The sequence below is a fragment of the Phyllobates terribilis genome, unplaced genomic scaffold (assembly GCF_046119375.1).
Source record: "Phyllobates terribilis strain yellow unplaced genomic scaffold, ASM4611937v1 Scaffold_10__3_contigs__length_209671492, whole genome shotgun sequence".
Taxonomy (NCBI): Eukaryota; Metazoa; Chordata; class Amphibia; order Anura; family Dendrobatidae; genus Phyllobates; species Phyllobates terribilis.
The window spans coordinates 155837491-155909579 of NW_027362770.1; positions in this window are offsets into that span (position 1 = coordinate 155837491).

Sequence of the window (72089 nt, forward strand, 5' to 3'; positions counted from 1 at the left end):
TAAAGGAACTAAAGAGGAGACAGGCTGGTATGCAGGGCTGGCGTTAGTGGGAGGCAACTTGGCAATTCCTCAGGGCCCCACTCTCTTAGGGGCTGCCAGCATTGTTATTCTGAGGTTAAGACTGCTTAAGGACCTTTGGTGACATCAGTCATGTAACCATAATTTCACCAAAAGTCCTTTAACTGCAGGAGTATAGAGGAACTGAAGAGGAGACAGGCTGGCATGTACTGTATGTGCAGTGTGTATATACATGTGTATGTGCAGTGTGTGTATATACTGTACATGTGTATGTGCAGTGTATGTACAGTACAGACCAAAAGTTTGGACACATCTTCTCATTTAAAGATTTTTCTGTATTTTCTTGACTATGAAAATTGTACATTCACACTGAAGGCATCAAAACTATGAATTAACACATGTGGAATTATATACTTAACAAAAGAGTGTGAAACAACTGAAAATATATCTTATATTCTAGGTTCTTCAAAGTAGCCACCTTTTGCTTTGATGACTGCTTTGCACACTCTTGGCATTCTCTTGATGAGCTTCAAGAGGTAGTCACCGGAAATGGTCTTCCAACAATCTTGAAGGAGTTCCCAGAGATGCTTAGCACTTGTTGGCCCTTTTGCCTTCACTCTGCGGTCCAGCTCACCCCAAACCATCTCGATTGGGTTCAGGTCTGGTGACTGTGGAGGCCAGGTCATCTGGCGTAGCATCCCATCACTCTCCTGCTTGGTCAAATAGCCCTTACACAGCCTGGAGGTGTGTTTGGGGTCATTGTCCTGTTGAAAAATAAATTATGGTCCAACTAAACGCAAACCGGATGGAATAGCATGCCGCTGCAAGATGCTGTGGTAGCCATGCTGGTTCAGTATGCCTTCAATTTTGAATAAATCCCCAACAGTGTCACCAGAAAAGCACCCCCACACCATCACACCTCCTCCTCCATGCTTCACGGTAGGAACCAGGCATGTAGAGTCCATCCGTTCACCTTTTCTGCGTCGCACAAAGACACGGTGGTTGGAACCAAAGATCTCAAATTTGGACTCATCAGACCAAAGCACAGATTTCCACTGGTCTAATGTCCATTCCTTGTGTTCTTTAGCCCAAACAAGTCTCTTCTGCTTGTTGCCTGTCCTTAGTAGTGGTTTCCTAGCAGCTATTTTACCATGAAGGCCTGCTGCACAAAGCCTCCTCTTAACAGTTGTTGATGAGATGTGTCTGCTGCTAGAACTCTGTGTGGCATTGACCTGGTCTCTAATCAGAGCTGCTGTTAACCTGCGATTTCTGAGGCTGGTGACTCGGATAAACTTATCCTCAGAAGCAGAGGTGACTCTTGGTCTTCCTTTCCTGGGGCGGTCCTCATGTGAGCCAGTTTCTTTGTAGCGCTTGATGGTTTTTGCAACTGCACTTGGGGACAGTTTCAAAGTTTTCCCAATTTTTTGGACTGACTGACCTTCATTTCTTAAAGTAATGATGGCCACTCGTTTTTCTTTACTTAGCTGCTTTTTTCTTGCCATAATACAAATTCTAACAGTCTATTCAGTAGGACTATCAGCTGTGTATCCACCTGACTTCTGCACAACACAACTGATGGTCCCAACCCCATTTATAAGGCAAGAAATCCCACTTATTAAACCTGACAGGGCACACCTGTGAAGTGAAAACCATTTCCGGTGACAACCTCTTGAAGCTCATCAAGAGAATGCCAAGAGTGTGCAAAGCAGTCATCAAAGCAAAAGGTGGCTACTTTGAAGAACCTAGAATATAAGACATATTTTCAGTTGTTTCACACTTTTTTGTTAAGTATATAATTCCACATGTGTTAATTCATAGTTTTGATGCCTTCAGTGTGAATGTACAATTTTCATGGTCATGAAAATACAGAAAAATCATTAAATGAGAAGGTGTGTCCAAACTTTTGGTCTGTACTGTATACATGTGTATGTATGTGCAGTGTGTGTGTATACATGTGTATGTGCAGTGTGTGTGTATACATGTGTATGTATGTGTAGTGTGTGTGTATAGATGTGTATGTATTTGCAGTGTGTGTGTATACATGTGTATGTGCAGTGTATGTGTATATGTGGCGCCCCTGAGGGTTCAGTCGCCACAGAGGTACTGCACCTCACCCAGAGGTGTGGTGTCTCCTTCTCTCAGGTAAGGAGGGAGTGCTGCCCGGAACCCCAATACCCGCATTCAACACTACACTGCTCCAGACTGGCTGGAAGGGCAACATGCATGTGCGTAGCTGCTGATCCCTGTCCCTGGCTGGAGTGGGGGGAACCAAAGAGAGGGGGAACCAGTAGTGGGTGTGGGTGGAGGATGTAGAATAGGGGAGCACCATAATAGGAGGTATATAAAGGGAAGCCATCTTAGGGTGGCAGGTCAGACAGTAGGAGAGTGGAGTTGAGTGTGGAGGGGAGCAGAGTCTTGTCAGGAGCTCTGCTCCGCAAGTGGGGCCTAGTGATAGAGGCCCATGAGGGGAAAGGCTCCGTTCTATAGAAGGGATCCCAGGGGGTATGGTGAGTGCAGGACGGCACCCGTACGCCCCGAATCTGCCGGGTGTCAGAGGGATCAGGCTGCAAGAAGGGGACCGGCCCCTGGACCAGCCATGTTACTCCAGGTCTCGGCTGGAAAAATCGGAGGCTTCTGCACTTCTATGGTTCACTCGCCACAGTCTCACCCTAGTCAACGTGAAGGTCAAGTAGGTCCGGGAACTCCAGGTTGCCCAGAAGGGACTTCAGAGCTCCCAATCGGGACTGTGTGTGGGAAGCGCAGGGCAGGAGGGAGAAGACCCAGCGCGGGAAGTCGGTCTAGTTAGGAATATAAAGAAAGCGGGGTTCCGTCAAGCGCTCCTGACTTATCTGAGGAAGAGCTGAACCCCTGTTCTGGGGGACGCAATGCGACGCGGGAGGCTGACACCCGTACAGCGTACCTGAGAACCTTGAACAAGAACTGTGAGTAAAACTCGGATGACTGCACTGCACTGCCTCCGTCAGTTATTTCAGCTGCGCCATCCTGACTGCACTACAAGCCCCAGCATCACAACCCACTATCAAACTCTACACTGCCCTGAGGCCCGCTCCACCTGTGGGGAGCGGTTCCATCCTAGCTGCCCTATCAACTGCCTCAGAGGTCTGCAGCAGCGCTGGTACAAAATACCAGAAACCACAGGTGGCGTCACGATCAAACTACAAATCCCATATAAACTATCCCCTTTTTGTTGACCGCCCTGGGCCACGGACTGGGCCAGCCACTGTGACATATTCCCCCCCAGCATCCATAGGCCCGGACACCGAGTACCCAACTGCCCTGGGGGCGCGTCATCTCTGGCGTCTCAAACAGGATTTTGTGCCCGTTGCCACCAGGTATTGTGTGCCTAAAGAACTGTTTTTACACATTGAATGTGGCGCCCGCCCCAGAAGAACGGGCACCATTATGTGCGTGATCAAGGACAACAATATGGAACTTCCCATCGTGGGCCGGGTCCCAGAATGGCGCCAAAAGCACAACCCGCCCCTTGCAACTGTGACCGTCTGCATAGATGTGTCCGTCAAGGCGGGGAGGACGTCCCTGGGAGTGACCGACAGCAGGCTGCCATGGAACCGCCCCCAGAAAAGGGAGGGGAGAAAGAGAGAAGGAATGGAGACAGGGTGTGGTCTTAACCAGTCTTGACAGACTGCACCCGGCAGCCAGAATTGAAGGAGGTCAGGACCAAACCTCCGCCTCTGGCCTGCAAGAGCTGACAACCCCCCCTCACCCTGGAGGGAACAGACGTCGAGCTATCCCCGGAGGATGCTGAATTCCTCCAGAATGAGATCCAGGAGCTGAGCCAACAGGTGGAATGGGCCCAGTGAGCAGCAGTCGCCAGATGGAAGAAGGAGCTGCTGGCGAAGATAGCAGCTCGGCGGCAGCCAGCGCCAGGTACCATCAGCGACACCCCAGCCCCGGCGGAGCCAGATGAGCACCAGGAGGCCATGTGCAGCACAGGAGCAGGTAGGAAGAGTTCCCCTGTCCCGGGCGCTGCAAGCGCTGACCTGCTCCTGGGCCACCTACAGCAGCACCCCCAGTACCCAGGCATGTACACCCTGGAGCAGCTGCTAAGCCCGGAACCTCCACCCCCAGGCACTGGCTCCTAGGTCCTCCTGCTCGGCTCCCTCCCGGAACCTCCACCCCCGGGCGATGACTCTGCGGGCCTCCTACTCGGCTCTCTCCCAGAACCGCCACCCCCGGCACCCGAGTGGGTGTACGGAGCGCCCTCGTTCGACTGGTCCGCCAGGTTTGAGGACCAACAGCAGTGTCCGCTACTCCTGATACCAGCGCCCCTGGTTGCCTGCCCTGGCGGAGAAGAGTTTAGGTGGGACAACCAGGGGGGGGCCTGATGGCGTTCCCACAGGAGACCCAAGCCCAGGCGCTGACAAGAAAGGAGTTCTGCCCACGGGAGCTCCTACAACTGGAGAAGGAGCGGCGCACCCGGCGGGCGCGCTGCGAGCGGTTGGAGGCCCGGAACAAAGCCGCGAAGGCCCAAGTCCGGCAGGCAGAATCTGCCCACCCCAGTCCCCATGAAGAGGGACTGGTCGTGAAATTCGACTTGAAGGCTGGGTGGGGCTTCATCCGCGATCCCCACTTCAGCAGAGACATCTTTGTAAACCGGCGGAATGTTGAGCCCTATCTGGAGCAGGGCCATCCCGACCGGAATTTGTACCCCGGTGACCATGTCACCTATACCAGACTCCACGGGGAACGCGGGTGGTATGCCCTCCAGGTGTACCGCGTGGTCGAGGAGGAAGAGGACATGCCCCCGCAGTTCATGGCTGATGACCCGGCTGGGTCAGCCAGCAAAAATCAAGAGTACCCCCGGCGGGGACCCCACTACTAAATACCAGTAAGTGGAACTGAACATTGTAAATAAGTTACCAGCAAGGAAACAAACTGAAAGTTTTGTGTGCATAATTACCCAGTAAGGGTATACAGACTTCAGGCTGAGGACTGTGAGCAGCCAAGAACTGATCTTGTATGTAGTTGGCACTTCTTAAAGTGCCCTCTATTGGTTTTATATTTGCAACCAAGAGACCTCAGAACAAAAACCCGTTTGGCGTGGCCGAAGATGTGGTCCAGCACCAGGATCACTTAAGCCTGCAGCCGCACCCAGGGCCTACGTTGACGGTTTTCGGACGGGTCCCTAATGCTGCTCGATTTGCACCTTTACCAGTGAGATGGACACCCTGTTTGGGATCTTACTGCAAGTTGTTTGAGAAAATGTATATGCCAGTGAAAAGTTTTATATTGTTTGTAATAATGTTAACCAGTAACGTTCAAGTAATGTGCCTCCCATAAAGGGAAGAAACAGTTTAATAATCTTCTAAGTGAATGCATTCTAAAAATTTTGTATGTCTAAAATACCATGTTTTTGCTCAGTTCCAGCCCGCGGACGTGCTGTGTTTTACCAGGGGGGAGTGTGGCGCCCCTGAGGGTTCAGTCGCCACAGAGATACTGCACCTCACCCAGAGGTGTGGTGTCTCCTTCTCTCAGGTAAGATCGGAGTGCTGCCCGGGAACCCCAATACCCGCATTCAACACTACACTACTCCAAGCTGGCTGGAAGGGCAACATGCACTGTGTTTCTGCTGAGCCCTGTCCCTGGCTGGAGTGGGGGGAACCAAAGAGAGGGGGAACCAGTAGTGGGTGTGGGTGGAGGATGTAGAATAGGAGAGCACCATAATAGGAGGTATATAAAGGGAAGCCATCTTAGGGTGGCAGGTCAGACAGTAGGAGAGTGGAGTTGAGTGTGGAGGGGAGCAGAGTTTCTTCAGGAGCTCTGCTCTACAAGTGGGGCCCAGTGATAGAGGCCCAGGAGGGGAGCAGAGGAGAAAGACTCCGATCTAAAGAAGGGATCCCAGGGGGTACGGTGAGTGCAGGACGGCACCCGTACGCCTCGAATCTGCCAGGTGTCAGAGGGATCAGGCCGCAATAAGGGGACCAGCCCCTGGACCAGCCATGTTACTCCAGGTCTCGGCTGGAAAAACCGGAGGCTTCTGCACTTCCATGGTGCAGTCGCCACAGTCTCACCCTAGTCACCGTGAAGGTGAAGTAGGTCCCGGAACTCCAGGTTGCCCAGAAGGGACTTCAGAGCACCCGATCGGGACTGTGTGTGGGAAGCGCAGGGCAGGAGGGAGAAGACCCAGCGCGGGAAGTCGGTCTAGTTAGGAACATAAAGAAAGCGGGGTTCAGTCAAGCACTCCTGATATATCATATAGTTACATAGTTACATAGTTTGTAAAGCCGAATAAAGACTTGCGTCCATCAAGTTCGACCTGTTAGTTCTGTAATTGCTACAGTTGATCCAGAGGAGGGCAAAAACCCCAAATGATTTAGCCAATCTTCACCCGAGGAAAAATTCCCTCCCGACTCTGAAACCAGCAGTCAGAATAAATCCCTGTATCAACTTTCTATTTTATTCTATTTTTAAGTATATGCTGAAATCTGCCTGGTATCTAGAAATGCATCCAGTCCCCGCTTGAACTGGTTTAGTGAATCCGACATTACCGTCTCCTCACTCAGTGAATTCCATATTCTCACTGCTCTTACCGTAAAGAACCCCTTCCTATGCTGGTGCTGAAACCTTTTCTCTTCCAGTCTTAGTGAGTGCCCTCTTGTTACTGACGCGCCCCCTGGGACATATTCCTTTTTTGAGGGGAATACCCGGCACCGGATCAGATGGGGGGGGTTGTAGTCTCCGAGCGGCTGTGACCCGGTCCCGTGCCCAGGGCGTCAAGCTCAGGGTTATGTGGCAGTCTTTACTGATGTTATTAAAGTTCGTTGTGTCGACTACGCCACCCGTTGTGATGCGGTCACTGTGGCCGCCGCTGCAGCAGGGTCCGCTGAGGCTGATGGTGGATGCGCAGCTTGGTGGGATAACCCCCAACGGGAGGGGTATAGCCTCAGAGGGGACAGGCGCAGAGGATGGGGGTTGTGGTGGTGCGGTGCAGCCGGTAATGATGACAGACTCGGGTAGTGCAGTTAAGGGTCTTTACTTACTGCAGATGTTCCTGGTCACTCTAGCTCCAAGTGACCTCCCGAGCCGTGCTGCGTCCACCAGGTCCTGGATCCGGCCAACCCCCAAACAAGTCCGGAGCGTGGCCCTGAGCTCTCCCTCTGTCCTTACTTCAGCCGTCCCCACCAGTGATTCACCTAAGTCCAGCTCCCTCGGGCCTTCTGTTGGGCAACCTTTGGCCTCAGGTTCCCTGACCCTCCATGTGGTGTGCCTTCAGGGTGAATGTAGTGGGTGACCGTGACAGACACTGCCCACGGTCTCCGGTCTCTGGCTGGGGAATGTCTTTGCCCCCACCAGCTTGGGTTCCGGTACCCTCTTGCTGACTCCTCACCCGGTGTTCTTATTTGGGTTCTTGGGTCCCTTCTTTGTCCCCCTCTGGGTCTTTCTTCACTCCACTCTCTCTCCAGGGCTGTTGTTTCTTTCTTTCTCTTTCTGCAGGCTTGTCCTCTGCATCTGACTTACTCTCTGCGTCTGACCCTGATCCTAGTTGGTGCCCTCCTTATATATCCCTCTATGTGTGAGCTCAGGTGACCAGCACCCAATGAGCTCCTACCACTACCCAGACTGCTCCCCCTATCTGCCCCTACACTACATGGGATGTTCCTCCCCCCTCCCACTCCAGCCAGGAACAGGCTCGGTCGCACCTGCACATTTCTAAGTGGGAGTGCCGTCGGCCTGCTCCTCTGGAATGGGATGTATGTAGTGCATGCAGTCTATCTGAGCTCAGTTCCACACTCCATCCTTACCCGGGAGTGGAATATCACACCTCTGGGTTGAGGTGCAATACTCCTGTAGCAGCCGAATCCTCAGGGTGCTACATTCCCCCCTGGTAAACCACAGCACGTCCTCGGGCTGCAAGACAAAACACCAAAACATACAAAATTTTTATATCAACATATAAAACATGTAAAACATTATATATATATAAAACTTTTTCATATAAACATTCTCGTCGTCTCTTTCTTTCTTCCTCCTCTGGTCACCGTGCAACTCGTGACCAGGTAAAGTGCGACAGTCTTTTGATAAGCAGTTTCTCATAAAACCAGTAGGGGGCGCCTTAGGAAGCGCAACTATGTACAGTAAAATTTTGGCCGTTCTCAGTCCCCGGCCAAGTAAAGGGAATGGGATGGCTGCTCACAGTCCTCAGCCTGGTTTGGGTAGGGGACACACGGGTTAAACTGTTCACTGGTCCCAACGGGGACTAAACTTTAAAGCAGCCACGGTTACTTGGGTACCCCGACAGGTAACTATATACAGTTTTTCTTTACTACTGTTCTTAATCGTAGTACCTCCTAGCCTTGAACCCGTCCGGGTCTTCTGGCTCTTCCTCCCTACACCGCAGCTCCTCCTCTGTCAGGCGATGCACGTGGAGGGCGTAAGGTCCCTTGGCACACTTGTGCCGGGTGAACGTTACCTCGTCACCGACGTAGAGGTCACGGCCTTTGTGACCCTCTGGCAGGTGAGACTCGACATCCCGTCGGGTAACGAAGACGTCACCCATGGTGTTCTGGTCCTTTATGAAGCCCCACCCATGCTGCGCATTAAACTTTATTACCGTCCCGATGGTACGGGGACGATCTGCTGCATAGGGGTCCCTTCTGGTCCGACTCTTTTGCTCCGCGCTGCGGGTCCGGGCCCATTGCTCTCTGGCCCGCCTCTCCTCCCGCTCTCTCTTGAACTCTGCCAGCTGTTGACGGCAACACTCGGTACGCTCTGCTGCAGCTGCCCGAGTCTCTCCGGTGAACCCCATCAAATCTTCTCCCGTGGGGTCCCACACGAACTGGGCTTCCTCGAGTGGAGGCGAGACCCGAGTCACGGGCTTTGGAGCCGGGATCAGGGGCTCACACAAGGGCCCTAGTCTTTGCTGCCGCTCTAGCCCAGGGTACCCTTCGGGCCAGATGAAGGGCCGCCCGTCCGGCCATGTAAGCTGGCCGAAGAGGTCCTCCCCCAGGTGTGGCACCCTTGGTATTGCGGGCGCGGGCGCGGTGGTGATGGCGCCCGGGTTGCCCAGGCCTTGCGGCCAGGCCTGGGGCACCTGGAAGGTGAAGGGCACCGTTAGGACGGCGGCGCCCTGGGTTACCTGGCCTTGCGACCAGGCCGGAGGCTCCGCGGAGGTAGATGGCTCTGCTGGGGATGCGGCGCCCGGAAACGCTAGGCCTTGCGACCAGGCCGGAGGCTTCCCTTCCTTCGCCACGCTCCGGGTCACGACGCGTGACGTCACTGGGGTCGCGACGGCGGCTTCCGGTCGGGGCCTAGTCGGTGGCGGTGTCATGGCGGTCTCGGGTACGGCAGGGGGACTTTCGGGCTCTGCGACGGGGAGCTGGGGCAGGTGGGCGGTCTTCCGGTATGGGGTATAGGCGTCCCCCTTACCTGCTGCCATGCGTCTCGCTCCCTCTTCTGCGCCGTCTCCGGCCTTGGGTCCTCCCGCGTCATCCGCAGAGGCAGTCGGTGTCTTCTTCCAAGGGAGCGGGTTCCGTGGACGGGTTCCAGCTTGCTGGGCCATCTCCCGGCCCCACTCCGCCAGGATCTCCCTCTGCACTCGGGCCATCCTTCCCGCGAGGCCCTCCAGGGCACTCCGCGCGCACTCCCGATCTCGGGGAAGCTGCGCCAGGATCTCCGCTAAGCCTAGCGGGGTTGTTGACTCTAGCAGGCTCCTGACCATCGGGTCGGTGCTGCTCTGCTCTTCTTCCGGCAGGCTCCTGGCCAGCGGGCCGGTGCTGCTCTGCTCTCCTCCTTCTTCCTTTTGCAGGCTCCTGGCCAGCGGGCCGGTGCTGCTCTGCTGCCGCTCCATTCCCGGGTCTACTCTTCCTCTCCTCGACTCCGGGTGCTCTCGCTCTGGACACCTTGCCTCCGGGTGCGCTCGTTCTAGACTGCTCCAAGCGACACCCATCTTTGCTCTTTTCTTTCGTCTCCTCCCCCTCCGAGGGCGGTCCCGGGGCAACTCGGTGACTGTCAGCTCCAGGGGTAGTTCTTTCACGCTGACAGACACCTCCAGCATCACAGTCTCTGTTGGTGGGGGCGGTTTCCACTTTTGGCGCCATTTTCTGTCCTGGCCCACGATGGGAGGTGGCCTCTTGCCCTCCTTTGGCACGCCCATAATGGCGTCCGCTGCTCTTCCAAGGCGGGAAATCTGCGGTTTTGGCGGGAATCGTCGCCCAGTGGCGGGAAACTCTGCAGATGGCGGGAACAAGCTGGAAATGGCGGACAATCGGCGGGAAACGACTGGTGATGGAGTCCGATGGCGTGGACCCTCCGGAACCGGCAGGAGTCTTCTTTCTGAGGTAAACTTGCACTTTTCTTCAGGCACGCAGTACCCGGGTGTTGCGGGCACGTAATCCTGCCGACTACGCCAAAGTTGACGCGCCCCCTGGGACATATTCCTTTTTTGAGGGGAATACCCGGCACCGGATCAGATGGGGGGGGTTGTAGTCTCCGAGCGGCTGTGACCCGGTCCCGTGCCCAGGGCGTCAAGCTCAGGGTTATGTGGCAGTCTTTACTGATGTTATTAAAGTTCGTTGTGTCGACTACGCCACCCGTTGTGATGCGGTCACTGTGGCCGCCGCTGCAGCAGGGTCCGCTGAGGCTGATGGTGGATGCGCAGCTTGGTGGGATAACCCCCAACGGGAGGGGTATAGCCTCAGAGGGGACAGGCGCAGAGGATGGGGGTTGTGGTGGTGCGGTGCAGCCGGTAATGATGACAGACTCGGGTAGTGCAGTTAAGGGTCTTTACTTACTGCAGATGTTCCTGGTCACTCTAGCTCCAAGTGACCTCCCGAGCCGTGCTGCGTCCACCAGGTCCTGGATCCGGCCAACCCCCAAACAAGTCCGGAGCGTGGCCCTGAGCTCTCCCTCTGTCCTTACTTCAGCCGTCCCCACCAGTGATTCACCTAAGTCCAGCTCCCTCGGGCCTTCTGTTGGGCAACCTTTGGCCTCAGGTTCCCTGACCCTCCATGTGGTGTGCCTTCAGGGTGAATGTAGTGGGTGACCGTGACAGACACTGCCCACGGTCTCCGGTCTCTGGCTGGGGAATGTCTTTGCCCCCACCAGCTTGGGTTCCGGTACCCTCTTGCTGACTCCTCACCCGGTGTTCTTATTTGGGTTCTTGGGTCCCTTCTTTGTCCCCCTCTGGGTCTTTCTTCACTCCACTCTCTCTCCAGGGCTGTTGTTTCTTTCTTTCTCTTTCTGCAGGCTTGTCCTCTGCATCTGACTTACTCTCTGCGTCTGACCCTGATCCTAGTTGGTGCCCTCCTTATATATCCCTCTATGTGTGAGCTCAGGTGACCAGCACCCAATGAGCTCCTACCACTACCCAGACTGCTCCCCCTATCTGCCCCTACACTACATGGGATGTTCCTCCCCCCTCCCACTCCAGCCAGGAACAGGCTCGGTCGCACCTGCACATTTCTAAGTGGGAGTGCCGTCGGCCTGCTCCTCTGGAATGGGATGTATGTAGTGCATGCAGTCTATCTGAGCTCAGTTCCACACTCCATCCTTACCCGGGAGTGGAATATCACACCTCTGGGTTGAGGTGCAATACTCCTGTAGCAGCCGAATCCTCAGGGTGCTACATTACCGTAATATCCCTCTTTTTGAACAAATCCCTGGCAAGGTCTCTATACTGTTCCCTAACATATTTGTACACATTTATTATGTGCCCCCTCAACCTTCTCTTTTCCAGGCTGAATAGTCCTAGTTTTGCCAACCTCTCTGGGTATTGCAGTCCCTCCATTCCCTTTATAATTTTGTTGCCCTCCTTTGTACCTTTTCAAGCTCATTTATATCCTTTCTATATATTGGGGCCCATAACTGAGCACAGTATTCCAAGTGTGGTCTGACCAGTGCTTTGTACAGTGGAAGAACAATGTTCTCATCCTTTGCAGCTATACCTCTTCTGATACATCCCATTACCCTGTTTGCCCTTACAGCAGCCGCCTGACTTTGGGCACTCCAATTTAGTTTGCTATCAATCAAGATGCCCAAGTCCTTCTCCATCTCTGAATTCCCCAATGATTTCCCATTCAGTGAGTACTGGTGACTTCCATTTTTCCTTCCCATATGTATGACCTTACATTTCTCCTCGTTAAACCTCATTTGCCATTTAATGCTCCACCTACCCAGCTTATCCACGTCCCTCTGTAGGTCTGCACTGTCCTCTTTTGTATTAATTGTTTTACATAACTTTTAGTCATCTGCAAATATTGATATTTTACTATTTATCCCGTTGACTATGTCGTTAATAAAGATATTAAATAACATTGGGCCTAGTACAGACCCCTGTGGTACCCCACTAGTGACGCTTACCCAATCTGAGTATATTCCATTTATAACCACCCTCTGCCTTCTATCCTTTAGCCAGTTAGCTACCCACTTGCAGACATTTTCCCCCAGCCCCATCATTCTCATTTTGTATACCAACCTATTATGTGGCACGCTATCGAACGCTTTTGAGAAGTCGAGATACACGACATCCACTGGTTCCCCCTGATCTACTCGAGAGCTAACCTCCTCGTAGAAGTCAATCAGGTTTGTTTGGCAGGAGCGATTCCTCATGAATCCATGTTGGTTCGGGGTTAATAGATTATTAGCATCAAGATGCTCCGTAATTGCCTCTTTAATGAAGCTTTCAAAAATTTTGCCCACAACGGACGTCAGACTCACCGGTCGATAGTTTCCGGCGTCACTTTTCGCTCCCTTTTTGAATATTGGCACTACATTCGCCTGTCGCCAATCAAGTGGTACAGACCCAGTCTCAACAGAGTCCTTAAATATAAGATATAACGGTCTGTCTATCACATTACTTAGTTCCCTTAGTACCCGTGGGTGTATGCCATCAGGTCCTGGTGATTTGTTTATTTTAATGTTACTGAGTCGTTTCTGTACCCCAACTTGGGTTAGATTTGTCATACTTAGTGGAGGATTAAGTTTGTCACTTCTCATTTCGCCTGTTAGTTCTATTTCCTTTGTGAAAGTTGTCTAAAAAAAATTATTTAATAGATTAGCTTTATCCTCATCTTTCTCTATGATTTTGCCTTCATCACTTTTTATCGGTCCAATATTATCCGATTTAATCCTTTTACTATTTATATACGTAAAGAACAGTTTGGGATTTGATCTACTTTCCCTAGCAATACGTCTCTCTGTTTCCTCCTTCGCTATTTTTATTTGTTTTTTACAGGTTCTCGTTTTTTCCTTGTAACACATTAGTGCCTCCTTACTGTTTTCCTGTTTTAATCTCTTGAATGCCTCTTTTTTGCTACTTAACGCCCGTTTTACATTCTTGTTCAACCATATTGGTTTCCTCTTATTTCTGGCCCTTTTATTCCCATACGGTATATACCTCTCGCACTGAGAATTCAGAATTCTTTTGAAGGTTTCCCATTTACTATTCGTATTCCTTTGATTAAGAACTTTGTCCCAGTCAATAAGTTGAAGGTTTTCTTTCAGCTGATCAAACTTCGCCCTCCTAAAGTTTAATGTTTTTGTTGTTCCCTTATTGATAACCCTACTGAAGGGCATTTTGAAATCGATAATATTATGATCGCTATTACCTAGGTGCCCCCCTATCTGTACCTCAGTTATTCTATCAGGCCTATTAGTCATTATTAAGTCCAACACGTCCTTCCCTCTCGTTGGTTCCTGCACTAGTTGGGAGAGATAATTATCCTTAATATTTGTCAAGAACCTCTTTCCTTTCTGAGATCTACAGGTTTCTGTTTCCCAGTCAATATCCGGGTAGTTGAAATCCCCCATTACAATCACTTCATTATGTTTTGCTACTTTGTCTATTTGTCCTAATAGCAGATTCTCATTCTCCTCTGTTATATTTGGTGGCTTATAGCAGACCCCCAGTAATATTTTATTATTATTTTTTGCCCCCTCTATCTCTACCCACATGGACTCGACCCCCTCTTCTCCCTCTCCTATAGTCTGGGCTTTAGACATGACTTTACATATAAGCAGACTCCTCCGCCTTTCCCCTGTTTCCGGTCCCTTCTAAATAAACTATAATCTAATAAATTTACTGCCCAGTCGTAGCTATCGTCTAGCCAAGTCTCTGTTATACCTACGATGTCATACCTCTCCTCCGATATAAGCGCCCGCAGCTCATCCGCCTTATTGGTCAAGCTTCTTGCGTTGGTCAGCATGCAAGATAAAATTTTGTTGTTATTTTGCATCCTATTCTTCTCTAACGATCTAACTGTACTATCCCCTCCCCCTCTCCACCCTCGTTATATTCACTTCTCCCCTTCCCCCTTGCTTGCCTCACATCCCACCTATTTCCTTGGTTCCCCCCCCCCGTCTCTAGTTTAAAAACTCCTCCAACCTATTAGCCATCTTCTTCCCCAGCACCGCTGCACCCTCCCCATTGAGGTGCAGCCCGTCCCTACGGTAGAGCCTGTAGCCGACCGCGAAGTCGGCCCAGTTCTCCATGAACCCAAACCCTTCTGCCTTACACCTACTCTTTAGCCACTTATTCACCTCCCTAACTTCCCGTTGGCGCTCCTGTTTGGCTCGCGGGATTGGTAATATTTCTGAGAAAACTACCTTGGAGGTCCTTGCCCTAAGCTTCCTACCTAGATCCCTGAAATCATTTTTAAGGACCCTCCATCTACCACTCACTTTGTCATTGGTGCCAATGTGGACCATGACCGCTGGGTCTTCGCCAGCCCCTCCCAGTAACTTGTCAACCCGATCCGCGATGTGCCGGACTCGAGCTCCAGGGAGGCAGCACACCGTTCGGCGATCCCGGTCTTTGTGACAGATTGCCCTGTCTGTCCCCCTAATAATAGAGTCACCCACTACAAGGATCTGTCTAGCCTGCCCTACACTTCCACCCTCCCCCTCATTACTGGAGCATACACTCCCCCGGCGGTTAGAGGACCTGTCGTGCTCCAATAATGCCGGTTCTGAACCAGCCTTCCTATACTTCTTCCCTCTATCCCTCCTAACTGTTACCCAGCTCCCTGCCTGTTCAGCCTGCACTTCCCCTCTATGCTCCACCCCCAGTATTGACCCATTGAGTGTCTGCTCGGTGAGCAGCAAACTCCGTTCCATGTTGTCGATGCTCCTCAGTATCGCTATCTGAGCACTTAGATCCAGGATTTGGGCTTCCAAGTGCACGATATGCTCACATCTCTCGCAGCAGTATCGATCCTCGAGCGGTAGCTCACGGAATACATACATTGCGCAAGATGTACACTGCACGGCTCTGGCCAACATGGACGTCATTCTAAATATGGGGATACAGTCAGTATATATATACAAGTACAAAACACAATTATTTATATATAGGTGTATGGACGGGGATCAATTAGGGATGTGCAAGTGTATCGATTAGATATCAGCGCGGGATCAGTTAAATATGGACGGGAGATCAATTAAGTATCAATTAAGTAAGGACGGGCGACTCAGCTGAGTGGGTCAGGTGGATTAATTAAGTATGGACGGTGTGTCAATTAACTATGGACTGGGGATCAATAAATATGGACTGGGGAAATAATTAATTGTGGACTGGGGAATCAATCAATTAATTATGGACCGGGGGTTAATTAAATATGGATGGGGGATAAGGCAAATAAATAGGTATGGACGGTGTGTCAATTAACTATGGACTGGGGATCAATAAATATGGACTGGGGAAATAATTAATTGTGGACTGGGGAATCAATCAATTAATTATGGACAGGGGGTTAATTAAATATGGATGGAGGATAAGGCAAATAAATAGGGACTGGGGGATCAGTAAAAGTGGACAGGGGGAATCTATTAAATAGGACAAGGGGGATCAATTGATTATGGGCTGGGGGGGTCAATCAGTTAAATGTGGTCAGGGGGGATCACTTTAATATTGACGGGGGGTGGTCTGGGATCAATTAAATGAGGACGGGGGGGTCAATTTAAATGTGGTCAGGGGGATCAGTTAAATATGGACGGGGGGTGATCCGGGGGATCAATTTAAATATGGACGGGGGGTGATCAATTAAAGATGGACAGGGGGTGATCAATTAAATATGGACTGGGGGATACAAATACAAGTACAATTACAATACAAATACAATACAGTACAGTACACACTCGGGTTCAGTAGGGCCGCTTATCGCGGCCTCCTGCCCCTCACTCACCTCCTCTAGGGACGCTGCACGCTGCACACTATCACAGCTGCACACTATCACAGCGCACTCGTCCCTCCGATCGCCTCTTACCGGTCCCCCTGGTCACCACCACCTTGCGCCCTCCGCCGGCCGGCGCTGCACGCTATCAAAGCGCTCTCTTGCGCTCGTCCCTCCGGTCGCCTTCTACCGGTCCTCCCGGTCCACTCGGTCACCTCCGCCTGGCTCCCTCGCCGGAGGGCCGCGAGCCGAGTCGGACCACGCTGCACGCCTCACGCCGTTCACCACAGCCACACCACAGCCCACGTGCTCACACCCCGCGCGCACTCTCCATCTGAGGAAGAGCTGAACCCCTGGTCTGGAGAACCTTGAACAAGAACTGTGAGTAAAACTCGGATGACTGCACTGCACTGCCTCCGTCAGTTATTTCAGCTGCGCCATCCTGACTGCACTACAAGCCCCAGCATCACCACCCACCATCAATCTCGACACTGCCCTGAGGCCCGCTCCACCTGTGGGGAGCTGCTCCATCCCAGCTGCCCTATCAACTGCCTCAGAGGACTGCAGCAGCACTGGTACAAATTACCAGAAACCACAGGTGGGTCACTATCAAACTACAAATCCCATATAAACTATCCCATTTTTGTTGACCGCCCTGAGCCACGGACCGGGCCAGCCACTGTGACATATTCCCCCCCTGGCAGCCATAGGCCCGGACACAGAGTACCCCACTGCCCTGGGGGCGCGTCATATACATGTGTATGTGCAGTGTGTGTGTATATACATGTGTATGTGGTGTGTGTGTATGTACATGTGTATGTACAGTGTGTGTGTATAGATGTGTATGTATAGTGTGTGTATATACATGTGTATGTGCAGTGTGTGTATACATGTGTATGTGCAGTTTCTGTGTATGCATGTGCAGTGTGTGTATACATGTGTATGTGCAGTGTGTGTATATACTGTACATGCGTATGTGCAGTGTGTGTGTATACATGTGTATGTGCAATGTGTGTATACATGTGTATATGCAGTGTATGTGTATACATGTGTATGTGCAGTGTGTATATACATGTGTATGTACAGTGTGTGTGTATGGATGAGTATGTACAGTGTGCATATATACATGTGTATGTATGTGCAGTGTGTGTACACATGTTTATGTGCAGTGTGTGTATACATGTGTATGTACAGTGTGTGTGTATAGATGTGTATGTATGTGCAGTGTGTGTATACATGTGTATGTATGTGCAGTGTGTGTATACATGTGTATGTATGTGCAGTTTGTGTATATATGTGTATTCGCAGTGTGTGTATACATGTGTATGTGCAGTGTGTATACATGTGTATGTATGTGCAGTGTGTGTATACCTGTGTATGTATGTGCAGTTTGTGTATATATGTGTATTCGCAGTGTGTGTATACATGTGTATGTATGTGCAGTGTGTGTATACATTGCAACAAAAAATCCCGAAGGCATATTGCCCAGAAACACACAATCAGTGCCACTGATTGTGTGCAGCTGTAGATATAAAACTCCAAAGACTTATAGAACACCAGAAGAAAAGCAGAGTTTTTTCAGAAATTATGTATAAAAATATGTAACCTTTATTGACAATTAATTTAGACAATACATGTAAAAAGAGACGTGAGTAGGAGGGTTAGGAGAATAGCAGCATGGCACTGGCCACACCAGTGTTATGTCATGTTTACTTTTGTGCTTGATATAGGCTGTATATACAGTACAGACCAAAAGTTTGGACACACCTTCTCATTTAAAGATTTTTCTGTATTTTCAGGACTTTGAAAATTGTACATTCACCCTGAAGGCATCAAAACTATGAATTAACACATGTGGAATTATATACTTAACAAAAAAGTGTGAAACAACTGAAAATATGTCTTATATTCTAGGTTCTTCAAAGTAGCCACCTTTGGCTTTGATGATTGCTTTGCACACTCTTGGCATTCTCTTGATGAGCTTCAAGGGGTAGTCACCGAAAATGGTTTTCACTTCACAGGTGTCCCCTGTCAGGTTTAATAAGTGGGATTTCTTGCCTTATAAATGGGGTTGGGACCATCAGTTGTGTTGTGCAGAAGTCTGGTGGATACACAGCTGATAGTCCTACTGAATAGACTGTTAGAATTTGTATTATGGCAAGAAAAAAGCAGCTAAGTAAAGAAAAATGAGTGGCCATCATTACTTTAAGAAATGAAGGTCAGTCAGTGAGAAAAATTGGGAAAACTTTGAAAGTGTCCCCAAGGCAGTTGCAGAAACCATCAAGCGCTACAAAGAAACTGGCGCACATGAGGACCGCCCCAGGAAAGGAAGACCAAGAGTCACCTCTGCTTCTGAGGATAAGTTTATCCGAGTCACCAGCCTCAGAAATCACAGGTTAACAGCAGCTCAGATTAGAGACCAGGTCAATGCCACACAGAGTTCTAGCAGCAGACACATCTCTACAACAACTGTTAAGAGGAGACTTTGTGCAGCAGGCCTTCATGGTAAAATAGCTGCTAGGAAACCACTGCTAAGGACAGGCAACAAGCAGAAGAGACTTGTTTGGGATAAATAACACAAGGAATGGACATTAGACCAGTGGAAATCTGTGCTTTGGTCTGATGAGTCCAAATTTGAGATCTTTGGTTCCAACCACCGTGTCTTTGTGCGACGCAGAAAAGGTGAACGGATGGACTCTACATGCCTGGTTCCCACCGTGAAGCATGGAGGAGGAGGTATGATGGTGTCGGGGTGCTTTGCTGGTGACACTGTTGGGGATTTATTCAAAACTGAAGGCATACTGAACCAGCATGGCTGCTACAGCATCTTGCAGCGGCATGCTATTCCATCCGGTTTGATTTTAGTTGGACCATCATTTATTTTTCAACAGGACAATGACCCCAAACACACCTCCAGGCTGTGTAAGGGCTATTTGACCAAGAAGGAGAGTGATGGGGTGCTACGCCAGATGACCTGGTCTTCATAGTCTCCAGACCTGAACCCAATCGAGATGGTTTGGGGTGAGCTGGACTGCAGAGTGAAGGCAAAAGGGCCAACAAGTGCTAAGCATCTCTGGGAACTCCTTCAAGATTGTTGGAAGACCATTTCCGGTGACTACCTCTTGAAGCTCATCAAGAGAATGCCAAGAGTGTGCAAAGCAGTCATCAAAGCAAAAGGTGGCTACTTTGAAGAACCTAGAATATAAGACATATTTTCAGTTGTTTCATACTTTTTTGTTAAGTATATAATTCCACATGTGTTAATTCATAGTTTTGATGCCTTCAGTGTGAATGTACAATTTTCATAGTCATGAAAATACAGAAAAATCTTTAAATGAGAAGGTGTGTCCAAACTTTTGGTCTGTACTGTATGTGCAGTGTGTGTATACATGTGTATGTGCAGTTTGTTTATACTTGTTTATGTGCAGTGTGTGTAAACATGTGTATGTGCAGTGTGTGTATACATGTGTATGTATGTGCAGTGTGTGTGTATATACATGTGTATGTGCAGTGTGTGTATACATGTGTATGTATGTGCAGTGTGTGTATACATGTGTATGTGCAGTGTGTGTATACATGTGTATGTGCAGTGTATATATACATGTGTATGTGCAGTGTGTGTATTCCTGTGTATGTATGTGCAGTGTGTGTGTATACATGTGTATGTGCAGTGTGTGTATACATGTGTATGTATGTGCAGTGTGTGTGTATACATGTGTATATGCAGTGTGTGTATACATGTGTATGTATGTGCAGTGTGTGTATACATGTGTATGTATGTGCAGTGTGTGTATACATGTGTATGTGCAGTGTGTGTATACATGTGTATGTGCAGTGTATATATACATGTGTATGTGCAGTGTGTATATACATGTGTATGTATGTGCAGTGTGTGTATATATGTGTATGTGCAGTGTGTGTATACTTGTGTATGTGCAGTGTGTGTATACATGTGCATGTGCAGTGTCTATATACATGTGTATGCACAGTGTGTTTGTATAGTTGTGTATGTACAGTGTGTATATATACATGTACATGTATGTGCAGTGTGTGTACACATGTGTATGTGCCGTTTGTGTATACATGTGTATGTGCCGTTTGTGTATACATGTGTATGTGCAGTGTGTGTATACATGTGTATGTGCAGTGTGTATAAACATGTGTATGTATGTGCAGTGTGTGTATACATGTGTATGTATGTGCAGTGTGTGCATACATGTGTATGTATGTGCTGTGTGTGTATACATGTGTATGTATGTGCAGTGTGTGTGTATATACATGTGTATGTGCAGTGTGTGTGTATATACATGTGTATGTGCAGTGTGTGTATACATGCATATGTGCAGTGTGTGTGTATTATACATGTGTACATGCAGTGTGTGTATACCTGTGTATGTGCAGTGTGTGTATATATATGTGTATGTGCAGTGTGTGTGCATATACTTGTGTATGTATGTGCAGTGTGTATATACATGTGTATGTGCAGTGTGTGTATACATGTGTATGTGCAGTGTGTGTGTATACATGTGTATGTGCAGTGTGTGTGTGTATACATGTGTATGTATGTGCAGTGTGTGTATACATGTGTATGTGCAGTGTGTGTATACCTGTGTATGTGCAGTGTGTGTATACATGTGTATGTATGTGCAGTGTGTGTGTATACCTGTGTATGTATGTGCAGTGTGTGTGTATATATATGTGTATGTGCAGTGTGTGTGCATATACTTGTGTATGTATATGCAGTGTGTATATACATGTGTATGTGCAGTGTGTGTGCATATACTTGTGTGTGTATGTGCAGTGTGTGTATACATGTGTATGTGCAGTGTGTGTGTATACATGTGTATGTGCAGTGTGTGTGTATACATGCATATGTGCAGTGTGTGTATACCTGTGTATGTATGTGCAGTGTGTGTATACATGTGTATGTGCAGTGTGTGTGTATACATGTGTATGTGCAGTGTGTTTATACATGTGTATGTATGTGCAGTGTGTGTGTATACCTGTGTATGTGCAGTGTGTGTATACATGTGTATGTATGTGCAGTGTGTATATACATACAGTATAGACCAAAAGTTTGGACACACCTTCTCATTTAAAGATTTTTCTGTATTTTCTTGACTATGAAAATTGTACATTCACACTGAAGGCATCAAAACTATGAATTAACACATGTGGAATTATATACTTAACAAAAAAGTGTGAAACAACTGAAAATATGTCTTATATTCTAGGTTCTTCAAAGTAGCCACCTTTTGCTTTGATGACTGCTTTGGACACTCTTGGCATTCTCTTGATGAGCTTCAAGAGGTAGTCACCGGAAATGGTCTTCCAACAATCTTGAAGGAGTTCCCAGAGATGCTTAGCACTTGTTGGCCCTTTTGCCTTCACTCTGCGGTCCAGCTCACCCCAAACCATCTCGATTGGGTTCAGGTCTGGTGACTGTGGAGGCCAGGTCATCTGGCATAGCACCCCATCACTCTCCTTCTTGGTCAAATAGCCCTTACACAGCCTGGAGGTGTGTTTGGGGTCATTGTCCTGTTGAAAAATAAATGATGGTCCAACTAAACGCAAACCGAATGGAATAGCATGCCATTGCCAGATGCTGTGGTAGCCATGCTGGTTCAGTATGCCTTCAATTTTGAATAAATCCCCCACAGTGTCACCAGCAAAGCACCCCCACACCATCACACCTTCTCCTCCATGCTTCACGGTGGGAACCAGGCATGTAGAGTCCATCCGTTCACCTTTTCTGCGTCGCACAAAGACACGGTGGTTGGAACCAAAGATCTCAAATTTGGACTCATCAGACCAAAGCACAGATTTCCACTTGTCTAATGTCCATTCCTTGTGTTCTTTAGCCCAAACAAGTCTCTTCTGCTTGTTGCCTGTCCTTAGCAGGGTTTCCTAGCAGCTATTTTACCATCAAGGCCTGCTGCACAAAGTCTCCTCTTAACAGTTGTTGTAGAGATGTGTCTGCTGCTAGAACTCTATGTGGCATTGACCTGGTCTCTAATCTGAGCTGCTGTTAACCTGCGATTTCTGAGGCTGGTGACTCGGATAAACTCATCCTCAGAAGTAGAGGTGACTCTTGGTCTTCCTATCCTGGGGCGGTCCTCATGTGAGCCAGTTTCTTTGTAGCGCTTGATGGTTTCTGCAACTGCACTTGGGGACACTTTCAAAGTTTGCCCAATTTTTCGCACTGACTGACCTTCATTTCTTAAAGTAATGATGGCCACTCATTTTTCTTTACTTAGAATTTGTATTATGGCAAGAAAAAAGCAGCTAACAGTCTATTCAGTAGGACTATCAGCTGTGTATCCACCAGACTTCTGCACAACACAACTGATGGTCTCAACCCCATTTATAAGGCAAGAAATCCCACTTATTAAACCTGTCAGGGCACACCTGTGAAGTGAAAACCATTTCCGGTGACTACCTCTTGAAGCTCATCAAGAGAATGCCAAGAGTGTGCAAAGCAGTCATCAAAGCAAATGGTGGCTACTTTGAAGAACCTAGAATATAAGACATATTTTCAGTTGTTTCACACTTTTTTGTTAAGTATATAATTCCACATGTGTTAATTCATAGTTTTGATGCCTTCAGTGTGAATGTACAATTTTCATAGTCATGAAAATACAGAAAAATCTTTAAATGAGAAGGTGTGTCCAAACTTTTGGTCTGTACTGTATGTATGTGCAGTGTGTGTATACATGTGTATGTATGTGCATTGTGTGTGTATACATGTGTATGTGCAGTGTGTGTATACATGTGTATGTGCAGTGTGTGTGTATACTTGTGTATGTGCAGTGTGTGTATACATGTGTATGTGCAGTGTGTGTATACATGTGTATGTGCAGTGTGTATATACATGTGTATTTGCAGTGTGTGTGTATTATACATGCGTACGTGCAGTGTGTGTATACCTGTGTATGTTCGTGCAGTGTGTGTATACATGTGTATGTATGTCCATTGTGTGTGTGTATACATGTTTATGTGCATTGTGTGTATACATGTGTATGTATGTGCAGTGTGTGTGTATACATGATTATGTGCAGTGTGTGTATACATGTGTATGTGCAGTGTGTGTATACATGTGTATGTGCAGTGTGTGTATATATACATATGTATGTACAGTGTGTGTATACATGTTATGTATTTGCTGTGTGTGTATATATACAGTGTGTTTGTACAGTGTGTATATACATGTGTATGTGCAGTGTGTGTATACATGTTATGTATTTGCAGTGTGTGTATATATACAGTGTGTATGTACATTGTGTATATACATGTGTATGTGCAGTGTGTGTATACATGTTATGTATTTGCAGTGTGTGTATACATGTTATGTATTTGCAGTGTGTGTATACATGTGTATGTGCAGTGTGTGTGTATACCTGTGTATGTGCAGTGTGTGTATAAATGTGTATGTATGTGCAGTGTGTGTGTATACCTGTGTATGTACAGTGTGTGTATACATGTGTATGTATGTGCGGTGTGTGTATATGTAGCACCCCGAGGGCTCGGTCGCTACAGGGGTATTGCACCTCAAACCAGAGGTGTGGTATTCCACTCCCGGGTAAGGATGGAGTATGGACCAGGGCTCGTTAGGCTGCATGCACCACACACACCCCATTTCCGAGGGACAGCTCAACGGTGCTCCCACTAGACTGAAGTGCAGGCACGACAGAACATGTCCCTGGCTGGAGTGGGGAGGGGGGAGGAAAACCCAGTGGTGTAGGAGCAGATAGGGGTGGGTCTCTGGGCATAGGTAGGAGCCCATTGGTTGCTAGTCACCTGGGCTCAGGTGCTAGAGGGAGGTATATAAGGTGGGCACCATCTTAGAGTTCAGTTCAGTCAGGAGAAAGAAGAAGAAGTTGAGTCTGAAGAGAAGTGACAGGGAGCAGAGCTGCTGCATGGGCTCTGCTCCACGGGCAGGCCTTGTCAGGAGGCCGGGGCCTGAGAGAGAGAGAGAGAGGAGAAGGAACAGCAAAGGAAGTGAGAAAGGAAACAAGGAACTGGAACACAGAGAAATGCCCAGAGACACGAAGGCAGAAGGAACCCCAAAGGCCCAAGAGATTGCGGGTGAAGGGTTGGCAGAGCAGGGTACCGGGACCCAAATTGGTGGAGGCAACAGATTCCTCAGCCAAGGACCGGAGGTTGTGACCACATCTTGGTGCGACCCCTCACTACATCCACCAGGAAAGCATACCACGTAGGGTCAGGGAAACCGGAGAGAGGTTTCGCCAAGAGAAGGCCCGAGGAAGCTGGACAAAGGTGGGTCACTGGTGAGGACGGCCAGAGAAGGGAAGAGAAGGGAGCCCTGTGCCACGCTCTGGAATTGCCTGGGAGTTGGTCGAGCCCCTTGCCTGGTGAACGCAGCATGGCTCAGGCTGTCCTTCATGTGCGCAAGTGACCTGGATGAGAACTGTGAGTAAAGCATTGGAAACTGCACCACACGTCTCTGTGTTTCATCGCCGCACCAGCACCATTAGTACTGGGACGCTCACACCATCACTCCCATCATCCACACTAGCTGCCCTGAGGCAATACTTCTCCCGTGGGGAGTTATCCCATACTCGGCTGCGCAAACAACATCAGCCTCAGCGGTCTGCAGCGCAGCGGCGGTCCCCACTGACCGCAATCCACGGGTGGCGTAGTCGGACATTTGTTATTACACTAAGACTGCCACTGAATTGACCACCCTGGGCATGGACCGGGTCAGCGCCACGGAGACTACAACCCCCAGCGATCCGGCTCCAGGTATCCCCTTCACAACACAGGCCCAGGGGGCGCGTCATATACATATGTATGTGCAGTGTGAGCATACATATGTATGTGCAGTGTGTGAATACATGTTATTTATTTGCAGTGTGTGTATATATACATGTGTATGTGCAGTGTGTGTGTATACATGCGTATGTGCAGTGTGTGTATACCTGTGTATGTATGTGTAGTGTGTGTATACATGTGTATGTGCAGTGTGTGTATATATACAGTGTGTATGTACAGTGTGTGTATATATACATATGTATGTGCAGTGTGTGTATATATACATATGTATGTGCAGTGTGTGTATACCTGTGTATGTGCAGTGTGTGTATACATGTGTATGTGCAGTGTGTGTATACATGTGTACATATGTGCAGTGTGTATATACCTGTGTATGTATGTGCAGTGTGTGTGTATACCTGTGTATGTATGTGCAGTGTGTGTGTATACATGTGCATGTGGAGTGTGTGTGTATACATGTGTATGTGCAGTGTGTGTATACATGTGTATGTGCAGTGTGTGTATACATGTGTATGTATGTGCAGTGTGTATATACCTGTGTATGTATGTGCAGTGTGTGTATACCTGTGTATGTATGTGCAGTGTGTGTATATATACATGTGTATGTGCAGTGTGTGTGTGTATACATGTGTACGTGCAGTGTGTGCATACCTGTGTATGTATGTGCAGTGTGTGTATGCCTATGTATGTTCGTGGAGTGTGTGTGTATACATGTGTATAGAATCATAGAATCATAGAATGGTAGAGTTGGAAGGGACCTCCTGGGTCATCTGGTCCAACCCCCTGCTCAAAGCAGGATTCACTAAATCATTTCAGACAGATGTCTGTCCAGCCTCTGTTTGAAGACGTCCATTGAAGGGGAACTCACCACCTCTCGTGGCAGCCTGTTCCACTCATTAATCACCCTAACTGTCAAAAAGTTTTTTCTAATATCTAATCTGTGTCTCCTCCCATTTAGTTTCATCCCGTTGCTTCTAGTCTTTCCCTGTGCAAATGAGAATAAAGATGATCCTTCTACAATGTGACAGCCCTTGACATATTTGTAGACAGCTATTAAGTCTCCTCTCAGTCTTCTTTTTTGCAAGCTAAACATTCCCAAATCCTGCAACCGTTCCTCATAGGACATGGTTTGCAGACCAGTCACCATTCTGGTCGCTCTTCTCTGAACTTGTTCCAGTTTGTCTATGTCTTTTTTAAAATGTGGTGCCCAAAACTGTACACAGTATTCCAGATGAGGTCTGACCAAAGAGGAGTAAAGACCGATAATGACTTCACGTGATCTAGACTGTATGCTTCTGTTAATACATCCCAGAATTGTATTTGCCTTTTTTGCTGCTGCATCACACTGTTGACTCATGTTCAGTCTATGATCTATTAGTATACCTAAGTCTTTTTCACATGTACTGTTGCTTAGCTCTATTCCTCCCATTCTGTATATGCTTTTTTCATTTTTATTGCCCAGATGTAGTACTTTGCATTTTTCCCTGTTAAGAACCATTCTGTTGGTTGCTGCCCACTGCTCCAGTTTATTTAGGTCTTTTTGAATCCTCTCTCTCTCTTCTCTAGTATTAGCTATCCCTCCTAGCTTTGTGTCATCAGCAAATTTAATCAGTTTACCCTCAATTCCTTCATCTAAATCATTGATGAAGATGTTGAACAATACAGGTCCCAGGATAGAGCCCTGTGGTATCCCACTTGAGACATTCATCCAGCTGGATGTGAAGCCATTTACAACCACCCTTTGAGTCCGATCACTAAGCCAGTTATGAATCCACCTAACAGTTGCCTGGTCCATTGCATACTTGGTCATTTTTTCAATAAGGATGGTGTGAGATACTTTGTCAAATGCTTTGCTGAAGTCAAGATATACTATATCTACAGCATTTCCCTGATCCACCCAGTCAGTGATTCTGTCATAGAAGGAAATTAAGTTAGTCTGACATGACTTGTTAGTTACAAACCCATGCTGACTCTGGTTAATCACTTCATTCTTATCCAGGTACTTACATACATGATGTTTAATAATTTGTTCAAAGATCTTTCCTGGTATAGAAGTCAGACTCACCGGCCTATAGTTCCCTGGGTCCACCTTCTTCCCCTTTTTGAAGATAGGAACAACATTTGCTCTTCTCCAGTCTTCTGGGACTTCTCCTGTTCTCCAAGAATTTTCAAAGATTATGGAGAGTGGTTCTAAAATTTCTTCTACGATCTCCTTCAGTACTCTGGGGTGTAATTCATCTGGACCTGGAGACTTGAACTCATTTATGTTAGCTAAATATTCCCTCACAATCTTTCTGTTTACAGATAACTTGGATTCTTCTATTCCTTTAAAAGGACAGTGAAAATCAGTTGATGTTACATTTTCTTTCTGAGAGAAAACAGATGCAAAATAGGAATTAAAAAGTTCGGCCTTCTCAACATCCTCTCTTACCATTTCTCCATTTTCATCCTGTAAAAATCCTATAGCATCTTTGACTTTTCTTTTACTTTTGACATACCCCCAAAATCCTTTTTTATTGCTTTTGACATCTCTTGCAAGCCTTAATTCATTGTCAGCTTTAGCTAACCTGAAACGTGCCCTACAGGATCTGCAGACTGCATTATAATCTTCTTTAGATATGCCTCCCTCTTTCCATTTAATAAACATTTCTTTCTTTCTTTTTAGCATGTGTTTAAGTTCTGTGTTCATCCATCCTGGTTTCCTTAAATGCTTCCCATTCTTCCTACTTTTCGGGATTGTTAACGATTGTGCTTTGAGAATCTCATTTTTAAAAATTTCCCATCCTTCCTGGACATTTTTGTCCTTAAGGACATCCAGCCATTGGATCCCTCCTATTCTCTTTCTGAGTCTCTTAAAATCTGCCTTTCTAAAATCTAACCTTGAAGTTTGAGTCTTCACATGTCTTCCTATGTATGTGCAGTGTGTGTATACCTGTGTATGTTCGTGCAGTGTGTATACATGTGTATGTATGTGCAGTGTGTGTATACCTGTGTATGTTCGTGCAGTGTGTGTGTATACATGTGTATGTATGTGCAGTGTGTATATACCTGTGTATGTATGCGCAGTGTGTGTATACCTGTGTATGTTTGTGCAGTGTGTGTGCATACATGTGTATGTATGTGCAGTGTGTGTATACCTGTGTATGTTCGTGCAGTGTGTGTATACATGTGTATGTCTGTGCAGTGTGTGTATACCTGTGTATGTATGTGCAGTGTGTGTATATACATGTGTATGTGTGTGCAGTGTGTGTATATACATGTGTATGTATGTGCAGTGTGTGTATACCTGTGTATGTTCGTGCAGTGTGTGTATACATGTGTATGTCTGTGCAGTGTGTGTATACCTGTGTATGTATGTGCAGTGTGTGTATATACATGTGTATGTGTGTGCAGTGTGTGTGTATACATGTGTATGTATGTGCAGTGTGTGTATACCTGTGTATGTTCGTGCAGTGCGTGTATACATGTGTATGTATGTGCAGTGTGTGTATACCTGTGTATGTTCGTGCAGTGTGTGTGTATACATGTGTATGTATGTGCAGTGTGTGTATACCTGTGTATGTTCGTGCAGTGTGTGTATACATGTGTATGTGCAGTGTGTGTATACATGTGTATGTGCAGTGTGTGTATACATGTGTATGTATGTGCAGTGTGTGTATACCTGTGTATGTATGTGCAGTGTGTGTATATACATGTGTATGTATGTGCAGTGTGTGTATATACATGTGTATGTATGTGCAGTGTGTGTATATACATGTGTATGTATGTGCAATGTGTGTATACCTGTGTATGTTCGTGCAGTGTGTGTATATACATGTGTATGTATGTGCAGTGTGTGTATACCTGTGTATGTATGTGCAGTGTGTGTATACCTGTGTATGTTCGTGCAGTGTGTGTGTATACATGTGTATGTATGTGCAGTGTGTGTATACCTGTGTATGTATGTGCAGTGTGTGTGTATACATGTGTATGTATGTTCAGTGTGTGTATACCTGTGTATGTATGTGCAGTGTGTGTATATACATGTGTATGTATGTGCAGTGTGTGTATATACATGTGTATGTATGTGCAGTGTGTGTGTATACATGTGTATGTGCAGTGTGTGTATACCTGTGTATGTGCAGTGTGTTTATACATGTGTATGTATGTGCAGTGTGTGTGTATACCTGTGTATGTGCAGTGTGTGTATACATGTGTATGTATGTGCAGTGTGTATATACATACAGTACAGACCAAAAGTTTGGACACACCTTCTCATTTAAAGATTTTTCTGTATTTTCATGACTATGAAAATTGTACATTCACACTGAAGGCATCAAAACTATGAATTAACACATGTGGAATTATATACTTAACAAAAAAGTGTGAAACAACTGAAAATATGTCTTATATTCTAGGTTCTTCAAAGTAGCCATTTTTGCTTTGATGACTGCTTTGCACACTCTTGGCATTCTCTTGATGAGCTTCAAGAGGTAGTCACCGGAAATGGTTTTCACTTCACAGGTGTGCCCTGTCAGGTTTAATAAGTGGGATTTCTTGCCTTATAAATGGGGTTGGGACCATCAGTTGTGTTGTGCAGAAGTCAGGTGGATACACAGCTGATAGTCCTATTGAATAGACTGTTAGAATTTGTATTATGGCAAGAAAAAAGCAGCTAAGTAAAGAAAAACGAGTGGCCATCATTACTTTAAGAAATGAAGGTCTGTCAGTCCGAAATATTGGGCAAACTTTGAATGTGTCCCCAAGTGCAGTTGCAAAAACCATCGAGCACTAAAAAGAAACTGGCTCACATGAGGACCGCATCAGGAAAGGAAGACCAAGAGTCACCTCTGCTTCTGAGGATAAGTTTATCCGAGTCACCAGCCTCAGAAATCGCAGGTTAACAGCAGCTCAGATTAGAGACCAGGTCAATGCCACACAGAGTTCTAGCAGCAGACACATCTCTACAACAACTGTTAAGAGGAGACTTTGTGCAGCAGGCCTTCATGGTAAAATAGCTGCTAGGAAACCACTGCTAAGGGCAGGCAACAAGCAGAAGAAACTTGTTTGGGCTAAAGAACACAAGGAATGGACATTAGACCAGTGGAAATCTGTGCTTTGGTCTGATGAGTCCAAATTTGAGATCTTTGGTTCCAACCACCGTGTGTTTGTGCGACGCAGAAAAGGTGAACGGATGGACTCTACATGCCTGGTTCCCACCGTGAAGTATGGAGGAGGAGGTATGATGGTGTGGGGGTGCTTTGCTGGTGACACTGTTGGAGATTTATTCAAAGTTGAAGGCATACTGAACCAGCATGGCTACCACAGCATCTTGCAGCGGCATGCTATTCCATCCGGTTTGCGTTTAGTTGGACCATCATTTATTTTTCAACAGGACAATGACCCCAAAAACACCGCCAGGCTGTGTAAGGGCTATTTGACCAAGAGGTAGAGTGATGGGGTGCTACGCCAGATGACCTGGCCTCCACAGTCACCAGACCTGAACCCAATCGAGATGGTTAGGGGTGAGCTGGACCGCAGAGTGAAGGCAAAAGGGCCAACAAGTGCTAAGCGTCTCTGGGAACTCCTTCAAGATTGTTGGAAGACCATTTCCGGTGACTACCTCTTGAAGCTCATCAAGAGAATGCCAAGAGTGTGCAAAGCAGTCATCAAAGCAAAAGGTGGCTACTTTGAAGAACCTAGAATATAAGACATATTTTCAGTTGTTCCACACTTTTTTGTTAAGTATATAATTCCACATGTGTTAATTCATAGTTTTGATGCCTTCAGTGTGAATGTACAATTTTCATAGTCATGAAAATACAGAAAAATCTTTAAATGAGAAGGTGTGTCCAAACTTTTGGTCTGTACTGTACATGTGTATGTATGTGCAGTGTGTGTATATACATGTGTATGTATGTGCAGTGTGTGTATACCTGTGTATGTGCAGTGTGTGTGTATACCTGTGTATGTTCGTGCAGTGTGTGTGTATACCTGTGTATGTTCGTGCAGTGTGTGTGTATACCTGTGTATGTTCGTGCAGTGTGTGTGTATACCTGTGTATGTTCGTGCAGTGTGTGTGTATACCTGTGTATGTTCTTGCAGTGTGTGTGTATACCTGTGTATGTTCGTGCAGTGTGTGTGTATACCTGTGTATGTTCTTGCAGTGTGTGTGTATGCCTGTGTATGTTCGTGCAGTGTGTGTGTATACCTGTGTATGTTCGTGCAGTGTGTGCGTATACCTGTGTATGTTCGTGCAGTGTGTGTGTATGCCTCTGTATGTTCGTGCAGTGTGTGTGTATACCTGTGTATGTTCGTGCAGTGTGTGTATACCTGTGTATGTTCGTGCAGTGTGTGTGTATACCTGTGTATGTTCGTGCAGTGTGTGTGTATACCTGTGTATGTTCGTGCAGTGTGTGTGTATACCTGTGTATGTATGTGCAGTGTGTGTATACCTGTGTATGTTCGTGCAGTGTGTGTATATACATGTGTATGTGCAGTGTGTGTATACCTGTGTATGTATGTGCAGTGTGTGTATACCTGTGTATGTTCGTGCAGTGTGTGTGTATACCTGTGTATGTTCGTGCAGTGTGTGTGTATACCTGTGTATGTTCGTGCAGTGTGTGTGTATACCTGTGTATGTATGTGCAGTGTGTGTATACCTGTGTATGTTCGTGCAGTGTGTGTGTATACCTGTGTATGTTCGTGCAGTGTGTGTGTATACCTGTGTATGTTCGTGCAGTGTGTGTGTATACCTGTGTATGTTCGTGCAGTGTGTGTGTATGTGTGATGACATGATTATATTTGCATAAATGTTGATTTTTTTGCATTGAAGAATACATGTGGATTGTTGTTCATGAAAAAAAATAAGACATCACATGAAAATAAGCTGTAACACATCTTTCAGAGCAAAAAAAATATATAAGACCCTGTCTTATTTTCGGAGACAGAAGGTAGCTATTACTGATATGTAGTAGATAGAACAGGAATTTGGGCTCCCTTAAAAACCATTATCAGGTGCAACTGCAGACCCTAGCTCCATACCCCTCCCTTAATGCTCTGTGGACTGTGTTGATATAAGTTTTTTGAGTTTTCCACTAGAAATAATTAGTAATATGAAACATGAAAATATGTAAAGTCAATATCCGGGAATCTTGCAGTTCGAGCGCTTCCATGGAAAGCTATCAGTCGCTGTTTGTGAATCATTCTATCATTACGGGACCTCTGCGGATCACAAGGTGAAACTTCCCACTCATCACAACAGGTGTGAAGTCTGCGATATGAATTATGCATTTTCTTCAGGGCATATTGCCATTGACTTTTCTTCTCTAGCTTTCAGGCGCACATCCCACTTGTTCACCATTAAGATATTGATTTAGTGAAGTGTTCGTGCAGATGTCAGTCTTCTGGGGCTGAGCCTTAATTTATAGCTCCAGCGAAATACTCCTGTTATATTATGTCAGACTGTGCGTTATATGGCACGACAAGGACTTTATTATGATTGATAAATAAAAGAATGATAGACTTGCATGCTTCATTAAAAGTTTATGGCAATCAGATGAGTGTTAGTCGCGATCTGGGCTAGGTGGAGTGTAAAAGTGTCACAGTCTGTAAGAGTTGTTGGTGCCCCCTTGGCAGACCCTATACATCCATTCTTCTCTTCAAAAGACAGATTATAGGAAGTCAAAGCTATCATTGTGCTTTTCATTTGTCAGTAAATTGGAAACAGAAAATTCTTATCTATGACTCTGTTCACATTTGTATTGAAGGCGCTGAAGCATGGTCTCCCATTTTAGACTTTCTAAGAGAAAGAGGAGAATTCTCCGACTCCCGAGTAGTTGTCAAATCTCTGAAACACTGTCAAAATCTTCCAGAAAGCAGAGTTCCTGGAAGGTTTCTTGTTTTTCACACCATGGGGGCTATGGAAAGGGCAGGAATGTGGTCTGGACCCAAAAAAAAGCATGGCTCGCTACTGCACTAAATATTCCCCAGAGAAAAAAAAGCTGGAGAGTAAGTTCCGAATATTGTCAGATTAAATAAGAGCAATACTACTGCATGCAGCAATAGTTACTCATCTGTCCCAGCTCCGTCTCCGAGTTTTGCTTCTTTCTGCTACAGAAAGCTCCCTCTGTGCTAATATGCTCTGAGCTACTGTCATAGCCTGGCAAGCATTACTGATGCCATTATCCTCGATATTTTAAAGACGTCTCATGTGGCTACCAACCACCTGGAGATAGCTTAATCTTCCTCTGGACTCCTGCTCTCCTGTCTCTATGCAACAGTACTGAGCAGTGTAACTGTAAATCCATCAATGAGATGAGATAAAACACCTACTAGAAAGCACCTTTGTGTCTGTGTTTCTCTCACTCTGCTCTTGCCCCTCCTCCTTCCTTATCCACAGACCTCAATAAACTGCACATAATGTGATCCCTCAGTGAGATAGCAGACTGTCTTGTTTTTGCCATTGATTTGTGCTTGAGCCAGGTGTCTTATTATCATACCATATACATACATTTTCTATTTAATTATCTTACCAGCTACTTCTGTCTGCAATCCAGCAGCCAGCTACTATTTCAAAGCTTAGTCCACCAATTCTTGATTTTAATTCTCCCTCAGCTCCGCTGTGCCAAGTAATTGATTTATTTTTATTTATTTTACTCACTTATATAGCACCATTAATTCCACAGCTCTTTACAGACATTATCGGCACTGTCCCCATCACAGTCTAAATTCCCTATCAGTATGTCTTTGGAGTGTGGGAGGAAACCGGAGAACCCGGAGGAAACCCACATAAACATGGGGAGAATATACAAACTCCTTGCAGATGTTGTTGGTGGGATTGAAACCCAGGGCCCCAGTGCTACAAGGCTGCAGTGCTAACCACTGAGCCACCGTGTATTCACTATCCTGACCAGGCCACATTTGCTACTCTGCTTATTCCTATGAGTAACCACATCTCTGCTAGCAGGTTACTAGTTTTCATATACATCTCTGCTATTCCTGTGTTTAACTACATCTCTGCAAGCAAGTTACCAGTTTGCCTATACATTTCTGCAATTCCTGTGGGTAACTGCCTTTCTGCAAGCAAGTTACCAGTTTGCCCATACATCTCTGCAATAAATGTGTGTAACTACATCTCTGCAAGCAAGTTACCAGTTTGCCTATACATCTCTGCTATACTTGTGTACCCTGCACTTCACCAAGAAAGATATTGTTACGGATCCGGGTGGTGGAACCTCTGTGCTGCGGTGCAAGGAGGGACCAGAGGGGTGTGACTAAGTATCTACTCGGCCCGACCAAGGTCGCACGGCGGCTCAGTCAACTCCGTGAACCAGGGAGGAACCGAGCAGAGGGACCAGGTGCCACTCTGGGACCGACCTTGTATGAGAGCAGGTGACTCCCACGGGTCAGAAGGCAGGAACTGACCGGTACAGCTGTTGAGCACGGCAGGCAGGCTGACGGGTGGTCCGGGAGGATAAGCAGGCTGGTTCGGCAGATAGCCGGATGTGTGCTCCTGGTAAGCAGGCAGGCGGGCACAACAGGTTACTGGTAGATGCTTCCAGGTAAGCGGGCTGGTGGGCACGGCAGGTAACAGGCAGGTGCTTCCAGGTAAGCAGGCGAGCAGACACGGCAGGTAACAGGCAGGTGCTTCCAGGTAAGCAGGCGGGCAGAGCCCATAGACAGACTGACGTGCTGGACTGTAGACAGACTGTCGGGCTGGAAAGTAGTCAGACTGGCGGACTGGATTGAAGATCAGACTGGCGGACAGGACTGACTTGCAGATGACCTGAGGGCTGAAGCAAAGTAAGTATCACAAAGCAACAACCTTGCACAGGCACCTCCATTTTGGAGGAGGTGCCTTTTATAGAGAAAGTCCTCCGGCCATTGGCCGGGGACTTTTTAGGATGGCACGTGTGGCCCCTTTAAGAGGGAGGGAGCGCACGCGCCCTAAGCACAGAGCCAGGGAAGCTGCGTGCACCAGCAGCAGCAGGGAGGCCGGAAGACGCCGACGCAGGACCGCGGCGGTAAGGGGGACGGCGACTCTGCCTGGCAGGGGGCAGAGACGCTGATGCTACAGATATCTGTTTGCCTATCCATCGCTGTAGGTCAATAGGAAGCATTGAGGATGATTGATATCTATTGTACAGTTGATCAGGCAAATGTTCAGTTTTTAATGTAAACCACAATCCGGGAAAAAGCATTATTTCTAGAGGCACTTTTTTTTTTCAATCTGCAAAATACCACAATACTGAATTGTGCATTAGGACTAGTGTTGAGCGAGCACTAAAATGCTCGGGTGCTCGAAGCTCGGGCCGAGCTCACCGTCCTAAGCACAGAGCCAGGGAAGCTGCGTGCACCAGCAACAGCAGCAGGGAGGCCGGAAGACGCCGGAGCAGGACCGCTGCGGTAAGGGGGACTGTGTCTCTGCCTGGCAGGGGGCAGAGACGCCGATGCTACAGTACCCCCCCTTTATGCCCCTCTTTTTTAAGCCAGCAAGAAATTCTTTAAGAAGAAGAGGGGCATGGATGTTCTCCCTGGATTCCCAAGACCTCTCCTCCGGGCCAAACCGCTTCCAATCCACCAGAAAAAAGGTTTTTCCTCTTACCCTTTTGGTGGCCAAAATGTTCTCTACCTCATAGACGTCCTCAGCGGAGACTGGAGCTGGAGTGGTACCTGGATCGTCAGAAAAAGAATTAAGAACAACTGGTTTGAGGAGAGATACGTGGAAGTGACGCGCCCCTGGGCCTGTGTCGCGCTGCGTTGCGCACGCGGGAGCTTACCCGGAGCCGGATCTGTTGAGGGTTGTAGTCTCGTGGCGGTGACCCGGTCCGTGCCCAGGGAGTCAAACTGAGCAGCGATGTATCAGCGGTAGATGTTGGACGACTACGCCACCCGTTGAGTACAGCTAAGGAGCTGCTGCAGCAGGGCAGACCGCTGAGGCCGGTGGTAGGATTGTGCAGCGTGATAGTATAACCCCCAACGGGAGGGGTATGGCCTCAGGGCAGCCGACGTGGATGATGGGGGTAGCAGGAACCACTCGGAGACGGTACGGTGTAGTTCAGGGTCTTTACTGGTGACAAAGATAGACCCTCCCGGAGTACTGGCTAGCGATTGGGGCCTGGTCAGTCCTTGAGCAGATGGGATCTCCCCTGGCCAGGCGGAGTTGTAGGCCTCCCAAACTAACTGTACTCTTCTGGCTACCTTGCTAGAGGCGGGTATAAGTAGCCCACGTCCCTGAGTGTACCGTGTGGTGCTCACCCGTATGGCCGGTGACTCGGGGCCTTCTAGTAGCTTCCGCTCCACGACGGCGGTGCTGGTCCCACGCGTGTGACCGTGCCTTCGGGTTTCTTGGCCAGAGGACCTGGAATCCCCTGCCTGACGGATTCTGCTGCTGGGTAGGAGTTAGTCCCCACAGCCTCGGACTCCGGGTCCGGTAAGAAATCTTCTCAGTCAGGGCGAGCTCTGCAGCTGCCAGCCCCTGACTCCTTGTAACACTGCTCCCACAGAGCTCCTGATGTTCTGTTCCTATATTTGCTTCTTTTCTCTGTCTCTACTTCTTCTCTACTTCCTAACCCTGCCTCAGCCCTAGGTTTATATAGGGGAAGTTCTTCCCCTCCCAGGACTGGGCAGGAGGTGTGGCATGCATAGGATTCCTGACCAAGAAACCTCCCACCTGCTCTCAGACGTAATATCTCTATCACTGTGGCAACCAGACCCCTGGGGTGTCACATTCCCCCCTAGTGAAATTTAGTACTCCGGGACTAAACATATTTTAGAAAAACATAACAAGATATAACAATAACAATACAATAAAGAAACACATAAAGGTGGTCACGGCATGTCCGTAACCGGGTGCAGTCTTTGAAGAAAGCAAGGTGTCCATTTCACCAAAACAGGGAGACGTAACCAGGTAGGGGTCTGTCCTGCCCCGAGTCCTTAACAGTCTTTAGTCCGTCCTGGGTTACGCTCCAACTATGTACACAGGATTCCCGGTAAATCCACCAAAGACTCCTATAAACAACTAGAAACACATAATTATACACAAGCAACAAGAAAAACAGGTAACCACAAATAAAACAATTTATACATTTCAAATCCTCCAACGTGCGGGTAACTGGCCTCTAGTGGCCCTAGTGGACCTACGGAGCTGACTGTCTGGCCCTGAACTACAGGGTGTAGGAGCTGTCAAGGGTAAATTGGGCAGCTGTCTACGGGCCCTTTGGCTCACTAAGGGATATGGCAGGCTCACTGCAAGCAGAGGGTTGATCCTCCTGATCTGCTGGTGTGGGGTCTTCTGCCTCCTGGACCGGCTGTTCTTCCAGCTCTACCTGTTGCTCCGTAGGTGCTTGGGATGCTGGTTGGAGGAAGGTGAGTACGGGTACCACAACTGCACCATTGACTTGAGTCCAAGACCGAGGGAAGTCTCCGAGCACAGTACTAACCATATCTTCCCTTTCCTCTACGGGTCGATGGTCTTCTTGTTCCTCTTCAGGGTTCCGTAGCTGTTCAGGACACTTCTTCAGGTGATCCCGGGATACAATGGCTGTGGTCTCCCCTCCGTCTTTACTGATGGTACAGACCTTCGGGTTCTCGTGGCTTGAGGGCAGTACGGTGTACGGGTCCTTCTCCCACTGGTCGTCCAACTTGTGGAGCCGTCTTTTCCTCTTCAAGACCTGCTCTCCGGGCACCAGGGGAACAGCGGGAGCATACTGGTTGTAAGTTTTCTCTTGTCTCTCCCTAGCCTGACAGAGACTTCGCTCCACGCTCTCCTGTACTTTCCGGTACTGCTGCTGCCTCTCTGTGTCCCAGTCTGCTTCTGGTGAAGTGTCCTCGGGTGTCAGGACTCCCATTTCCAGGTCAACAGGTAACTTACCAGGTCTCGCCCTCATTAGGTAAGCCGGGGTACAGTTGGTGTAACCTACCGGGATGTGGTTGTATAGGTCCACCAGATCGGGCAGCTTCTCAGGCCACAGACTGCGTTCTTCCAGGGGCAACGTTTTCAGAAGATCCATTACCACCTGGTTCATTTTCTCACAAAGTCCATTAGTTTGCGGATGATAGGGTGTCGTCCTTATCTTCCGGCAGCCATACAGATTGCAGAATTCCTGGAAGACCTCCGCTTCAAAGGCAGATCCCTGGTCCGTCAGCACTTGGTCTGGGTACCCGTGTGGACGGCAGAAGTGCTGCTGGAAGGCTCTAGCTGCTGTTTGAGCCGTTAAGTCCTTGACGGGGACGACAACCAAGAACCGGGAGTAATGATCCACGATGGTTAACGCGTAGACGTAGCCACTTCTGCTTGGGGTCAGTTTTACATGATCCAAGGCTACCAGTTCCAACGGCTGCCGGGTGACGATGGACTGCAGGGGAGTCTTCTGGCTGGCACGGTCCTTCCTCCTCAGGTTGCACGGGCCACAGTCTCTGCACCACCTCTCGATGGTTCCCCTCATGACTACCCAATGGAACCGCCCGCGCAGCAGGAACTCCAGCTTCTTCCATCCGAAATGCCCAGCTCCATCGTGGTATGCCTCCATCACCATTGCTGCGTCTCGTCGTGGCACCACTACTTGCCAGATTAGTTCATGCGTCCGGGAGTTAACCATCCTGCGGCACAACTTCCCCTTGTAAAGGAACAGTCTACTCTTTTCTGCCCACAGTTGCTTGGCTTCCTCCGGAGCGTCTGGGTCAAGGCGAGCCTCTGGCCGAGTCAGCATCTCCTTCACCAGCCGGACGGCAGGGTCACTGTCTTGCGTTTCCGCCCAGTTGTAGTGAGGTAAGGGGTTAAGCGTCGCGCCTTGCTTACTCCTTACCCGATGGGACTACTGGATAGTCCCATGACGGTGAAACGCGGGGAGTTCGACTTCTTCCAGTCCCTCTGGATCTTCTCCTACGTCCGGTAGGTTTGGCATCCTGGACAGGGCGTCCGCGTTGGTATTGGAGCGTCCTGCCCGGTATTTGATGGTGAACTCGTAGTTGGACAGGCGGGCCATCCATCTCTGCTCTAGGGCACCGAGTCTTGCCGTGTCCAGGTGTGTCAACGGGTTGTTATCCGTGTACATGACGAACCGGGAAGAAGCGAGGTAGTGCTTAAAGCGTTCGGTGACTGCCCACACCACTGCCAGGAACTCTAGCTTAAATGAGCTGTAATTCTCAGGGTTTCTTTCGGTGGGTCGCAGTTTTCGGCTGGCATAAGCGATTACTCGCTCTTTCCCCTGCTGGATCTGGGACAGCACGGCTCCTAGCCCGATGTTACTTGCGTCGGTGTAGAGGATAAAGGGCTGGCTGTAATCCGGGTACGCCAGGATTTCGTCCCCCGTGAGGGCCATCTTCAGCTGGCGGAAGGACTCTTCTTCCAACTTCTCCCATCTGAAGGGCAGCTTCTGGTTCTTGGCCTTCCGGGACTGGCCTATCAGGAGGTCCTGCATAGGAGCTGCCTTTTTGGTGAAACCGGGGATGAACCTGCGGTAGTAGCCTACCAACCCGAGGAACTGCCGCACTTCCTTTACACTGGAGGGACTTGGCCATTCCTTAATTGCGGTGATCTTATCAGGGTCGGGAGCCACTCCGTCAGCGCTCACCACGTGTCCCAGGTACTGCACCTTTGGTTTCAGGAGGTGACACTTGGAGGGTTTCACCTTTAGGCCGTAGCTTGCCAGAGCTTCGAACACTTCCGCCAGGTGTTTCAGGTGGTCCTCATAAGTCTTAGAATATACGATGACATCGTCCAGGTACAACAGGACAGTCTCGAAGTTTCTGTGGCCCAGACAGCACTCCATTAATCGTTGGAAGGTTCCTGGTGCGTTGCAGAGTCCGAACGGCATACAGGTAAACTCGCTAAGTCCCATCGGGGTGGTGAATGCGGTCTTCTCCCGGTCCGCCTCTGCTACAGGAACCTGCCAGTACCCACTAGTGAGATCCAAGGTAGAGAAGAAGTTAGCAGATCTTAAAGCAGCCAAAGACTCCTCTACCCTTGGTAAGGGGTACGCATCCTTGTGTGTGATACGGTTGATTTTCCGGTAATCTACACACATCCTCATGGTGTTGTCTTTCTTTTTGACTAAGACTAGTGGAGCTGCCCAGGGGCTACAGCTATCCCTGATCACCCCAGCCTCCTTCATGTCTCTAAGCATCCCCTTGGCGTGTTGGTAGTGTGCAGGTGGTACGGGTCGATACCTCTCTTTTATGGGAGGATGGTCTCCCGTGGGGATGTGGTGTTCTACCCCCTTGACTCGCCCGAAGTCTAACGGGTGTTTACTAAACACTCTCTCGTACTCTTGAACCACCCGATAGACTCCCTGTTTCTGGTGTGAGGGAGTGGAGTCAGTACCCAAATGTAGTTGCTGACACCAGTCCTCCATTGTTTTCTTAGAGCCGTTACCTTCCTCCGGGTGAGATGGAGGCAAGGGTTCCACAGATTGTATAGCATTTTGGTTAATGGTATATAATTTGGCTAGCGTGGCATACCGGGGCAGGTACACTTCCCTCTTCCCGATATTGATTATGCGAACGGGCACCCTCCCATGGCGTACATTAACCACCCCCCGTGCTGTCAAGATGGTGGGCCTACTGTCTGAGTAAACTGGTTCTACCATTGCCTGGTAATCTCTACCTCTCAGACCAATAGCTGCCCGGCACCAAATCATCATTTCACTTTTTGGGGGCATGGCAATAGGGAAAGGGTCACACATTCTCACGCTACCAATCTCACCGCCGGAGAGTTCCACCTGTTGCCGTCGCATCAGTGCCCGGATCTCTTTTTGGAGCACTCGCTGCTCGCCGGAGCTGGCGTTCTTGGCAACCTGCTGTAAAAGGAAAATCACCTCTGCAAGACAATTTTCAATTACATTAGTTCCTAGAGTTATCTTTGGGTGACTCTCGTGTTTGTCAATGTCTACAATGATCAGTCCCTGTGCTGCCAGTTCAACTCTACCAATTTTAATGGTCACCTCTTTAAATCCGATCTGTGGCACGGGCTGACCATTGCTGGCGATGATACTCAAGTCGTCGTCAGGGTAGCGGGTAATATCCGAGTCATTCCAGTACTGCTTGAAGAGCACGTACGGGATGGTGGTGACCTGTGACCCGGTGTCCAGTAGGGCACTCATAGGAATGCCATCCAGTACCACAGGCAAGACTGGACGTCCTCCCACATATTTGTCGCGCCAGTTCAATGGGCCTGATGATCTTTTTCCTAGGGGTTGGCCCTCTACCCTAGGTTGTGCCAGTTTAAAGGACAGTACCTTGCCATATGTCCGGGTTGATTACAGCGGCGGCAGATGGGTCGTCCGTCCTCGTTGTATCGGTCGCTGGGTCTTCCTCTGGCCGGTGGGGTCCTCCTTGGTCGACGCCACGGGATGTCCTCCGGTCCGGATGCCAGCTGGATCTTCCCTGGAGTAGAAACCTGTAAAGACTGCACAGTTCGGGTTAGCGCAGCAACGCTTTTAGCTAGCTCTTGGACCTGATGGTGCAGGTCTGGAGCCGGGTCATTGTTCAAAGCCTGCGCATCAGCTCCCACAGGCCCTGCCGACAAGGGCGCCGCCTCCTGGTGGTAAGTGGTAGTGGGGCGTCTGGGGGTCACAACGCCACTTGGTGCCAGTTCTCGAAGCACCCGGATGGCTCTGTCCTTGAACTGTGCAAATCCCAGATGAGGGTCCTGTAAGGCCATTGCCCGCAACTGGGTTCGGTGGGCATTGCAATATAAACCCTCTATAAATTGTTCAGTCAACAGCCTGTCCTCGTCTCCCACGCCGTCAGGGTCGGTCTGCTTAATGGCTCTCAGGGCCTCTTGTAGGTTCAGGGCATAGTCCCTTATACTCTCATGTGCCCGCTGTTTGCACCCGTAGAATCTAAGCTTGATCTCGGCTGAGGTGCGGGTATCAAAGGTGTCCCTCAGCCGGGTTAGTATCCCTGCGACAGTCCTCCCCCCAGGTGGCCAGGACTTTACCTCCCTTCGGGCTGCCCCAGTTAATTGGGCCACCAGGATGCTCACTTTTTGCTCTTCTGTGAGGGGGTACACCTGGAAGAGGCTATCCAGCTTTTCTCTAAAGTCATGCAGGGTATGTGACTCCCCTGAGTACTGGGGTAGCCAGGCCGCTCCCGGGATATAGGGCATGGTGAAAGGCATGACTGCAGCAGCGGTGGCGCTGGCGGGGGTTGAGGCAGTGAAGCTCTCCTCCGTATCCGACATCCTCCTCCCCCCTAGTGGACCGTGGCCTACCTTGCGATGATCCTCTTCCGTAGGCCGCGGCTCCGCAGTAGATCGTCAGGGTTGAGGACCTTCCGTCGCGCTCCTGTGACGTCGGCGTCTGCTGGGCTCCTTCCAGGACCTTACGCGACGTCCGGACGTGAGGTGGGGCTTCAGTTCTCGCGCGCTTTCGGAGTCCACGCCCCTCTTCTTCCCGCGCGACGTCTTCAAGATGGCGTCCAACGGCGGGAAAACTCCACGGAAGGCGGGAAGAAGGCTGGAAATGGCGCCGGATGGCGGGAATCTTCACCGATGGCGGGAAGAAGGCTGAAGATGGCGCCGGATGGCGGGAATCTTCACCACAGGTAAGTTTGAACAGTCTTTTTCAGGCACGCAGTACCCGGTGGTTGCGGGCACGAGATCCTGCCGACTACGCCAAAAGTTGACGCGCCCCTGGGCCTGTGTCGCGCTGCGTTGCGCACGCGGGAGCTTACCCGGAGCCGGATCTGTTGAGGGTTGTAGTCTCGTGGCGGTGACCCGGTCCGTGCCCAGGGAGTCAAACTCAGCGGCGATGTATCAGCGGTAGATGTTGGACGACTACGCCACCCGTTGAGTACAGCTAAGGAGCTGCTGCTGCAGGGCAGACCGCTGAGGCCGGTGGTAGGATTGTGCAGCGTGATTATATAACCCCCAACGGGAGGGGTATGGCCTCAGGGCAGCCGACGTGGATGATGGGGGTAGCAGGAACCACTCGGAGACGGTACGGTGTAGTTCAGGGTCTTTACTGGTGACAAAGATAGACCCTCCCGGAGTACTGGCTAGCGATTGGGGCCTCGTCAGTCCTTGAGCAGATGGGATCTCCCCTGGCCAGGCGGAGTTGTAGGCCTCCCAAACTAACTGTACTCTTCTGGCTACCTTGCTAGAGGCGGGTATAAGTAGCCCACGTCCCTGAGTGTACCGTGTGGTGCTCACCCGTATGGCCGGTGACTCGGGGCCTTCTAGTAGCTTCCGCTCCACGACGGCGGTGCTGGTCCCACGCGTGTGACCGTGCCTTCGGGTTTCTTGGCCAGAGGACCTGGAATCCCCTGCCTGACGGATTCTGCTACTGGGTAGGAGTTAGTCCCCACAGCCTCGGACTCCGGGTCCGGTAAGAAATCTTCTCAGTCAGGGCGAGCTCTGCAGCTGCCAGCCCCTGACTCCTTGTAACACTGCTCCCACAGAGCTCCTGATGTTCTGTTCCTATATTTGCTTCTTTTCTCTGTCTCTACTTCTTCTCTACTTCCTAACCCTGCCTCAGCCCTAGGTTTATATAGGGGAAGTTCTTCCCCTCCCAGGACTGGGCAGGAGGTGTGGCATGCATAGGATTCCTGACCAAGAGACCTCCCACCTGCTCTCAGACGTAATATCTCTATCACTGTGGCAACCAGACCCCTGGGGTGTCACAGAAGGAGTTGGAAATCCTTAAGGTGGCCGGGAGTTTTAGCTTCTAAGCCACGGGATTGATTTGCTTGAGAACCTCAAACGGGCCGATGAACCACGGACCCAACTTATATGATGGTATTTTGAGCTGAACATGTTTGGAGGAGAGCCAGACCCTGTCTCCTGGACGGAACAGAGGCAGATCCAGACGTCTCTTATTGGCATGTTTCTTCATCCGCTCAGAGGACTGAGGAAGTGCGGATCTAGTGTCTTCCCAAATAGTAGAAAATTCGCTGACCAGAGACACCGCGGCAGGATTGTCCACAGAAGCGGAGATGGGAAACGGAATCCGGGGGTGTTGACCGTAGACCACAAAGAACGGGAATTTGGAAGAAGACTCACTCTCATGGTTGTTATAGGAGAACTCGGCCCATGGTAGGAGCTTAACCCAATCATTATGGTGAGCATTGACGAAATGCCGGAGAAAGCTGGTAAGGACCTGGTTGATACGTTCCACTTGACCATTGGACTGAGGATGATAAGTAGAGGAGGATGACATCCAGCAGCTTACACGTAGCTCTCCAGAAGCGCGAGGTGAACTGGACCCCGCGATCAGACACAATGTGGAGGGGTAGGCCGTGGAGATGAAAGATGTGATGGATGAAGTCCTTAGCCAGCACAGATGCGGATGGGAGACCAGGCAGAGGGATGAAGTGGGCAATTTTAGAAACGCGGTCAGCGACCTCCCAAATGACAGTACAACCGTCAGAAACAGGGAGATCAGTAATAAAGTCCATAGCAATGTGTTGCCACGAAGCGGAAGGTACGGGTAGAGGCAGGAGACGGCCAGCGGGAAGATGCCTGGGAACTTTGTTACGGGCACAGGAGGAACAAGCCGAGATGAAATCCGCAACATCCTTGCGTAGAGAAGGCCACCAGTATTGCCGGGCGATGAGCAGGAAGGTCTTCCTCTGGCCAGCATGGCCGGCTAGTTTGGACGAATGACCCCAAAGAAGAACCTTCTTACGATCTGGAACAGCTACAAAAGTCTTACCGGGTGGAAGACGAGACAGGTCAAACGGGGCCACAGTCATTACACTGGAGAGGTCGATGATATGCAGAGGCTCCTCCTCTTGGTAGGAGGACAGGAATGAGCGGGATAGAGCGTTGACTTTAGCGTTATTGTCCGCAGGGCGGTAATGTAGAGAAAAGCAGAATTGGACAAAGAACAGAGACCACCGGGCCTGACGCGGATTGAGTCTCTGGGCGTTTTTTAAATAGGCCAGGTTTTTGTGATGTGTGTAGATGATCACCGGGTGCAGAGCCCCTTCCATCAGTTAGCGTCATTCCTCCAGCACCAATTTGATGGCAAGCAACTCATGATCTCCTATGGAGTAGTTGCGCTCGGATAAGGAGAAGAGCTTGGAGAAGAAGCCGCAGGTTACCATTCTCCCGGACGGGCATTTCTGGGTGAGCACCCCTCCGGCTCCGGAGGAGGAAGCATCAACCTCCAGGAAGAACTGCTTGTTGCAATTCGGATGGTGCAGCACAGGGGCGGAAGAGAAAGCTTGTTTTAGGGAGACGAAGGCCTCCTCCGCTTCAGAATTCCATTCCTTGGGATTTGCTCACTTACGGGTGAGCGCGGAGATGGGAGCGGTCCGGGAGGAGAAATGAGGAATGAAGAGGCGGTAATAATTTGCGAAGCCCAGGAATCGCTGAATCGCCTTCAACCCCTCCGATCGGGGCCATTTAAAGACGGCAGAAACCTTCTCGGGGTCCATCCGAAGACCAGTCTCGGAGATAATATACCAGGAATGGAAGGGAAGTCTGCTCGAAGAGACATTTTTCAAATTTTGCTTAGAGACGATTCTGCCGGAGCCTTAGCAGAACCTGACAAACATTCCTCCGGTGTGTGGGCAGATTCCGAGAGAAGACCAAGATATTGTCCAGGTACACCACTACGCAAGAATACAAGAGGTCACGGAAAATGTAATTAACTAGCTCCTGGAAGACTGCTGGGGCATTACACAGACCAAAGGGCATCACGCGGTATTCATAGTGACCGTCCCAGGTGTTGAATGCCATCTTCCACTCGTCTCCCTGGCGGATCCAGACCAAATTGTACGCTCCACGAAGATCGAGCTTGGTGAAGACCCTCGCGCCTTTAAGGCGGTCAAACAGCTCTGAGATGAGAGGCAGGGGGTACTTATTCTTGATGGTAATTTTGTTAAGCCCCCTGTTATCGACACACGGCCGTAGCGAGCCGTCTTTCTTTTTAACGAAGAAGAATCCTGCTCCAGCCGGGAAAGTAGATTTCTGGATGAATCCCCTAGCAAGATTTTCTTCGATGTACTCAGACATGGCCCAGGTCTCAGCCAGCAACAAGGGGTAGATACGCCTGCGGGGAGGTGAAGCGCCAGCTAGCATGTCGATGGGGCAATCATACGGCATATGAGGTGGTAGTGTCTCGGCTTCCTTCTTGTCGAAGACCTCCGCATAGGACCAGTAGGGTGCCGGCAGACCAGGTAGATTGGCCGGAGTAGACGGGGGTCGAGCTGGACAAACCGGAACCAGGCAGGTCTCATGGCAATCCTGCCCCCAACGGAGCACCTCACCAGATCGCCAATTCAGGATGGGTTCGTGTTTCTGTAGCCAGGGTAGACCTAGAAAAAGGGAGTGAGAGAGTCCGGATAGCACATGGAAGGAGATCCTCTCCGAGTGCAGCATTCCCACCTGAAGGGTTACATGCTCTGTGATGAGCAAGATGGTAACCGGAAGGAGTCTCCCATCCACGGAAGCGACTGCCAATGGTTCGGCCAGATGTTTGGTGGGAATTTGATACTGCTGCACAAGGGACTGAGAAATGAGATTCCCAGCGGCTCTGGAATCCAGGTGGGCGGTTTCAAAGAAGTGGGTCACACCACTGGAGATAGAAATGGATAGAGTCAAGGACGGAGAGGATTTACTCTTGCCTAGGACGACCTCTCCGGGCGGTCCTAGACACTGGAGTTTCCCGGCTTCACTGGACAGGAACGGATCAGATGCTCCTTACTGGCACAGTAGAAGCAGCTCCACTCGGCTCGGCACGTCTCTTGGCGAGACTTGACCATCTTGGTCTGGTCAATCTGCATGGGTTCGGGCGAGCATGCCCGGGGAATTGCTGGTTGGGAGGCAGGTTTCTGGAATACAGGAGCGACACGAGGAAATCTTCTCTCCCGGGTAGTCTCCTTAACTCATTCCAAGAAACGGATGTCAATCCGGGTAGCTAGTGACACCAGGTCATCCAGGGTGGAAGGAATGTCCCGACCTGCTAGCTCGTCCTTGATCCGTCTGGAAATACCGTCCCAGAAGGTGGATACCAGGGCCTCGTTGTTCCAGGCAAGCTCAGATGCGAGAGTGCGGAAATGTATGGTATACTGGCCCATGGTGAGACTCCCTTGGCAGAGACAGAGAAGAGAGGAGGCAGTAGAAGTCTTTCGTCCGGGCTCATCAAAGAACTTCCGGAAGGCAGTGAGGAAAGCCGGAAGATCCGACACCAGGGGATCCCCTCTCTCCCATAGAGGGTTTAGCCATGCCAATGCTTCCCTGGAGAGGTGATACATGTTGAACGCCACCTTGGCCTAGTCGGAGGGAAACTGATGTGCCAGAAGTTCAAAGTGCAGCATGCACTGGTTTAAAAAACCCCGACATAAGACGGGGTCACCGCCAAAACGTGGGGGCGCAGAGAGCCGGGGACCAGGGCCGGATGCCATGGCACTAGTAGACTGAGGCGCCACCAGAGCGAGTGCTGCTCGGCTCGAGGCGGACACAGGTGAGATGGGCAGCGTGTGCAGGCGGGAGTTGACAGACCGCAGGTAGGTCAGGATAGTTTCCTGTTAGGATCTCTGACGAAAAACCTCCTAGAACAGGTCAGCAAGCGAAGGGGCCTGGGGGCCACCGGGTTCCATGGCCCGTGCAAACTGTTACGGATCCCGGTGGTGGAACCTCTGTGCTGCGGTGCAAGGAGGGACCAGAGGGGCGTGACTAAGTATCTACTCGGCCCGACCAAGGTCGCACGGCGGCTCAGTCGACTCCGTGAACCAGGGAGGAACCGAGCAGAGGGACCAGGTGCCACTCTGGGACCGACCTTGTATGAGAGCAGGTGACTCCCACGGGTCAGAAGGCAGGAATTGACTGGTACAGTGGATGAGCACGGCAGGCAGGCTGACGGGTGGTCCGGGTGGATAAGCAGGCTGGTTCGGCAGATAGCCGGACGGGTGCTCCTGGTAAGCAGGCAGGCGGGCACAACAGGTAACTGGTAGATGCTTCCAGGTAAGCGGGCTGGCGGGCACGTCAGGTAACAGGCAGGTGCTTCCAGGTAAGCAGGCAGGCACGGCAGGTAACAGGCAGGTGTTTCCAGGTAAGCAGGCGGGCAAAGCCCATAGACAGACTGACGGGCTGGACCGTAGACAGACTGTGGGGCTGGAAAGTAGTCAAACTGGCGGACTGGACTGAAGATCAGACTGGCGGACAGGACTGACTTGCAGAGGACCTGAGGGCTGAAGCAAAGTAAGTATCACAAAGCAACAACCTTGCATGGGCACCTCCATATTGGAGGAGGTGCCTTTTATAGAGAAAGTCCTCCGGCCATTGGCCGGGGACTTTTAAGGATGGCGCGTGTGGCCCCTTTAAGAGGGCGGGAGCGCACGCGCCCTAAGCACAGAGCCAGGGAAGCTGCGTGCACCAGCAGCAGTAGGGAGGCCGGAAGACGCCGACGCAGGACCGCGGCGGTAAGGGGGACGGCGACTCTGCCTGGCAGGGGGCAGAGACGCTGATGCTACAGATATCTGTTTGCCTATCCATCGCTGTAGGTCAATAGGAAGTGTGACACCCCAGGGGTCTGGTTGCCACAGTGATAGAGATATTACGTCTGAGAGCAGGTGGGAGGTCTCTTGGTCAGGAATCCTATGCATGCCACACCTCCTGCACAGTCCTGGGAGGGGAAGAACTTCCCCTATATAAAACTGGGGCTGAGGCAGTTAGTTAGTTAAGAAGGAGAGTTAAGAAGAGGAGCAGCTATAGGAAAGAAAGATCAGGAGCTCAGTGGGAGCAGTGCTACAAGGAATCAGGGGCTGGCAGCTGTAGAGCTCGCCCTGATTGAAGAATTATCACTGGACCCGGAGTCCGAGGCTGTGGGGACGAATCCTTACCCAGCAGCAGAAACCGACCGGCAGGGGATTGCAGGTCCTCTGACCAAGAAACCCGAAGGCACGGTCACACGCGTGGGACCAGCACCGCCGTCGTGGAGCGGAAGCCACTAGAAGGCCCCGAGTCACCGGCCATACGGGTGAGCACCACACGGTACACTCAGGGACGTGGGCTACTTTTACCCGCCTCTAGCAAGGTAGCCAGAAGAGTACAGTTAGTTGGGGAGGCCTACAACTCCGCCTGGCCAGGGGAGATCCCATCTGCTCAAGGACTGACCAGGCCCCGACCGCTAGCCAGTACTCCGGGAGGGTCTATCTTTGTCACCAGTAAAGACCCTGAACTACACCGCATCGTCTCTGAGTGGTTCCTACTACCCCCATCATCCACGTCGGCTGCCCTGAGGCCATACCCCTCCCGTTGGGGGTTATACCATCCACGCTGCACCATCCTTCCACCGGCCTCAGCGGTCTGCCCTGCAGCGGCAGCTCCATAGCTGCATTCAACGGGTGGCGTAGTCGTCCAACATCTACTGCTACTACTCAGCCACACAGTTTGACTCCCTGGGCACGGACCGGGTCACCGCCACGAGACTACTACCCCCAACAGGCCCGGCTCCGGGTAGTCCCCGCGTGCGCAACGCTACACCAAGTAGGCCCAGGGGCGCGTCAGAAGCATTGAGGATGATTGATATCTATTGTACAGTTGATCAGGCAAATGTTCAGTTTTTAATTTAAACCACAATCCGGGAAAAAACATTATTTCTAGAGGCCCCTTTTTTTTCAATCTGCAAAATACCACAATACTGAATTGTGCATTAGGACTAGTGTTGCTCGAAGCTCGGGCCGAGCTCACCGTGATACTTGGGTGCTCAACCCGAGCAACGAGCCCAATGTTAGTCTATGGGAGACCCGAGCATTTTTGTGGCGGCACCCCTGGCAGTCTGTAGAAAGCCTAAAAAGTGCCCAAAACGATAGTAACAGTGATCAAATGACATGGGGACAGCATGGAAGAATTTCTGACCCCCAGGTCACTGCTATCAACAACGTGGTCAGAGGTATTAAGCCACTTTTACGGGCTCACAATAAAACATACAAAAACGAAACTGAAACTGTTTTCCTGTGAATATTAAGGAACATCCTTTCCAGGGTAAAGACTTGTGTATAAGGTAAAATAAATAACCAAAAACAAAAATACTCCTCCACACCTTGGGCTATGTTCACAAGTAGCATTTTTTATGCGATTTTGCACTTTTGTATTGCTTTCAACCGTGACAAATACATTCACCGGGAAATGTCATTTTAACATTTTACAACCTTATCTGGCCATGTGCTGTGTGACACATGCATACAGTGCTGAAAAGACATGGGAACAGCATGGGGAAGACCCCTGGAAGCATCTCTGACACCCAGGTCACTGCCTAAAAGTGTGCCCATCAGAAGTGATCCTTGCCGCATCAGAAGATGCGGACTTGCAACTATCCTCGTGCAAGTCCTTGTCCCAGGGCAGTGTTCAATTGTACCTCCCCCATTCCTTGCAATGCAAGCGCAAATATGCAGCCAACCACCCACCCACCCGCAGGCTGCAATACTATACAGCTAGCTTGCACTTGAAATGGGGCCTTTTAGTTTGGAGGATGCCAAAGCTGGCCACTACCTCATGGCTGCGTCGGCGGCCTGGTCTCCATACTCAGTCCCCAGCCGCCACTATTTGTCCCGGGAACCTTCCCCACACTTTTCTTAGCCAGGCCTGCTTTAGGGCAGCATTGGACGAGCCTACCAGACAAGCAGAGACTCCTCCGGTGGGCCCTGGCTTCTCCATCAGGAGAGTTGGGAGTGCTAAGGTGAGGAGCATGATGATGATGATAGAAGTTAGCATCTGCTTTGTTTTCTTGGAATGCAGGCGTAAGTGTGCAGCCTGCCACCCACCCACCCACAGGCTGCAATACCATACTGCTAGCTTGCACTTGAAATGGGACCTTTTAGGCATGTGGAGGCGGAATCTGGCCACCACGTCATGGCTGCGTCGGCGGCCTGGTATCCATACTCAGTCCCCAGCCGCCCGGCTGCCGGATGTCCACGCTTGGTCCCCAGCCACTAGGGGGCGGCCGGGTGTCCATACTCGGTCCCCAGCCGCCCCGCGGCCGGGTGCCCACACACGTTCCCCAGCCGCCTGGGGGCGGCCGAGTGTCCATAAACGGTCCCCAGCTGCCCCTATTTGTCCCAGTGCGCCTTATACACAAGTGCACATACCAAAACATTACCTGTGCCCTCCCCAGTGCATTTAGTGGGAAGGACAGCCTAACCACAAACACGTGGACAAGTGAATGTAGCCAGGGATGGTCCATCTCACTGACGCCTTCACACTGGGTTAATATTGTGGAAGCCGGGACACAGTTGGATGCAACATGTCCTCCAGACATAGAGAATTGCGGGTCCTGGGTCAATCAGGCTTCAACACAAAGTTCAGAAGGTAGACAGCAGCAGTGATCGGCCTCCTACACAACGAGTAAATTATTCATAATCATGAGGCCATCCATCTCCTTAGCTTTCTGTTCCTTGGAATGCAAGCGCATGTATGTAGTAGCGGCTAGGCTTGAGGTGATCAGCGTTTTGGCGCATATCCTACCTCCTCCGAGGATTGCTGGATGTTTTCCTGTTACTATCCCAGTTCTATGACTCCCGTTAAAACAAAGCATCAGGTGATGAATGATGGATGAGGTGGTGGCAAAGGAGAAAGAGCAGGAGGAACAGGGACCATTCACATCAATATCAGGCCAGTCAACCACACATGTCTTGTAGGATATGTTTCTGTACCAAAAAGAGCGGTTCGGCTACATAGTTATAGGGCATACAGTGAGTGCAATGCCTACCAATAATTTCGAGGCACTCCAATGCCCCTTGGAAGTGACATGGAGGTCAGAGGGCCTTAACTAAACCATTTTTTCCATTTATAGCAACTGGGTCTCCTGTACACTGTTGGCCTAAGCAGTGAATGGAAGGCTTTCCAAAAATTATGAGGAACTGCAATGCCACTTGAAACAGACGTGGATTACGGCGTACTAAAAACCTTCTACCCATTATTGGGGAGTGGGTCTCCCTTAGTGTTCACTTATGCATTGAAAAGCAAAAGCTGACTAAAATTAGGAGGAAATGCAACGCCCGTTGGAAGAGTCGTGGAGGTTAGAAGTAATTAAAAACAACATTTCAATGCCCCTTGGAAGAGCTTTGGAGTTCAGAGTGGTTTAACAAGACGGTTTTAATGCCCCTTGGAAGAGACGTGGAGGTCACAGTAGCTTAACAAGATGGTTTTAATGCCCCTTGGAAGAGACGTGGAGTTCAAAGTGGTTTAACAAGACGGTTTTTATGCCCCTTGGAAGAGACGTGGAGGTCCCAGTGGAATAAAAAGACAATATCAATGCCCCTTGGAAGAGTGGTGGAGGTCCCAGTGGAATAAAAAGACAATATCAATACCCCTTAGAAGAGTGGTGGAGGTTACAGTGGAATAAAAAGACAATATCAATGCCCCTTGGAAGAGTGGTGGAGGTCCCAGTGGAATAAAAAGACAATATCAATGACCCTTGGAAGAGACATGGAGGTCACAGTAGCTTAACAAGACAATACTAATGCCCCTTGGAAGAGATGTAGATTACAGCGTACTAAAAACCTTCTACCCATTATTGGGGAGTGGGTCTCCCTTAGTGTTCACTTATGCATTGAAAAGCAAAAGCTGACTAAAATTAGGAGGAAATGCAACGCCCGTTGGAAGAGTCGTGGAGGTTAGAAGTAATTATAAACAACATTTCAATGCCCCTTGGAAGAGCTGTGGAGTTCAGAGTGGTTTAACAAGACGGTTTTAATGCCCCTTGGAAGAGACGTGGAGGTCACAGTAGCTTAACAAGAAGGTTTTAATGCCCCTTGGAAGAGACGTGGAGTTCAAAGTGGTTTAACAAGACGGTTTTAATGCCCCTTGGAAGAGACGTGGAGGTCCCAGTGGAATAAAAAGACAATATCAATGCCCCTTGGAAGAGTGGTGGAGGTCCCAGTGGAATAAAAAGACAATATCAATGCCCCTTGGAAGAGTGGTGGAGGTTACAGTGGAATAAAAAGACAATATTAATGCCCCTTGGAAGAGTGGTGGAGATCGAAGTGGAATAAAAAGACAATATCAATGCCCCTTGGAAGAGTGGTGGAGGTCCCAGTGGAATAAAAAGACAATATTATTGACCCTTGGAAGAGACGTGGAGGTCACAGTAGCTTAACAAGACAATATTAATGCCCCTTGGAAGAGATGTGGAGTTCAGAGTGGTTTAACAAGACGGTTTTAATTCCCCTTGGAAGAGACGTGGAGATCACAGTAGCTTAACTAGACGGTTTTAATGCCCCTTGGAAGAGACGTGGAGGTCACAGTGGAATAAAAAGACAATATCAAGGCCCCTTGTAAGAGACGTGGAGGTCCCAGTGGAATAAAAAGACAATATCAATGACCCTTGGAAGAGACGCGGAGGTCACAGTAGCTAAACAAGACGATTTTAATGCCCCTTACAAGAGCCATGCAGTACAGCATATTAAAAACATTATTCCCATTATTCGGGAGTGGGTCTCCCATAGTCTTTGCCTATGCCTTCCAAGCAAAAGCTGCCAAAAATTAGGACGGAGGAACTTGCAATGCTGGCAACATGGACCACGGTCACCCTGGTGGTATAATGGTGGTGGAGGCTGAGGATAAGGAGAAGAGCAAAAAACAGCCGAAATTAGGAAGCGTATACCCATGTGTGGGTGTGAAGCGGTGCATGGGAATACACCTCCCGAAATAACACAGTGGATTTGACTTTATGTTACTCTGCTGTCATTTTGTGGTGATGAGAAGTCTGGCCCAATCCAGCCCTTGTTCATTTTGATAAGGGTCAGCTTGTCAGCATTGTCAGTTGACAGGCGAGTGCGCTTATCAGTTATAATTCCCCTAGCGGCACTAAAACACGCTCCGATAACACGCTAGCGGCAGGACAGGACAGGACCTCCAAGGCGTACAGAGCGAGTTCATTCCAAGTGTCCAGCTTTGATACCCAATAATTAAAAGGCACAGAGGAATCACGGAGGATGCTGGTACGGTCGGCAAGGTACTCCCTCACCATCTTTTGAAACTTTCCACTCCTTGTGAGAGTACCCCGCACCTCAGGGCCTGTAAGCTGGCCGGGTCTCAGAAAACTGTCCCAGAACATTGACAGTGTTCCCCTGTCTCTGCTGGATTAGAGTTGCGTCTCTCTCGCCTGTACGCCTTGGTTGGGCAACGAACTGTGACCTCTGCCGCTAGCGTGTTCAGATGGGAATTTTTTTAACAGTTCTGCAGAAGGGGCCTTCTGGTACTGCCCCATTTTTGTAGACCTCTGCACCTCAGGAATAAGAGAGTGAAAGTTCTCCTTGTAGCGGGGGTCTAAAAGTGTCACCAACCAGTAATGACTGTCACCCAACATTTTGACAACGCGAGGGTCATGGTTAAGGCCGCGTAACATAAAATCAGCCATGCGTGCCAGACTGGTAACGGGCAAGACTTCCGTGTCCTCACCAAGATGACGACTGACCATGCGCTCCTCCCCCTCCTCCTCCCCCCTGTCCTCAGGCCACCCACGCTGAACCGACGGTATGACAGTTGTACAGGTACCACCGTCTACAGCGCATGATACCAGCTCCTGATCTTCCTCCTCCTCCTCCTCCTCTCCCTCATTGTCCCCTAATGCACGTTGGGATGAGATGAGGCTGGGCTATGTGTAATTTTCCTGCTACGACTTCTTGATCCATCTCATCATACTCTGGCTGCAATGCCTCCTCTTTAATTCTCTGCAGTGAGCGTTGCAAAAGACAGACAAGTGGGATGCTGATGCTAATGATGGCATCATCGCCACTCACCATCTTGGTGGACTCCTCAAAGTTTGTCAGGATGGTACATATGTCAGACTTCCAGGTCCACTCTTGAGGTCTTATGTGTGGAGTCGGACCTGAATATCGACGGCCTTGTTGCAGCTGGTACTCCACAACTGCTCACAAATCCTTTGCAACATGTGGAGGGTAGAGTTCCAACGTGTGGGGACATCACACACCAGTCGGTGTGCCGGAAGCTGCAAACGCTGCTCCAACACAGCAAGGGCGGCGGAATCTGTAGCCGACTTGCGAAAATGAGCTGACAGGCGGCGTACTTTGACGAGCAGATCTGGCAACTCGGGGTACGATTTAAGAAACCGCTGAACCATGAGGTTAAGCTCATGAGCCAGGCATGGTACGTGTGTGATCTCGCCTCGCCTCAGAGCCGCCACCAGGTTACGGCCATTGTCACACACGACCATGCCTGGATGTAGGCTCAGCGGTCTCAGCCACAGATCTGCCTGCTCTTTCACAGCTGTCCACAACTCACAACTCACAAGCAGTGTGAGGTTTATCACCTAAGCTTATGAGTTTCAGCACAGCCTGTTGCCGCTTGGCTGAGGCAGTACTGCAATGCTTCCAGCTTGTAACTGATGTGGTGATATCTGAGATGGAGGCTGAACATGAGGAGGAGGAGGAGGAGGATGATGCGCAGGAGCTGTACACTGTGGGGGCAACTCTGACTGACATAGGGCCCGCAATCCTCGGTGTGGGGAGGATGGGTTCTGTCCCAAGGTCCGACTGGGTCCCGGCTTCCACTATGTTTACCCAGTTTGCCGTCAGGGAGATGTACCGTCCCTGGCCACAAGCACTTGTCCATGTGTCCGTTGTCAGGTGGACTCTCCCAGTAACTGCGTTGTTGAGGGCACGGCAGATGTTTTGGGACACGTGCTTGTGTAGTGCGGGTATGGCAAAATAGTGTCGGCTGGGGACTGAGTACCGAGGGACCGCCACCGCCATAAGGTTGCGGAAGGATTCCGTCTCCACCAGCCTAAAAGGCAGCATTTCCAGCACAAGCAGTCGTGAAATGTGCGAATTTAGGACTGTGGCCTGTGGGGCGTTGGCTGCGAATTTCCGCTTTTGTTCAAAGGTCTAGGATATGGACAATTGAACGCTGCAGTGTGACGTGGACGTGGACGTTGATGATGTTTCTTGAGAAATTGTCATAACAAGTGAAGACTGAGAGGAGGGGGCATCTTTACATGCAGTATGGACAGGGGATTGCCTTGCACGCACAACAGGGGGTTCTCTTACATGCACAACAGCGGAAGAAGCAGTGGTGACACCCGCTGACACTGGTCGTGGACCCTGGGGTTCGCTCCACAAAGTCGGGTGCTTTGCTGACATGTGCCTGATCATGCTGGTGGTGGTCAGGCTGGTAGTTTTGTCACCCCTGCTGATGCTGGCCTGGCAGGTGGTATAAATGGCCTTTTTGGGGTTATCAGCAGAGTCTTTAAAAAAAATTCCAGACTCTGGAAGACCTACCGGTTGTACTGGCAACGAGGAGCGGTTGCCCGCCTTCTGTCTGCGGCCACCACACTGCTTCTTCCTGCCTGTTGGGGTACTCTGCCTCCCTCCCCCTGCCTCGCTCTGCGTGTCCTCCTGCCACGTTGGGTCAGTTACTAGATCATCCACCACCTCCTTCTCTTCCACTTTCGCACCACGGTCCTCCTCCTCACTTCGTGGCAATTGTGTCTCGTCATCGTCCACCTCTTGTGACAAATTGCCAGCGTCGCCTTCCTGTGGCCGTGGCTGTTCAAATATTTGGCCATCGCTACATGGGATCTCCTCTTCCACCACTTCAAGCGGAGCAGGCGAGGGGCCCAAATATGGAAATGGACCAGTGAACAGCTCTTCAGAGTGTCCAACTGTGGGATCAGTTGCTGTCTGACGACACTTGGCATGGTGGGAGGAAGGAGCATCAGGGTGAGGAGGAGTTTGTGGTCGAGACTCAAGGCTACTAACACTTGACCGTGTGGAAGACAGACCTGAGGTGGTGGTGCCCAGGTGACTGGAAGTATTATCTGCTATCCAATTAATAACCTGTTCACACTGATCAGTTCGCAATAGTGGTGTTGTGTGCTTCACTAGTAATTCGGTCAAGAACTGGGAGCGAGAAGATGTGGCTGTTGGTTGTGGCACATTTTCACCTTGGCCACGGCCCCATCCTCTGCACGCACCATCACCAGAACGTCCAGTTCCAAGTCCCTTGCCACGCACCTTGCCCATTGTAAATGAAGTAAAATAGCTTACACTCGCACTATCAATGGCAAAAGGGAAATAAAAAGGAGATTAGAACAGTGGAAGAGGAAAACCACAGTTCTAGGTCTCTGGCCTACACCAGAATCTTTTAAACAGATATATTTGTGTCTGAACAGTCAGCGAGACACTCAAACTGTTTTTTTATATGGAAAAAAGGCAAAAAGGTGGATAACACCCAGATTTGAACCGTGGAAGAGGAAAACCACAGTTCTAATTTCCTGGCGTATACCAGACTTTTTTAAATAGATATATTTGTGCCTGAACAGTCACCGAGACACTCAAACTGTTTTTTTTTTCATGGAAAATAGGCAAAAAGGTGCATAACACCCAGATTTGAACCATGGAAGAGGAAAACCACAGTTCTAATTTTCTGGCGTATACCAGACTTTTTTAAATAGATATATTTGTGTGTGAACAGTCAGCAAGACACTCAAACTGTTTATTTTTATGGAAAAAAGGCAGAAAAGTGGATAATACAGAGATTTGAACCGTGAAAATGCAAAACAACAGTTCTAGTTATCTGGCCGAAACCAGACTCTTTTAAACAGATATATTTGTGTCTGAACATCACAGACACACTCAATTTTTTTTGGGGGGGGCGGGGGGGATGCCAAAAGGTTAATAATACGGGTATTTGTACAGTCTGACTGAGGGAAAAAAAAAAAAAAAAAGAGGATTTAGATGAAAAAAAAGGATTTTTCCTGGCCCCTGAGACCTGGGGCTAAGTCTAGCAATTTGAGCAGCAGCAGCACACAGGACTGTAATGCAGCGTTTGTTGGTATAACCACTGCGTCTCCTATACAGCCTGCCTGCCTGCCTGATATCTGGGATGGATATTAGTCCTCAGAAGGACTGTTTGTTTGATTTGGCAGGCTTTAGAGACCCTACACTACCTATTTCACAGTATAAATCTCTCCCTTGCTTAGCAGCACTCTCCCTACACTGTCTAATCCGGAGCGACTGTGTCCAAGATGGCGGCGCCCGGTTTTAAATACTCGAGGAGACGCTGTGCAGCCAGCTAATCACTGTAATACCCACAACCAGCATGGCTGCGACATTATAGTGACTGGCTGGCAATCCCTGCATGTTCATTGGCTCTGTAAAGAGCGCCAAACATGCGGTGTGGAGACCCGAGCTCCCACCTGAGTAACCCGGAAATGCTCGGTGCTCGCCGAACATCCCGAGTAGTGAGATGCTCGGGCGAGTACCGAGCAGTGTCGAGCATGCTCCCTCAACACTAATTAGGACCTATCATTATAATGAAACTTTTTTTTTTAAGTAGATTTAATGAAGAAAAATAATAGAGAAAAAATTGAATTTCAAGTACCTGTAAATGTATTTAATTCAATGCTCTATGTCCAGCTCACAACCTTATGTACCATAAATGCTATTTATGGTCCCACTCTCCTCTGAACACGCTGCCAATAAATGCTCGCTGACATTCAAACAATCTACACCATCCACTGAAGCCCGGTGTTTCTACATTACTAAGTGGAGTGTTATGTAGATAGTAAGCATGGCATTTTTGCCTTGTTGCAAAACCGCCTCTGTTAAAGCTCATAATTCAGGCACTTGGTGCCATTAATTATGTGGTGAGATACAAATACACCATGTTATAAATTGACAATTTTAGTATTCTGTAGTGTATAGGCTCACAATTCTGTACCGATTATGACTAAAATATTACATTATAGTAGTAAGATCTCTATTTTCTTGACGAAAATCTCTAAAACTCTTTGATTGGTGCAGCGTTTAAAAAAAAAATAAAGTTTGGCCTGCCTGCAGCTACTACTAGGGGGAGCCTTGGAGCTAATTGCATACAGTTTTATTATTCAAGTCAATATATGAACAGTATGGTGTCAGCTCCCTCTAGTGGCACCTGCAGAGAGCCAGAATGTTATGTTCAAAAACTATTTCTAGGCTGGTGATTTGGAGCTCAGTATCAGAAAAAAATGGAGATTCAATTGCTATAAAGAAAGATATTGAGAAATTAAGAATAATTTTGCACCTATTTAGATAAAAAAATAGAGTGAAAGTTTGAAAATTCTACTGAATAAAGATTAAATCAATTAATTAATTAGAATTAATTTAAAAAAATTCCCAAGGACAACGGGCATAAAGTATTTTCTTTTGTGAAGTATATGTAGGTGGAGTATTTTTCCTTTTAAATAGAAAATATGTTTTATTTGTACCCTGAATTTTCACCAGTTCTTTCTTCTGCAGGCATTATTTCTGGTTTTCAATTGTCTGCGAACTAATAAATGAAGACCAGCTGCTATACATATCTGCCATACACACTACACTAGACATGAGATATTTCTGCTCTCCTGTCTCTATGCAAAATTACTGAGCAGTGTAACTGTAACTCCAGCAATGGGATGAGATAAAACACCTACTAGAAAGCTCCTTTGTGTCTGTGTTTCTCTCTCTCTGCTCTTCCCCCTTCTCCTTCCTTATCCTCGGATCATAATAAACTGCACGTAATGTGATCCTTCAGTGAGTTAGCAGACTGTCTTGTTTTTACCATTGATTTTAATAGTAATTCTGAGTGAATGATGAGTGCTGGAGTGTCATGGGTATATCCAGTCGCTCTGGATCCGGCTGTAGAAGGTCACTGAACTTGGCATTGCAGATGTCTTCTTGATCCTCTCATCTCTGTAGTGTAGTGATATCCTTCTTCCTTTTCGACACAGCAGCAACCTCCACCTTCTGCTGCTAATTGACACACCCTTGCTTGGTACTTAAAAATTCTCAGTGTCTCCAGAGAGTCGTCGGTGATAGTTTTATGTTCCTCTGTCCATGCCTGGACTACTAGTAGTCGGCAAGTTTCTTCTTGGACTTCTCTTGGAGGACAGTTGGCGTTATCTCTCTCTGTCTTCTCAAGCTAAGTGTATCCCCTTTGTTTGTCTACCTTGTTGTCTTTAGTTACAGTGGGGCCTGACTACTGCTCAGCCCTTCCCCTCCCTATCTAGGGCCTAGCTCTAAGGACATTCAGGGTTTAGGTTCCTGCTCGGCGATAGGTGTGGAATGGTAGGGTTGGCAGGGTGATATTAGATCTGCCTAAGGGTCTCCACTTCCCCCTTTTCCCTAGTTATTGGGCTTCCTTCCTCCTCTTACTGTTGTTGTACACTTGTTCCTTCCCTCACATTGTGTGACATGGAGCCAAGGGACAGAGGAGAAGTGGCTCATAAGTGAAAACAATTGCATAATTCTCTGATAGGATATATTAAAAAGTTTCTTATATTCACTTGTACAATTGATTTATACAAAGTTTATTTTAATTACAGTGATCATTTTAGAAAACACAAAGCCCCTTAAATTCTGCAGCGGATGCCCAGGTTGCGCTTTGCTAACAGGCAGTGTGTAAACTCGCGACAGAAATAAAAGGTTCAGCAGATTTGGAGTTGTCAGACAGTTCTTATAATAAAGCTTCATTATTACATGTAAATAATAATAAATAAAAATGAGACCAGCAATATTTTTTGTTCCTTTTCTTAGGCTTTAGCTGTGTATTTTATAAAAATCAAAGCATATGCTTTGCATATTAGTGTCTCATTGTTTTTTGCTGTTGAGTCACAAGCTCAGTTGCCAACATATAAGCCAACATAGACGGGGAGCAATGTAATTATTGTGTTTTAGCTATTAATTTCCATATGGGGGATTAAGAAATCAAGTGTTAGTGACATGAATGCTTAAACGTTAATTTTTACCAAAGTGAAAACATTTGTGTCTATTCTATTATTGTTGCCGCCTCTTCATTTCATCTAAAAGGAGTTGTCAGGGATTAGTAAAAAAAATAAAATAAAAAAATGGGTTTTTATGGCAGCTTTATCCCCTTTTAGCGAACTGGATTGTAATACCAGAGGCTGCCCATAGGAGTGCTGTTTCTTATTTTAAACAACTAGAAATCATCTCCAGTTATCAATAGTTAATGTCCATAGATCCTTTTTTTACTTCCATCATAAGGGTTGTCCACTTCTGGGGAAATTTTTTTTTACTTAAATACATATATTTTGGGTAAAAAATAATAATTTTTGCAATAAAAATTTTGCAATGTTTGACTTTTAAAGGCTCTTTGTTTCCCTGCATATTCAACTTTGATGTGGTGTGTGTCATAAATCAGCTGAGAGGAGCTCAGAAATCGACAGAAAAAAAAAAGAGTTAAAACTCTCCTGTCACACCATCAAAATGGAAAAAATTATTAAAGTGATTTTAAGGAATATAAATTTGTGGCACCCCAGGGGTCTGGTTTCCACAGTAATGTAATGTTATGTCTGAGAGCAGGTGGGAGGTCCTTTGGTCAGGGATCCTGTGCATGCCACACCTCCTGCCCAGTCTTGGGAGGGGAAGGACTTCCCCTATATAGACCTGGGGCTGAGGCAGGGTTAGTGAGTTCTGAGAGGAGAAGACAGGGAGCAGAGCTGCTCTATGGGCTCTGCTCCACAGGCAGGCCCTGTCCAGGGGCCTGAGCCTGGAGTCAAGGAGAGTAGAGACAAGAAACAGCAGAAGCAATACTACTACGAGTCAGGGGCTGGCAGCTGCAGAGCTCTCCCTGACTGAGAAGCTTTCTTACCGGACCCGGCGTCCGAGGCTGTGGGGACTAACTCTTACCCAGCAGCAGAAGCCGACCTGCAGGGGATTTCAGGTCCTCAGGCCCAGAAACCCGAAGGCACAGTCACACGCGTGGGACCAGCACCGCCATCGTGGAGCGGAAGCCATTAGAAGGCCCCGAGTCACCGGCCATACGGGTGAGCACCACACGGTACACTCAGGGACGTGGGCTACTTATATCCGCTTCTAGCAAGGTAGCCAGAAGAGTACAGTCAGTTTGGGAGGCCTACAACTCCGCCTGGCCAGGGGAGATCCCATCTGCTCAAGGACTGACCAGGCCCCGTTCACTAGCAAGTACTCCGGGAGGGTCTATCGTTGTTACCAGTAAAGACCCTGAATTACACCGCACCGTCTCTGAGTGGTTCCTGCTACCCCCATCGTCCACATCTGCTGCCCTGAGGCCATACCCCTCCCGTTGGGGGTTATACCATCTACGCTGCACCATCCATCCACCGGCCTCAGCGGACTGTCCTGCAGCGGCAGCTCCATAGCTGCATTCAACGGGTGGCGTAGTCGTCCTACATCTACCGCTGTTACATCGCCGCTCAGTTTGACTCCCTGGGCACGGACCGGGTCACCGCCACGAGACTACAACCCTCAAGAGATCCGGCTCCGGGTAAGCTCCCGCGTGCGCAACGCAGCGCGACACAGGCCCAGGGGCGCGTCAACTTTGGCGTAGTCGGCAGGATTTCGTGCCCGCAACCACCGGGTACTGCGTGCCTGAAAAAGAGACTTTTCAAACTTACCTGTGGTGAAGATTCCCGCCATCCGGCGCCATCTTCAGCCTTCTTCCCGCCATCGGTGAAGTTTCCCGCCATCCGGCGCCATCTTCTGCCTTCTTCCCGCCATCCGTGGAGTTTTCCCGCCATTGGACGCCATCTTGAGGACGCCGCGCGGGAAGAAGAGGGGCGTGGACTCCGAAAGCGCGCGAGAACTGAAGCCCCGCCTCACGTCCGGACGTTGCGTAAGGTCCTGGAAGGAGCCCAGCAGACGCCGACGTCACAGGAGCGCGACGGAAGGTCCTCAACCCTGACGATCCACTGCGGAGCCGCGGCCTACGGAAGAGGATCATCGCAAGGTAGGCCACGGTCCACTAGGGGGGAGGAGGACACCAGGAACGGACAGCAAGATGGCGGACCGGCAGCAGACTAAGCTGCCCAGCATCGGCAGCGCCCCAGCCGTCGCGGGCCCCGACCAGCACCAGGAGAAGACGCGTGACGCAGGAGCGGCCGCGGGAGCAGGTAAGAGGAGTCTCCCTGTCCCGGACGCTGCCAGCGTCAGCCTGCTCCCGGGCCCCCTGGTGGAGCCGCTGACCCCGGGCGCTGCGAACACCGACCTGCTCCAGCCCCCGCAACAAGCCCTGCGGCCGAGCCCTCCAGCCCTGGGCACCGCCACCACCAGCCCGCGCCCAGGCCCAAAGTCGCACTCTCTGACCCCGGGCGTCATCAACGGCGACCCTCTCCAGGCCCGGTCGCAAGGCCTAGTGAACCAGGGCGCCGCTGTTCCAACAGCGCCCTCTACTTCCAAAGCACCCCCGGCCTGGTCGCAAGGCCGAGTACCCCCGGGCGCTGCCGCCCCTACGGCGCCCTCAACCTCCACAGTGCCACCCCTGGGCGCAGATCTTTTCGCACAACATACCAGCCCGGACGGGCACCGCGGACGTGATCTCTATCCGGGTGATGTGGTTACCTTCACCCGGCATAAGGGTGCCAAAGGACTGTACGCCCTCCATGTACACCGTCTGACTGAGGAGGAGCTGCGGTATCGTCCAGACACATACTACCCTGAGGATCCGGACGGGTCTGAAGAGTACAAGGAGGAAGCATCAGGAGGACACCGTTACTGAAGTACGGTAAAGTGGAACTGTACATAGCTACCCGTCAGGGTACAAGGACTGCTGCTAATTAAAATATGGTCCTCGTTGGGACAAGTGTGAATTGTTCCCCGTGTGTCCCTATCCCTTACCAGGCTGAGGACTGTGAGCAGCCATCCCTTATTCCCACAGGCTGAGGACTGTGAACAGCCATCCCTCATCCCCACTGGCCGAGGACTGAGAGCGGCCATATCCTGTAAATAATAATGTGTTTCTAGTTATTTATAGGTGTCAGTTTGGATTATCCGGAATCCTTTGTACATAGTTGGAGCGTAACCCAGGATGGACTAAAGACTGTTAAGGACTTGGGGCAGGACAAACCCCTACCTGGTTACGTCTCCCTGTTTTGGTGAAATGGACACCGTCTCCCTGTTTTGGTGAAATGGACACCTTGTTTTTCCTCAAAGACTGCACCCGGTTGCGGACACGCCGTGACCATCGTTATGTGTCTCTTTATTATAATGTTTTGGTTGTACTCTGTTATGTTTACAAAAATATGTTTAGTCCCGGAGTACTAAATTTCACTAGGGGGGAATGTGGCACCCCAGGGGTCTGGTTTCCACAGTAATGTAATGTTATGTCTGAGAGCAGGTGGGAGGTCCTTTGGTCAGGGATCCTGTGCATGCCACACCTCCTGCCCAGTCTTGGGAGGGGAAGGACTTCCCCTATATAGACCTGGGGCTGAGGCAGGGTTAGTGAGTTCTGAGAGGAGAAGACAGGGAGCAGAGCTGCTCTATGGGCTCTGCTCCACAGGCAGGCCCTGTCCAGGGGCCTGAGCCTGGAGTCAAGGAGAGTAGAGACAAGAAACAGCAGAAGCAATACTACTACGAGTCAGGGGCTGGCAGCTGCAGAGCTCGCCATGACTGAGAAGCTTTCTTACCGGACCCGGCGTCCGAGGCTGTGGGGACTAACTCTTACCCAGCAGCAGAAGCCGACCTGCAGGGGATTTCAGGTCCTCAGGCCCAGAAACCCGAAGGCACAGTCACACGCATGGGACCAGCACCGCCATCGTGGAGCGGAAGCCATTAGAAGGCCCCGAGTCACCGGCCATACGGGTGAGCACCACACGGTACACTCAGGGACGTGGGCTACTTATATCCGCTTCTAGCAAGGTAGCCAGAAGAGTACAGTCAGTTTGGGAGGCCTACAACTCCGCCTGGCCAGGGGAGATCCCATCTGCTCAAGGACTGACCAGGCCCCGTTCACTAGCAAGTACTCCGGGAGGGTCTATCGTTGTTACCAGTAAAGACCCTGAATTACACCGCACCGTCTCTGAGTGGTTCCTGCTACCCCCATCATCCACATCTGCTGCCCTGAGGCCATACCCCTCCCGTTGGGGGTTATACCATCTACGCTGCACCATCCATCCACCGGCCTCAGCGGACTGTCCTGCAGCGGCAGCTCCATAGCTGCATTCAACGGGTGGCGTAGTCGTCCTACATCTACCGCTGTTACATCGCCGCTCAGTTTGACTCCCTGGGCACGGACCGGGTCACCGCCACGAGACTACAACCCTCAAGAGATCCGGCTCCGGGTAAGCTCCCGCGTGCGCAACGCAGCGCGACACAGGCCCAGGGGCGCGTCAAATTCATGATGACCTATCTGGAAAAAAAACCCCATCAATGGATTGACTCCCTGGAACCCTGACCAATTAGCATAATAACATTTTATTCACCTGACATATTTGCCATGATAGGTATTGAATCTCCATCGCTCCTTTCAGCTGATCAATTGGGTCTGAGGATAGGCCATAATTATCTATTCATAAATATAAATACTGGTGTGTCATGAGATTTGGACTTTAAAGCTCTAGATCTGTTCTGGATTTGGGATACTAAGAGGTCCTCCATAATTTTATTCGCGCTACGTGCATGTTGGATTTACACACTTGTCTACTAACCAGATTTTGCTTGGACAGTGCCTACACATGTTCAGCAAAAGATTGAAGTTTTGCAAAACCATGCCCAAAATGGCCTTGTGTTCCTGGGAGCAAGACTTAAATATCCCAAATTTTGCAATCTAAATTTTGGTAAGTATAGACATATACTGTATGTCAGAGGAACTATGTATCCAGTCTTGACCCCAAAAGTTGTGTGAATCTTACCTTAGTCAACTGTGGAAGTAAATAAAGCTGGATAATTGAAAGGAATCTTCAGAAGATGAGAAGACTCTCCTGCAGAATCTTTAGGCAAAATAATGTCAGGACTCTACATACTTAAGAAATCATTCCAAATCCCTTTATCATCTTAAGATTGGACATTTCTCCAGGTGCTGACAAGTTTGCAAGCAACTACAGTTGTGCAAAAATGATTCACAATACCCTTCATCAATATTTCTGAGCCTGGTGAACCTTCTCCTATCTGCTCCTTTTCTCATTAGTAGGTCCATTGTGACGTCATGATGTATCACTAGGCCAACTGATCAAAAGCTCGGACATTTCTCCAGGTGCTGATAAGTTTGCAAGCAACTAGAATTGAGAAAAATTCACAGGACCCTTTTTCAATATTCCAGAGCCCTGCGAATCTTATCCTACCTGCTGGCATCCTTTGCTCCTCTTCTGATTAGTCGGTCCATTGTGACGTTATCATTGCGTCATGATGTAGTACCAGGCCACCTGATCAAAAGAGAAGTCAGGGTGGCAAACAGGTCGGAGGAAGTTTGCAAGCCACTAGTCTGGCACCCACAGAATACTGACATGTGGCTGCTAGACCAGAATCCTGCAAATAATTTTGCTAAATACTACAAACAACACATTAGTATAATGGAACAATATCCGATTCTGCCTTCCAACATTTCTTCTAGGAAGACTTAGAAAGAAATATTCCTGGTGAGGTTTGGTAAAGCGTTTCAGTGTCCCAGGCCTCCTAGACTCATGTAAGACTCACCACATCTCATAAGCCCAGCCAATGCCATAGTCATATTATTTGTATAGTTAAAAAGATTATCCACTACTCAGACAACCCATTCTGAATCCCTATGTCTCCCCCAGTAAAATAATAACACTCCAGCCGTGTTGGCACTGGCTCTCCCGAGGATCGCATGACATTGTTATGTCAAGCAATCCCTGAGGCCAGTCAGCACTGACTTTACTTTCCTGTCCTTCGGATGTCTTGATTTGTCCAAAGGAGGGGAGATTGAAGCCAGCACTAATTGGCTTTAGGGAACGTGTGACATAACAATGTCATGCAAGCACCAGGAGAGCCCATGCTAAAACCTCTGGAACATTTCCGGCACTGGAGATGAGTATAAGTGTTATTATCTTACTGGGGGGATTCAGAAGGGATTGTTCGAGTAGTGGACAACCCAGTTAAATTTGGCTACATGTGTACATGTCAACTGTTCTGAGTTTGCAGAAACTACACTGATTTTTCAAAAAAAAACATTCAAATGTGCAGTTTTCCAAGCTGGAAAGGGTTGGGGGTTACACAAACCCCAATCACAGATGGCCATATCTATGTGGGATTGAGGGCAGACTCAAGAAGAACAATGCCCGGGGGCAAGTTCTCCTGAATTGCCAACACCAATGTAGGTAACTATGCAAAGTAAGGTTCTAGGATATTTTTTGTGACTTAGTGTTGAGGACCGAGGCGCAGAGGTGCTACAAAATACACTATGTGTGGTCATGGTCTGTGAAAAAGGGGATCTGTCTAAGGCCAGAAATTTAGGATACCATGAAACTTGGATGCCAACTGGTTAAGGTTGTTTTTGCCAAGCATGAGATATAACCTGTGCCAAGGTCTGGTCTGGGCCAAATTGAAAACATAGCACATTTTGCTAGATTAATATACTATAGCTTTTGTTTGTCCACAGTAGTCATTTTCAGGTTGCAAAATTGATGTATTCTTGGGAACAACGTGCAAATGTACTTTTTATACTGTAGACTGTTTACCTAGCTTGACATGGTATTTAGACATGTAGTAGCTTTGCAGATGGCCATTCATCACGTAATGAAATACATAAGAGAAAGGCAGCCTGCCCGACATAAGTGCTTCACGAGAGCTCATAGTGTTTGCTGGTGGAGCTCATACTCCATCTGCTTTCATTTTTTTTTCATTTTCGTCTCTTGAACGAGCATTTCTAACCGCCATAAATATTTGTGAAATAATGCAGAACACAATGTTATAGAAGCCCCCACCTGCATGGAGGAGGAACAAAATCAATTCATGCTCTGGGCACATGTGGCGCCCACACGTAAATCACATCTCAGCAGACACAACGTAAAATGAAAAATATCGAATGGATTTCAAGGCTTTCAGCAAATCATGCTAATTTAAAGGGCAATTAAATTATTATTATTATTGTACTCTAATTATGTATTTTATTAGTGTTTTTGTACAATTTTATTACAGTTTTGCACTGTCATATTGTTCTTGTTATTAGAATAATCAGAAGAAGAAGAAACTATATCTTCATTATTATTAAAGAGGTTGCTCAGTGTCAAAGATCGCAGCAAGGGGGGTCATATCTGAACCCATCCGCTGTTATCTTTGTAGCGAGCAGCTCTCTTCTGCCCCCTATCGTCTGGACAATTGTGCGATTGACTGATGATTAACGTTGGAGGTCGCAGGCTGTTTCCACTAATAGGCCAGTTATTAGGAAACTAACAGTGACCGTATGGTATATACACCTACGATTCCCACGCCTGGATATGGGTAGATACCCCCGGTATGGTCAAAGCTAGCTCAACGATAACCCAAGTACTACTCGCTGCCAACACCAGTTGTGTTTTATACAGGCTGACTGGAGGCCTGGTTCTTGTAAGGTATGGCTTCGGGGTGCAGGTTACAGAACAAAAAAGGAACAGAACTATTACATTTTATATTTAATCAAAAATGATAGGCAGTGTTTATAAAAAAAATATACAAAAGATTTTACAAGGCAGATAAAACAATATAGCATATACAATTACACAAAATAAAACATGATTAACAAAAGAACTTACTATACCGATCACAGAGATGATTTAGATTAGTGGATGAAAGCAATCGGATTGAAAATGTCTGGTTAATGGGATTAAGCTGAAAGAGCAAATATGACATGGCAGTTGTCAGTGATCTATTCACTATGGATTTGTGGCTTATAAGCATGGGTTGCAGTTATGAAAAAACATGCATCTTCTTCCTTGAATTGTCCTGAAGCTGAAAATGTATGTCCCATCACTATCAGATCTATACATTCTCCAATATTTCCATCTGGGCATCCATAGGTGCCGGGATGCCTATTGTAGATATAACATTTTCCCTGGGGAACAAAGCTTTTCAGGATGTACTTTCTGGAGAGACAATAGGTATCCTGTCTTAATTACCTGTCCAATCTATAAACCTCTGTCTCACGTAAAATACATTTTTGTTGGCACTTCAGAGGGTCAATTGCTTCATAAAAGAGTTGCCTGCATTTTAATTAAGATTGTCACTCTCCAGCTGTACCTAATTTCCTACTTCTTTATGTCCATTGTACTAGTCTAATTCTAGGAGACTCAGATTGTCAGCCATTTTTGCTACTGCAATTACATATGAGGGAAGGAGGAGGGAGGGGGTTAAATGCCCCCTCACTAGGGGCTTCAAAGATTTTAATATTTTCTATGACATTCAGTCAATCATTCTTCTTTTAAAACCTAAAAATGGCATTAAAAAAAAAGAAAAAAAGAAACAATAATCATCTCCAATGATCCCTTGCCGCTATTTTTCGAATGTGTCCCTGGTCCACACTGATCTCAGCATCCTAGTTTCCCTACAGACATGCAGAAAATGTCCACTCAACCATTTCTTGGCCACTGTCAGTGATTGGCTGAGAAGCATCCCCTGCGTGTTGAGAAGGACTAGGATAGAGAGAACGGTAGAACTGTGGAACCCATGGACTGTCAAATGTTCTTCATTAGCTTAGGTGTGTGTTTTCATGCCCTGCAGCTTCTGAGGAATATATATCATGTTCTGCAATGTCTTGAGAAACGGACTGACTAATTGTAACATCCAGGCCAGTACTTATACACAATTTTTCAGCGCAACACCTTTGTTGTGAAAAATGGCTGTTTTCTATTTAAGCTCCTGAACCTCTGACTTCTACTTCCAGTTAAAAGTTAATATATTTTGGTTCAGTTCTGTGCTTTTAGCTCCTGCTTAGCTTGTTTGTATTCCTGTTGTCTGTTCACAGTCTGTTTCTTGACTATTCATTTGCCTTTTGATTTTGCACCTTGACAGGCCTCCCAGTTACCTGATCACCCCTGTCAGCCTGCATAATTGGCCAGCAGCTGACTACATGGCCGGAACTCAGGGGCTTCTGTATTAGTCCAGCTCACTGTTACAAGGGTTAAAGGGTGAAAACCAGTGTAATCTCTGGGATCTGGTTAATATAGTGGCTTTCATTAAGTCTGTTGGGGGTAGCCATTTTAGAGCTGCCAGGTGACCACTTATAGAGCATAACACTAATACAAACTGAAGCTTTCTATAAAGAACCAATAATAGAGGAACACTGCATGTCAGTAAATTAATGGTTGACACAGGACAAAATTAATTTGTGACAAACAGCTTCTGAAGAAAGAGACAGACAGCTGCTATCTATAGTAGCATGGCTCTTCTGTGCTATAGAATAGGACATAAGAAGGCCCATGCGAGGCTGCAGGCTGTGCTGTGCGCAGCAGCATGCTGCATGTCATGGGCATTATGCAAACTCACTGAGGAGCAGAGATAACTGTCTGTCATTAGCCTTACATCTTCTACATGCCTCCTCTGGCCTTTATTTTGAACAATATTAATATATCTACTCCATTGAACCCAATATGTTTTTTAGAAACCTCCAAGAGACAGAAGTGACATCAGACATATCACTACAGGTAAGAATTCACATAGGGAGCTACGTTTTTCTTCTCTCAGTTCCTCTTTATTAATGACTTCTGTTCACACAGTAGTACTACGGTCTATTATTACATCAGTAATTAGTACAGCTATAGCGATTTGCAGCTCTGATAACATTTTACATAAAAGTGTATTCTGCTTGATTCCAAAGCCAATGAACACCCTCGGGATGGAGACTTGCAGAGGCAGCTCAGGAATGCTGAACTATGCTGAGCTCAACAATATTCTACAACTCAGGAACATACAATCTCATACAATCCAATCAATACAGAATGTTTTATTATCAGATACAAGCTAGTCATTCATAATATAGTACTATCTATCCTTTATTTTAACAGAATGGGGCAGACGTTCCGCTTGCAGCCCTAGTTTATTTTAATTCTTGGCCAAGGCAAAGTGGCTTGTTGGTATCCTCCAGAAGTCAGGACCTGAGGCACATGCCCGGTTGCCCACCACCCCAGCTACTGTATGTCTCTGCACACCTGTCACGCACAGTGCAGGAAAGACGAAGTGCAACACGAAGGCATGAGGGGAAGGGAGCCCAGACACTAAGGAAAGAGGGGGTGGAGACGTCCTAGGCTGATCTGATATCACCCTGTCTTCCCTACCATCCCTATATTGGTTTCTCATCAATCGCCGACAACCCTGAATCTCCTTAGAGTTAGGCCCTGGCGAGGGAAGAGGGGGATGAGGACTAGTCAGTCCGAACTAACAACTAAAGACAGCAAGGGGAGACTGACACGGGGGAAGTAACTTAGCTTGAGCTGACTTCAAAGAGATTACACAGACGGCCCCTTAGCATCAAAGAGGAAGTAAGCAGACTGCAACAGCTCCAAGCCTTCACAAGGGGTCATGTGAATATCACCGGCACCACCCTATAGCAAACTGAAAGTATTTAAACATCCAGACCAGGGTCTATAATGCCAAATGAAGAGATCTCCTGCAACCAACTGCCCCCATGACAACCCCACTATATGGAGCACACGGACAGCCTACTACTCCAATATGTGGAGATACAAGGTTTTTTACCTGGAGAAAGGCACCGGTCTGGCACTGTAATGCGTTGGTGAGTAAAAAACCTTGTTTCTACTATCTAGATCTCATCCTTTCTATGAGTGCAGCCCGTACATCGTGATAATCTCAGCTTTGCCAAACTGTTATCTGGACTATACGATACTCCAGCCACGTGGCTTCATCTATGACGCATCTGGCTTTAAAAGGTGTTGTGTCCTTACATAACTCTTACAGGTGAGCGCCCCCATCTTTCTCCTTATGGTACTGCCCTATCTGTGTGCAATTGTCCCATCCAGATAATCAAAATACAGGGAAAGGCATACTTGTCAACTTTAAGAAAAGGCAGTGTTGCCGATTGTTTTTTATTGCGGTGCCCCCTTTTAAAGACCTCTCTCCTTCAATCCACCTCTTTCCAGCCTCCTGAGTGTGCATCTGAATATCACGGTCCGAACTAATGACAAAGTATTCCAGGACCACTAACAAAAAAGTCTGCGAGAACCTCTTGCATTTCAGGAGGTTTGAGGAGGATATAATAGTGTCGGGAGATTTGACAACTCTTTTGCGAGTCCTTTTCTGCATGCATGAAGCATTTGATAAAAAATTAGAGGAACTGGAAAGGTGAACGTGTCAAAATAAGAGATCTTCTCCTTCCTCCCTTAAAAGGGTTTTCCAGTTTTGGACAACCCCTTCTCGCTGGTTGCAGTTTGTTTTAGGAAAAAATGCAAACAGTGCTTTATTCACTCTCCTTGGGTCAAGCTCTCCTGCGCCGCTTTGGCTCCCGGTGTCGGGTATTGTCTGTAACACTGATGTTGGCTCGCCCCCAGGGCTGTGGGGTAC